This window comes from Poeciliopsis prolifica, unplaced genomic scaffold, assembly GCF_027474105.1.
Source record: "Poeciliopsis prolifica strain line A6 unplaced genomic scaffold, Auburn_PproV2 SCAFFOLD060, whole genome shotgun sequence".
Lineage (NCBI taxonomy): Eukaryota > Metazoa > Chordata > Actinopteri > Cyprinodontiformes > Poeciliidae > Poeciliopsis > Poeciliopsis prolifica.
This window is the reverse complement of record NW_026562435.1, coordinates 2,068,816-2,140,904: the sequence shown is the minus strand read 5'-3', so window position 1 is coordinate 2,140,904 and position 72,089 is coordinate 2,068,816.

The following is a 72,089-nucleotide window of genomic DNA, read 5'->3' as shown; positions in this document are numbered from 1 at the left end:
AGGACCGGGACGGCACGCTCATGTGATGTGGCAGCTCTCTTCAAGCAGTCTACCTTCCCATTTTTCTTAAAAAAAAAAGAAAGCGTAATCTCACGTGTGCCTTTTTTTTTACATTTTTTTTAAAACCCTCATATTTGAGTTAAAGTGAGGCCAGAAAGAGGAATTTGCAATGCAGAGCAGAATTCAATCTGTTGATTAATCTTCTTGCATTACTGGAAAGATGACTTCCGCTCCAGCAGATCGTTCATTGAAAAGCTTTTTTCATGCTTTATTTAACAGGGGAGTCATTCTGATTAGTGTGGAAACATACTTTGAGAGGCACAATGACTAAATTGGACCTGTCAGTGGCTTTTACTTACCGAGGCGGAGGATTGACAAGACAGGAAAGGCAGTAAGAAGGACATAGCTCCGCATGGAGACAGATAATATAACATTTACTCCTCTACGATGTTACACATAAAATGGCTTCTATTTGTGGCGTAATGGTGCAGGCAAATCAGACCTGCTTCCTGGCTAAAATAACTGTTCCACCTTTTACCCTTTCTTTATCTCACTTTAGTAAAACAAAATAAAGAAAGAAAGAAAAGAAAACCTGCATCGACACCCTTTCCTAACATTTGCCGTTCTGACAATCAATCAATCCTCCAGCCACAACAAGAGGCCTCGGCGTTTATGGGTTTTGCTCAGTCAGATGGCTTGACTGGTTGCATCGATTCACGCTCCAGCCTCAAATGTCAATACCACCCTCTTTTGGGCCATGTCAGAGAAGAAGAAGAAGAAGAAGAGAGGAGAGAAAAAGAAATAAAAATCATCTTCATTGATTGCAGCGGCCGGTGAGCAGGTGGCTGTCTCCCTCGCGCGCGTGATGCAGCGCTACAATCAGAAACACCGGTTGGTACGCTGCCACGAAAATGTTAGACAGGAAATTCATGGTCTGGTAGGTCACCTGTCAGCCGCCGACAACAGTTTTTGAAGATGTATCTTCACTGACCTGTGGCCGCCATTAAGAAAAGCGCTACGTGTGCAGGGGAGCAAAGACACACACACACACACACACACGCAAACTAACTCCCATCTGCTCCAGTTAAGATTGTGCATTTATGTGTTTAGTGTGGAAGCTAGTGAAGAAAGGGAGCGTAAAAAAGGCGGGCTTGGGCGATGAAAGATCAAGTGAAAGGTCAGAGCTGAGGCTGGTAAGGAATGTGTTTGATGTGATATTATATAAGTTGTTCATAAGTCAGACTGAAACCAAATGCAAATGGTTTTAATCTCCGTTGGTGATTAAAAAGTGGAAGAGAAGCAAAGTACATGTTGTTTAAATACCAACGTACTTTTATCCAACGGAGCACTTTTATTTCAGAACCAATTTGAATTTATTAAAACATTATTAGCACATATAAAGATAAACTATTACAATTTCAAAGAAAATGAACTGCGTGTTGGTTTGTTAGAGAGACATTTCAGGCCATATATTTTTTTTCCATCTTTCATTCTGGAACCAACTGGCTACTGAACCCAGTTCAGGTTGATTAGCTTAAATTGATGATCTGGCAGACAGTTGGTGTGGAGGTCACCTTACTTTTTTTTTTAATGGAACTGAAACACACCAAATTATGCAGAATATTTACATGTCAAGTTGTCAAAGTCAAGTGAGAATAACCTTCTTTACTCTTCCTTGCTTTTTTTAATAATAAATTTTAAATATGAACCTGAAGCATGTTTTGTTGACAAAATGACAACTAAAAGTCATCATCAGTGAGCAGCTGTTTCTTTCCCTCCAGCAGAAAATTGAGTGGGGGATTGTATCCATGTGACGTCACGTTAAAACGTGTCTGCAGCAATGTGTCTGCAGCAACGTGTCTGCAGCAACGTGTCTGCAGCAACATGTCTGCAGCAACGTGTCTGCAGCAACATGTCTGCAGCAACCTACATCATCCCCTACATCAGGACGTACCTGATGGGGTCATGCAGACAGTTTTCCAAAATTTCTGTCTCACTGCAAAAGTTGGCAAACCAATTCTTTATTTTAATAAAAACTTACAAGAAAAATATTGATGACTTAATGAGATCTGATTCTAATTGCATTAGTGAGCTTAAATCTAGTCAGGGAGATAACGATGAACTTTCATTCTGTTTTGAGAGTGAAATGAACAAACAACAAAAGACAAAATAAAAAAAAGAAAAAACAGTTTTAAAAAATTCAAAAGGTTATTCTATCTGTCTGTCAGAAAATAAAGTCAAGAATGTCCTCATTGAACAAGAATAGTGAGTGTCAGGTCTGCCACAAAACATGATACTTTCTTTCATTGCACTCTGAACATGTTCCCAAATCCTGAATAGGATGAAAAGAGCGAACCACAGTGGCAGCCAGTGAATCCTCTGCACGTATTCCTATAATAGGGGTTATATTATAAATTTAACACTCCCATTATCAATATTAGCATAAATTGTGTGTTGTCACTTTCTCCAGTGATGGCCAAAAATCCTCAAATGGCAGAAACGAGAAACAAAGAGCCCCCTCTTCCTAATCGTCTGGATAAACGATGAAAGCGCGTTCCTTTCTGAGTGTCATTCTGCTGCAGATTGAATCTTTCCTCACTTTAGATTAGACTGTTTGAAGTCACTCTGTTGTCTCCTGCTGTCATTAAACATAAAAGAATAAGACGAGATCCAAATGAACTGTTTACCCTGTTGCTTCAAAATGTGTAATTTACCCTCTCTCGGCGAAGACAACTCGCAATTACGGTGGGCTGGCTCTCCCGGATCCGTTTAGTAGATTCTCTATAACAAACCCCCTAATAATCATTTCGCAGATCAAAGTGATACTGCAGAAGATTTTTAAATATTTAAACCTCCACTATTCAAATCTTATATCAGATCAAAGAATTTTGCCTTAATTTTGCGAGGCGCGTTGCCAGTCGACGGGCAGACGTACACAGGGATGCACAGAAACTCCAATTAGACCCGGCAAGTTTCCACTGGATCTCCGTAGGATTCTCATATCTGAGCAGAACTCACGCCGAGCGCGTCTGAACCTCTGAGGAGGAGGCGGCTACATGGAAGAGATTAATATGGTGAGCCTTGAAATTTTAGCAGGATGACAAGCAACTTTAAAGGGCGTTCTATCTCTGAAAGGACAGTTCTGAGGGAGGAGCACAAAATAAACTAGCAAATTAGCTACACAACAGGATCTAATCCTGAAACTGGAAAAGAGAAACTTGGAGTGAAAATCCTGTTGGTTTCGATAATATTTTCTTTTTAAGTTTTTTTTTTCCCTTAAGTTCTTATCTTACAAGAAAAAAAATCATAGTAAGATTTATTAACATAAGTAATAAGATGTGTTAGAGCTATTAAGAAATAATAATATATAATAATATTTAGTAGAGAACATCTTGATATTCTAATTGTAAACAAGCGTTGTAAAAGTAATAAAATCATACAATAGAAAAATCCTAACTGGTCCTTTCATTAGGTCCTTTATTGGAGAAGACGAGCTTCAGTGTAAACCAAGCATGAGACTGAGGGGAATGGATGAGACTGTGTGACCACAAGCTGCCCTGATCATCACTCCTCCTCCACCTCAAATGATCCGTTCTGCTTTTTGGTAACAAGTTACTGGAAATTAAGGTCAAACATTTCTACTTTGGTCTCATTTGTCCACAAGACATTTGGCAAGAAATCTAGAAAGATAGAAAGATATTTTGGCTTAGTGCTGTAATGATGTTTGAAAATGTATCCTGGACTTTGAGCTAGTAGGAATGTTGCGGCTCTGCTTCAGTTCTGTGTTTCATTGGATCAAACAAATCCAGGTGCATTTATTTCCATCATTAAACTTTATGAAGTTATGCAACTCTGTGAAGGAAACAATTCATTCTTGCTTTATTTTACAGGTATTTTAATTCTGGTTGTACTTTAATCTTCATAAACATCAAGAAATCCAATAATATTTTCAGATCCTTTTTGTTTTTGTGCGTTTTTCCCATTTGGTATCTCTATTTGCCAGCCAGTAGAGATAGACGAGTTTATCCACAGAACTTATCTACCTCTATAAAGATTTGAAAATCACCCACTGTCTCCTTTTCCTCTGAATGAGCGAGCTGAATAAAAAAGTTGTTTTGCTAAGGTCACAGGAGTCAAACTCAAGGCCTCCGGGCCAAATCTGGCCCGCCAGTTTTTTATGTGGCTCTCTGGACTCCATCACATTAAGAGGTCTTTCCAGTTTTTCATAAATCTGCAATATTCACACAAAATCAACTAATCTCTACATTTTTTGTTTTTTTACTGAAAATTTTCTCAAAATTGGTAAAACAAAATTGAGTTTACGTGACTGCTGCCTCAGCCTTTTGATGGTTTATTCCATAATTGATACACTTAGTAATAAAGTCACATTTAACAACATTCATAAGCGCAGATATCGTAAAACGCCCCAACAAACATTTCTAAATTGGCACCACAAAATCTGTCATTTTGATTGCAAAAACAACTAAAACAATCACAAAATCCTGGCGGAGCAGTTATCTATTGATACTTTAACAGCTTAATTGGTTTTATCAATATATTCTGACACACTTGGCCCTTTAAGAACATTCAGATTTTTGACAAGGGCCAACATGAGAATGAGTCTGACGCCCCGGGCTTTGGTAATTTAGTCGTTTGGACATCGATGCTCTAAGCTTTTTTTATTTACATATGAGACAACTGCCATATGTGCAGTTAAAACAAGTTAACATGGTTTCATTGGTATTACTCAGTTTTACAAATTATAGTACTGTACAGTTATTAAAAGCAGCATACTTTAAAAGAACTGAGTGAGATGATCCAATAAAAAGAAAGCATTTATTCTTGTGCACAAAATGAACAAATTATTTAAAAGAAATAAACTCTGCAAATGCCAGCAGGGATGTAAAAAAAGGTTTTGGATGTGGAATTGAATCTGTACAGGGCAAAAATAAATAGATCAAAAACAGCGAGCAGTAAGCCAGATCAGCCAGTCTCAATGAGGAACTCACACCTCGGCTGTTTCATCCTTTGTCTTTCTCCTTGTTTCATAAGTGAAGGAAACCGAGGCCCATCCAAACCTCCTCGGCAGCGCCAGGCTTCGCTCCCCAGAAGCTGTGACTCCATAACGCATATTAGGCCGGATTGCCGATATTCCCGGCAAGGCGATCATCCATCTTTCCGGACTGTGATCTCACTTTCCCTCCGCCCCGTGACAGAGATGGAAGATGGGGATTAAATCTTCTTTCTGTCAGTCTCACCTTCACCTCTGCACACACTGGTCTCTGCTGTGGCTGCTAGGCGCTTCGCCCCGGGCCCGCTCCCAGCCTGGGGGCAATCAGCTGATCCTAGGCACCGGCAACATAAACTCACACGCAAACATTAAGGTGGAAATGAAAGTTGAAAATAAGGTCAAATAGCTGGAACAAAAAAAAAAAAAAGAAAAAGGAAAAGAAATTACGCTGTAATCTGTACCACTGAAGCACAACAAAGCATGCGACCCAGTCTAATGAGATTGTGGCTCTATCTACGCGCTTTGTGAAGGTGTTTTCTCCATGTCAAGCTGTCTCATTATCAGCACATAATTGGATAAATCCCTCCCAATCAGATTACTACAGACAAATCAAACTCCTCAGAAGAAAGCGCCGCAGTCTGGCAGGTGGAAATGCCTCCTGTTTTTTTTTTTACCCACAAACGTGGCCATGCAAATCAGTCAGCTGACGAAACTCGGAGGGCTTCGAGCTTGGAAATGTTCTAAATAACGGAAGGCGTGACACCTCTTTGAAACACGCAAACAGATGGATGTGTGCCACCAGGAAAGCTCTCATTCCACCAGGCTAATGTTACGTTGCCTTTGACTGCGACGCTATGGGTTCATCTTACCTCCATTGTGTTTTCCTTTTTTCGGGATGGGAGAAAGAATTTTTCCCTGTGGATTGCTAAAGGTTTTTTCATGAGCAGGCAGATGGAGAGAATATTGTTGACATTAAACTGTTACTCTTTAAGGGAATTGTTGTGACAAGGTGGAGCTCCCATCACTCGAAATAGCAGCTGTGTGCTGTTTACAAAGAGGCCCAGAGCAATGTTTGTTTCCATTCAAACGCTGGCAACTTTCTTTTCTTTTTTTCTGTCTGTGTAATGAAGAAGCTCCTGGCATTATATGTTTATCCTCACATCTACTGTCATCCTAATACCATGCTTTAGTAACACAATCTTTTTCTGGCAACAGCGAATGTGTAACAACCTATTTTTCTCATTGCTGTGATTATATATATATATATATATATATATATATATATATATATATATATATATATATATATATATATATATTAAAAAATTCCCTTCTCACCCACCGCGGGTGGTTCTTATCCTCTGAGCTCGGGTCCTCTACCAGAGGCCTGGGAGCTTGGGGTCCTGCAGTATCTTGGCTGTGCCAAGGACTGCACATTTCTGGACTGAGATGTCTGATGTTGTTCCTGGGATCTGTTGTAGCCACTGCTCCAGTTTGGGGGTTACTGCCCCGAGGGCCCCGATGACCACAGGCACCACTGTGGTCTTCACCTTCCAGGCCCTCTCCAGTTCTCCCTGAGGCCCTGGTATTTCTCCAGTTTCTCGTGCTTCTTTTTCCTGATGTTGCAATCTTGGTATTGCTACATCTACCACAACGGCTTTCCTCTGATGTTTATCCACTACGACAATGTCTGGTTGGTTCGCCATTACCATTTTGTCTGTCTGGATCTGGAAGTCCCACAGGATCTTAGCTCTGGCGTTCTCCACCACCTTTGGGGGTGTTTCCCACTTTGATCTCGGGGTTTCCAGTCCATATTCTGCACAGATGTTTCTGTACACTATGCTGCCACTTGGTTATGTCGTTCCATGTATGCTTTCCCTGCCAGTATCTTGCACCCTGCTGTGATGTGCTGGACTGTCTCAGGGGCCTCCTTGCACAACCTACACCTTGGGTCTTGTCTGGTGTGGTAGATCTGGGCCTCTATTGCTCTGGTGTTTAGGGCCTGTTCCTGGGCGGCCAGGATGAGGGCCTCTGTGCTGTCCTTGAGTCCAGCTTTTTCCAGCCATTGGTAGGATTTACTGATATCAGCCACTTGGGTTATTTGCTGGTGGTACATCCCATGTAGGGGCTTGTCCTCCCATGATGGTATCTCTGGCACCTCAACCTCCGTTCCCTGTTGTCTGAGCCATTCACTGAGCACATTGTCTGTTGAGGCTTTGTCCCTGATGTATTTATGGATCTTAGTTGTTTCGTCCTGGACAGTGGTTCTCACACTCACTAGTCCTCTGCCTCCTCCTTGCGGCTCGTGTACAGTTCAGGGTGCTGGATTTGGGATGGAACCCTCCATGCATGGTTAGTAGCTTTCTAGTCTTAATATCTGTGGCTTTTATCTCCTCCTTTGGCCAGCTAATTATTCCAGCAGGGTATCTGATTACTGGCAGGGCATAGTTTTTCACACGGATTTTGTTCTTGCCATTGAGTTGGCTTCTCAGGACTTGCCTTATTCGTTGGAGGTATTTAGCTGTGGCTCCTTTCCTTGTGGCCTCATCAAGGTTGCCATTTGCTTGTGGTATACCTAGGTACTTGTAACTGGCCTCTATGTCTGCTATTGTTCCTTGTGGGAGTGAGACTCCTTCTGTGCGGATCACCTTCCCCCTCTTTGTGATCAGCCAACCACACTTCTCTAGTCCGAATGACATCCCATTGTCCGTGCTGTAGATCCTGGTGGTGTGGATCAGTGAGTCGATGTCTTGCTCACTCTTGGCATACAGCTTGATGTCATCCATGTATAGAGGTGACTGATGTTGGCCCCATTTTTGAGTCGGTATCCCTACCAACACCATATATATATATATATATATATATATATAGCTCTGAAAAAAATAAGAGACCACTTAAAATGAGCAGTTTGTCTTATTTTACCTTTTCTATGTATATGTTTGAGTAAAGTAAACATTCCTTATGAGCTTCTAACATGTCTCCAAAATGAAAACCACAAATGTTGGATTTATTAGCAGAAAAAACTTTTGAGTTATTTGCAAAATAACTCAAAAGCTATTAGACTTCAAATGATGCAAAGAAAACAAGTTGATATTCATTTAGAATCAACAATAGTAATGTTTTAACTCAGGAAGAGTTCAGAAATCAATATCTGGTGGAATAACCAGGAGGTTTTCAATGGGTTTCAGTCAAGTGGTCGCTTCGATATTTTTCTCACAGTTATTCATTACCCAGCATCTCTGTGCAAATACGGCACTAAATCAAATCAAATCAAATTTTATTTGTAGAGCACATTTCAGCAGCAAGGCATTTCAAAGTGCTTTACATCATAAACACAAAGTCATGCATCATGGAATAAACAATACATTGTTCCATATTACATTTTAAATACAATTCTGTTTTTAGTTGCGATTTAAAGGAAGTCAGGGTTTCCACTGTTTTACAGTTTTCTGGAAGTTTGTTCCAAATTTTTGGTGCATAGATGCTGAAAGCTGCTTCTCCTCTCTTGGTTCTGGTTCTGGGGATGCAAAGCAGAACCAGAAGCAGAAGACCTGAGAGGTCAGGAAGGTTGATACAACAACAGCAGATCTTGATGTATTGTGGTGCTAAACCGTTCAGTGATTTATAAACTAACAACAGTATTTTAAAATCTATTCTTTGAGCTACAGGGAGCCAGTGGAGGGACTTTAGAACTGCTGTTATGTCTCTATCTTCCTGGTTTTAGTGAGAACGCGAGCAGCAGCTTCTGGATCAGCTGCAGCTGGAGGATTGATTTGTTGGACAGGCCTGTACCAACACTAGGTACCAGGTACATCCATGCCTGGTTACCACTATCTGATGTGTGGAATCAAGAAATCGATTGTATAAAAACTGCCTGGCAACACATGATGCTCAGTCCAAAGAACTTCCTTAACAGATAAGAAACAAAGTCACTAACATCTTTGAGTCTGACAAGTTTTAAAGGGACAGTATTATGTGTTTTTCAGCCACATGGTGCCATTTTAGAATAGAATCAAGTTACAGTAAACCACAGGTATGAAAATGCTATACATGTCAAATATACCTTAAAAAAAATTTCTTTGCAATTTAACACCCTGAAATTGGTCTCTTTAAGAATTTAATTGCTGCTGGCAAGTCTGAAGGATCAGAGTGGAGGAGTCACTCAGTTTCTGCAAACTAGCCACCTGGACGGCTGCTATGTGAGGTGGAAAGCTTGGCTGCAAGGAATAGAAAAACGTGTTCTCTGCCATCTCAAATGTTTATGAATTGTGGCGGCTTTTAAGAAGCGCTTCCAAAGAAAGAGGCTCCAACTAGTGGCATGGCAAGAGAATCGCATCATTTTACACAGTTTACTGTTAGGGTGGTATGTAGATGTGTTGACAGAAATGGAGAAACAAATGCTGTATTCAGTGGTGATTGTCATGTAAACGGGAACTTGGACTCCTTTTACAGATGATGTTGCCCTCTAACATTCATATCGGGACCAAATGGAAATACCTGGAAGCAAAGGTTAAACAGTCAATCGTTTGTGACCTTAATCTTTTCATATCATAACAGTAATAACTGTATTACTGTGTCTTTGATCATATCTTTCTCCAATTCTTTTTCCTGAAGCTCCTGCTATGCCAAAGCACGCTACCAATTCATTTAACAGGACCATTACTACTTCAGAACTTTCAAATGGACTTTAGAGTGCTCCAGATTCAATAATATATCTGTGCCAATCACATAGAAACTATGTTCAAGGTTTTCCTTCCACCATGTAGAGGGAAGTTTAATTTACTCTTGCAGGCCTCACTTGACTATTTTCTCTCCTTCTTTATTAAACGAGTCTGTCTAATGGCTACTTTGCCGTCTTTCTTTATGGCAGAAGATGAAACTTTCATGACCACTGAACTATTCCGCTTTCACATTGAGCCCCACAAAGCTCAACCTGAAAGCACATGGTGTGTGCATCATCAAATGTAAGAGAAAAGTTGGCCGGTTCTTTCATGCTAACACTGCAGATGATGCATAAACCTGGAACGACCATCACAGTATCTGATCATTCAAACTTCACCTCAGATCTGGCCTTTCTTCAGGATTTCTAGTCAGTTTGGTGATGCATTGCTGCTCTTGGTTTGTTATAATTTATACCTTCAATGAATTATCAACAAAAAGCGAAACAATCAGAAATGAATAGGGATAACTAATACCCACTGTTAATCACATCCTCATTTGCCCCTTCCTGCTCCTTTCTCTAGCTGCATCCACTCTCCTGTAATTAGCTTTTTTGCTTCTTTTCCCATCTCCGTATCTGCCTGGGAGGCAGAGCCATATAAAGATAAAATCCCCATTTATGGTGACGGCAGTGGAATGGCTTGGGCCGCTTTGCTTCTTGAGATCCCTGGCTTTAGTTTTGAGATAACAGTGAGAAAAAAAGCCAAATCATATTATCTGAAGATAGTTTATGGTAAAATGAATCTTGTTCATCTTGAAGAAAAGTTAAAACTGCAAACACAATTCTAACGCTACAGCAAGTGGTTAGAACTTTCAAAAGTGATATTAAGAAAATTTTGAGTTCATGTTCATCCGCATATGTAAAAGAAAAGTGTTTGCAATAACAGGCTTACATTTTTTAATTTCAGTTTTGCTCTTTACTCTGACTGAGAATAAATCCCCTTTTCTCTTTTTGCATTTACTATTTTTACACCTGAACACATCATTCAGAGAGTCATCCTGTGTTCCAGTTGTATTACTGGTGATGCTGGATGCGAAAGAAACCAGGGTTTGTCATGCAACCGGCACACCTAGCACGTGAAGAACGACTGTGTGAACACATGTAACCTCTCAAAACCTGGACAGAATTTCACCTCCTTGCTCCGAGCTAACAGACATTAGCAGGTAAATGGTGGCGGAGAGTAATGACTCTGTGGCACCTCTAGTGAGAGGCTAATTCAACAGCATTAATGGGAACAGACTGCTCTCAGTCCTGGAGGAATCATTCAGATGTTGAACATGGTAAAGTATCTTACATTAACAATGTAAATGCATCATTAGCACTTTAGAAACAATCGAGTGTAAGGGAAAGAACCATGACTTGTTACACTAATTGAATTAGCAGGTCTGCTAATCATGCATAAATAGCGACGGCGCTCAGAGGACAGCAAGAGGAGTAGAGGTGGTGATTCGCTTTGTTGTCACTTTCTTCTAGTAGAAGCGTTGTCACTTTATCGGCTTTCGTTTTCCTTTCCACTTTGTGCAAAAAACGATACACAGTTCTAATGAGAAACTGGAGGATTATATATGTGCAGATATAAAAACTCTTCTTTGGATTTACTTTGCCTGGGAGGCAGTGCCAGTTCACTTGTTGGCCAGCAGTTGATCCGTAACAAAGCATCTGGTCCAAAGTCAGGGTTGTGTCCTTTACTCTGGACATTCAGAAAAAAATGGTCCAGCTGTTTGAAATGTTTGCTTTTGGGTTCATTTCTAAATAATAATGCTTCTAAATAATAATTTCTTAATAATGCCCAAGATCCAACACAGCAGTCACCAAGTTTTCATTTTATTTTGTAATTAAATGGGAATTATAATGTAAAATTCACATTTTGCACATTTTTTGTATTTCCGTTTGAGTGTATTGATTCTACAGCCAGCCGCTCCCACCCATTAATCCAGCTGTTAATGCAACAAGTTAACATGTTTTGGTGTCTGGAAAACAAGTCTTTTCAAAAACCTAATGATGATGTTGTCAAGGCAAATAATGGTCCACTTTTATGCATAATTTGCATAAAAGTGAGAAAGTCCTAAAAAGTGTAAGAAGCATGTTATGTTTAGTCCATAAACTCATCATGACTTCAAAGTTTGAGCCACATGAAATAATAAACCTCTGCATTCACATTGATAACATGAAACAACAATAGGAATGGAAGCAGTGAGGCAGAACAGCAAACTAGACTTTCCAAATATGAAAACTAGTATTATTCTCACATCAAAAATATGTTTCAACACCAATGATCATTAAATGTGTTTCAGGCTTTGGGAACATTATAGTAGCTTTCTTAAATGAGTTCATGTGCGTTGATGCAGCATGTTAAGGCTGATCTCAGGACAAAATCTGTGTAAAAAAAAAAAAAAAAGAACTAGAGTGAGGGTTTTTTTTAAGAATAAAATTTTAATAAATTTTACTGTCTTTAATTTGGTGTCATAAAGGGACTTTTAACTGACTTTGATCAGTTTTATTAGGACAAAAAAATAAAATCCAGATCAAAACACCCTCTCTGTTTGTTGATTACACCCAGTGGACGACGGGAAACTACCTTTACGTTCAACACTCTGGTGTTTTCCTAAATATTTCATGACTCCACTACTTACTTAATTAGGAATTCTCTAAAGAAATACAGTTTTTATTCATTTAAGAAAAGAAGTCAAATCTTTTCTCCCCCAGAGTTTACATCAGAGCATGTTGGTCAAAGATTTACAAAGTCTTGCTTTTTGAAGCTTTATGTTTAGTATTTGATGTTGTTTAGTCATTCATTCATTTTTAAAAACGTATTCATTATTTTTCTGGGTTTTTTTTGTTTGTATCTGAAAGCAGTCTTGTTTCGGGGGGTCCTGGGAATAAAACTTGATTGGAAAAAGGTTCAACAAATGCTTTATGAATCATAGATCATTTTTAAAACTTGTCAACCTTACTGATCAGATGAAGTGAATGTAGCTGCCTTAATGATCACAATAATTGAAAAAGTGCAGATTTATGAGAAAAACTGACATTTTAAAGAAACTGACACTTTAAAAGGAGTCAACTTTTTTAACAAATGCTGCTTTTTTTTAATGACTTTCAGCCATTTCTTCTTGAGAATGACCAGCCTGAGGAAATAGAAAGCCAGAATCCATGAAGTTACTTTCAGGATTTGCAGTTATGTTTGACGACTTAGTATTCAAATATCAAAAACTCACACTCTGACAAATTTGGCAAACATTTTTTGTATATTTTATTAAAATGGCAGTGTGTATTTTCTGGCCTTTTTTTTTTTTTTTTTTTTAGGAAAATCAAGTAATTATATAATTTCACTTATGAAAATGATGTACATATAAAAAATAAAAACTAAGAAATCTGACTTTGCATTATAGCCGTATCTGATGTCTTAAAATTGGCCTCTGTCTCTTTAAGAGCACACTGTCACAATAGTGCTCCTCCATTATGTCATTTACAACTCCTCTTCGGAGTGTTGGATGTAGCTCCTATAATGAGCTCAGCATGATAGGAGCACAGTTCCACCAGGTGTTTGCTAATTGCTGCTGGCTAGTCTGTGGGGAAGAAGCCTAAGGCAATCGCAATCCAGTCTCCTCCAGACATGACATTCGTGAGAAACATTTTCCACCATGAGGAAAATCCACCAAAATGATTCATGACATCACTTCCTGAGCTTTTCTCCTGGACAAGCATTCAGCTAAATTAATGCACTCATTCACACACACACACCTCCTCAACACAGATATTCACATGCACAACTATATTCAGTGTTATCTGAAAATGCATTGTGGCGTTGTTTTCCAGCAGAACAGAAATAAATAAGTGATGCGAATGTGTGGCTTTCAGCTTCAGACGGCTCCTCTGCTGTCCCTCCGCAGTGCCCATGGCGTGCCCTGGCTCGCCTTCTGACTGTCTCACACCAAAACAGTGAACAGTGAGCCAAAATAATTTGTATCTGTTCAATAAAACATTAAAGACCATCATGCCATGTCCTGCTCTCTCTCTCTCTCTCCCGGCTCTCAAAGGTCTTGTTAATGTTTCAAAACGGCACATAAGACAGACCAGCCAGACGATTAATTTGAAAGATACCCACAGGGTACCTGCAGGATTTCTTCTTACTCCTTTTGCTTCTGTAGTGTTAACACCTAGCTTTCTTCAGAAACGAGGAGTGGAGGGGTGGGTGGTTGTCGGCGGCGGAGGGAAGGGCTGGGATAGAGGGAGGTGGAGGGGGTAAAAAGCGTACAAAGCGTACCCTCCAGTTATAAAACGGAGCACTTTTCAAAAACAGCCTTTTGATATGTGCGATGCAGTAAAGCAAAATGAATTAAATGGTTCAAACGCTTTTATTTGTCAGAAGTGCGGCGATTCGGTATATCCACATTAACTAGCACATTAGCTAATGCTTCAGTGCTACTCATCACTAGCGTGCCCATCCTCTTCCTCCACCAATAGTTAGCATGTTGAACCATCTGCTGTTGTATATTTTAGACACAGTTTCTTGAAAGCACTTCAAATGAAATCAGACTGAGTTGACCCGATTCCCTTTAATTAGGTGCAGTTCAAAAATAAAAATAAAAGATAAAAAAATCAGGACTTCAACTCGACTGGCTCAAGGTTTGGCGTCAACGATGCTACCTCTGCGTGGCGCGTCATGGTAAAATCACAAAGGGCAGAGAAGCGACGGCACGGCAAGTCAAAGCGGGTCAGGATCGTCTCGCTGGAAGCATGAATAAATGAGTTTTCATCGTGGTTCCGGCTGTTCCTACACCTCATCGATATTGTCTGCGTTCCCAGTTCAGAATCAGTTATTCCTCTGTTCCTCGTTTAAAAAGCCTCTTTTAAATGCTGAGCTATGAAAACCGATGCAGAGTGCATTCATTTTAGATAAATAGTCTAAGCTTGGCTGAATAAATGATTTATTTAGCCTCATAAATTATTTCGGCAAAATATCCCTAAGCACTTTTTGCCTCATTGTACATCATTTTCTTAGTATGCTAGATGAGCCCCTCATTTATTTTCCAACTATCACACCATGTCTCTTGTAAATATGTATACTGGTCTTTCTACTTATTTATTTTACAGATCTGATTTTAATATTTCATCCTCAGCATAAACTTCTATTTGTTTCCAAGGGCATGATGGCATGAAATAAATATCAGAAGTATAATTCCCAGTCTTAACATATTGGAACACATGAATCATTTAAGAGAAACAGATTTCGTACATAAAGCCAAGGCCTAATTTTCGGTGCCGCAGCCTGAAAATGTTAATCAGCGTGCTTGTGTCTTGTGTTTTAAGAGGCTGCAGCTTGACAGCACAGTTTAGGTGGATGACTGGAGGGATGGAGGTGGGGGCTGGATGGGGGCTTGAGCAGGCTCACACCATATGGTGACAAACCTGGTGATACGGCCCCAAGCCAAGGATTTACTGTGGATTGCTTTGGTAAATATTTCTTTTAATTGTACAACGGTGGAGACCTTAAAGACAGATCAACTGCTTGAAAAAGACAATTTAATTCCAAAATATATCAATGCATAAAGACACATTCGTGTCGTTTGACAAGTCTATAGAAAATATGAGGTTTGAATAGATTCACTACGTGAGGGGACGTTTTAGTATTTGTGTTAAAAAAAAAAAAACTCATACAAAAAACAGTAAAGGTACAGACAATCACAAACTGGATTTCAGTTCAGTCGTAACTTTAGTTCTTTTGGTAACCAGGTTCTGTTGGTCCGTCTGATTCTATTCACTATGTCATCACATGTATAAACACAACATTATTAATGCAACTTTTTGCATTAATAATAATAGTGATAATCACAACATTAATCTTTAATTTACCAGATTAAAAACCCTTCTTGAGCTCTATCACCTCTGTGTCTAAGACTAACATATCAGATTACAAGTACCAACATTTACATCCAACCAGAGAAACATGTTTAGATCTGAAAGAACCAAAGCATAAAATAGTTAGTAAAAAACAACTAATGATGTAAAACTGAGATCGAAGGTGCTAAACTTAATTCCACCTCCAGGGTACTCTACCTGCAGCTCAACATTACAATTGAAGCTCCAGCAATTTGAATATCGTGCAAACGTTCAATATTTTTCAAAATATATATTATTTCCTCTAAACACTCTAAATAAAGAAGGCCAAATGTTAGGCATTAGTTTTAGAAAGGAAATAAAAACATACAAAAGCTGCGAAGACCTACCAACATTGAACACGCTGAGCCATATGGAAGCTGTTTAGCCTCTTTTTTTCCTACAGTGAGTAGGAGGTATATCTGGCTTGCCTAAATGTCGAGTTTTCTGATGTTGACATTTACTGACTCGCAGCAAACATTTATGGGGTTTCAGACAGTGTGTGGGATGCCAAAGAATGACCAAATACACAGTAAACAAGTCACAACCTGCCCTGAAATAGACACCCCGTCCATTTGACCGGCACTGCTGGAAAGTCAAAACTGCTGAAAACAAGAAGTAAGACAGTCAAAAAAAAAAAAAAAAAACAGAGAATAGAAACAGTTGGAAAGCAGGTACAATGAAGGAGCAAAGGAATATAGATTTATTTTGCTTCAACATGACATAAAGATATAAATTAGGAATAACAGATTAAATATATATGAGCATGTCACAATTTCTTGCTATTTTTTCTTTTCAATTTTGTTCATGATTTTAGCTCGTAATACTTCCATGCATTTCTATGCCAGAGCTCTAAAGATATGAAAAGTATCAGAAAACTAGAGATAGAAGAGGTCTAGAGCCTCTCCTCTGTGGTAATCTGCCTGTCCTCTGGGAAGACAAACATATCAATACACAAACCATGACCACCAACTCCAACAAAGGAGTCCCACTTGGTGTAACAGGTAAATGTTGAAGAACTTTCTGAAATTGCCTTAAAAAAATGTAAAGCTCCTGCTCTTTCTGAAACTCCGCCTTCAGGAAGTCTTCACAACATGGCTCCTCTGTTAACCCTTTAACGCTTCTACCGGCGTTGTCCTGAGCAGCCGCTCCTATGTTGATCTCTGCTGGTGCACAGTTCCACCAGGTGTTTGCAAACTGCTGCTGGCTAGTCTGAAGGAGCTGAGAGGGAGGAGCTCTGTGTGCTGGAAGTTATGATGGAATAACATTATAACATGATCTAAAGCTCATAAAAGTCGTTTTGACAGAACACTGCCCCTTTAAAAATAAAAAGCTGTTTTGAATGAAAAATTATTAGGTTTGACGAAGCTGGACATCAATGATCTTTGCTTGGACTAACTTTGAGCTAACAACAACTTATTTTAAAATTGCTTGTTTTTGGGTAAAAGGGGTAAATGATTAGCCAAGCTACATTAGCCATAAAAAGTCATGCTTGCTGTTTTTGCAGGAAATTTCTCTCCTAAGTTGTATGTCTTCTTAATATAGTGGCTTGTATAAGATGTCACAATATTGCTTCTTAGTTAGTGCTGAGGATGAGTTAAACTAAAAGAGCTGTTGATGTGAGCTGCAGGGCTGTATAAAATAATAATGCTATGGGCTTCCGAATGTAATGAGTCTCATAAAAGCAGATCTTGCTGTGGCAGAGCTGATAGTCTAACACAGAACTAGTTTCGGCTTTAATTTAAGTCTGAAAATGAAAGGCTGTTTTTTTGAGCACCAAATAATTTACATATCTTTGTTCACGGCAAGTGAGAAAATCACTTATTGGACATTTTCCAAAGTGTTATTTATGCTCAGTTGCATGATGAGAAAAATCAAATATTCCAATGTTCTCTCCTGCCTCTCAGTTTGATGCGTGAGTGCTGAATCGTTAAGTTCACAGTAAGATATCTGCCTTGGTGTGGGACCGAAAAAAAAAAAAAAAAAAAAAAAAAAAAGAAAAAGCACTGGAGTTAGTGCATTTACAACACCATGAGGAGATAAACGCCTTTCCTTCCAAAAGGTTTACCACAGAGCCATCAAAAAAAAAAAAAAAAAAGTGCAGGGAAAATTTCACTGTTTGTTTTCCTCAGACACAGAAAGCAGGACTACATCCTGTAAGGGCAGGTTAACGGCAGACTAATTGTTGGGGACAAGGCTTTATTTACAACCTTTTTAAAGGGGCGGTCTCTGGAGGGAGACCTATGCAAATAAATTAGCCAGATTTGCAAAAGGTCAGTTGACATTGCACTTGCTGCCAATCCCAGAGGAGAAGCGACATTTAGGCCTCCAAGTGTTATTTTTTGTCTAAATAACTGTTGGGGAGACATTATCCAAAAGCACTAAAGTCAAACTTGTCAATGGAAATTCTGACCTCTACTAATTTACAAGTGTACCCAACACTTTAAGGTGTTTTAAGGTAATTATTGTATGACTAAATGGACATTATGTTGAGAGAGCAGTGTGGTTCTCTGCAGGTTAAGCAGCACCATGATCCTGGCAGAACAGCCTTAGCATGTAGATGTGCTGCAGAATTCTGCGTGTTTTGGTTCCGTTCACAAAAAGGCGACCCGCACACCAATTCACCGTTCATTTGTAATTTCATATAACAATTTGTATAAAAAGTATATTAGCAAACAGATCTAGTTACACAAATAGTCTTCAGCACATTTGGTTTAAGTTCCTGCAGCTACAATTGAATAACTTAAGTTTAATTCATAATTTCAGTTTGTTATGAACATGACTGTTCACCAGCACGCAAAAGAAGGTCATTAAAGATGTGGCTGAATGTAGAGAGGAACGTTTTTCTGACTCACAGTTAGATGAAACACTTTTAGGATAAACTCAAAAGGAGACTGTAAGCCAGTTCTTGTCATCCAACATCAGTGTCTGACCTCATTAATGTAATCCTGAAAAAAACATGACAAATATTATCAAATACACTCCAACCTTGTAAAACAACAAAAATAAAATATAACAACCACCCCAGAAGAGTTTCATTGACAATGGGATGTCACTCAGTCTTATTTTTAAATGCAGATGAAGGATTTTTTTTCAGCATAGCACACTGTAAAATATTAATCTTCTAGTATTTGAAGACATTCAAACGTTAGAAGCTTGGATTGCTAAACGCAGATAGCTTATCACCAAGTGTCATTGGAAAGGTAGACATAAACACCAAAAAAAAAAAAAGATAAATAATGAAAATCCTAACATATTGACCTTTGCTACAATATGGAATGGGGTATATTACTGAAGCAGTGCTGCAGCTAGTCTGATCTCCTTGTGAAAACAAACGGATGATTTTGTAAGTTGATATTTTTGTCCTGTACTACAATCTGCTGAGAGCTTGTGAAGTCTGCTAGCTCTGTATCGAGGGCTAAATGTCAAGTATTTTAAGTTAAGGGCATTCCACAGTGACTGGAGGATATCAGGAAATTAATTATCCTGTAGTGAAGTACATCTTATGACACTTTGATTAATGAGCCCGAAGGTGTTTGCTTGTAGGAATATTATATATATTTTTTTTATTTACATCCGAGTGGATGGAGTGATTAAAACGAGAGAGAGAGAGAGATAAATAGAGAGAGAGAAGACCTTGATTTAGCAAACCCAACAAACACGTGGAGAGCCGCAGCGTGAACGGCGGGAGAGCGGAGAGGAAGGAGGGGCGGGGTGTGCTGGCGGGCCTCTCAGGTCACACGCCCGACCACATCAAACCCACACGCTGCGCCAATTAGCAACACAGATGAGACTCAGGGGCTGTGGCTCTAACCCTTTTTATTTACCTCTTTAATGAAGCCCCATCATCACTTTAATTTACTTCTTAAAGGACAGAAATGGGAATAAGATGAGCAGAGAGAGAAGGAGCTGGAGAAGCGTCACCTCCAGGCGAGGCTGATCGCATTACGTAAAATTGAACTGTTTTGAGCTTTACATCACGTTTTAATATTATTCCTTCATCAGAAATATATTTGGAGTGTTGATTTGATTTGTTGCTTGAGAAATCCTTTATAATCTCCCGTGGAAACTGTGCAAGATGCCTGGCTGGACCTAGCCCCGCCTTCGAGGACGGCGTTCCTCCCTAACGACTCCCCGACTCAGCTCCTTCAGACTAGCCAGCAGCAATTAGTAAACTCCTGGCAGTGCTGTACATCTGCTGAGCTCAATGTAGAAACAACTTCTCAGTTCAAATCTGGTGAAAATGTTGCTAAAGGATTAATGGGGGAGAGATGCGATGACTTCCTGTAGACAAAGTTTCAAAAAGAGGAGGGCCAAATTCAAGGCATTGACATAGTTAGTAAAATTTGTTTCAAGTTATAATTTATATATGTAGCATTTTATAACAACTGAAGTTAATAATGGCTGTTTCCATTGACCATATAATTGGTGCAATTTGACATTTTGAAAAAAAAAATGTTTAATAGAAACACTTCAATAAAAAAAAAAAAAAGTTTTCCATTAAAAGTTTGCAGCTAGCAGGAGGTTGGGTTTTTGGCCGTATCAAACTGGGTTTATATCACAAAATCACAATGGAAACACTTTTATCACATCGCACAAGTCACACGATCAACAACCGGATGTTGATGAAGAGGAAGATGACAGTAAGCAGGTGGAGGACTAAGGATGCTGCATGTTTATTAATGACTTATCACATAGACAAATCTATTCACACGTGATTTTATTTATGTTTCTTATTTAATGAAAACACGTAATGGCAAAATTATATTTTGACACGAGTATAATATTGACAAAGTTTGTGCACATTAGTGATGGAAACGCAGCTATTGTTACTTGATTGTGCTATAAAATGGCACCATGTGCCTGGAAAACCCAGAACTCTGTCCCTTGGAAGCCTAAAATAGTCCATTCAGACTCAGTTAGCTTCTTGTCTGGGTTTAAAGTACCTTACTTTGCGCACTGTTCTGATTGTTTAGGATTTCATCTTGGGAAAGCACTGACCGTTGAAGGAAAAAAACTAAAAAAAACACACACACACATACACAATCTCAAAGCCCCACTCAATTACAACAGATAACAGGGCGGGAGGTAGGCTGCACGGGTCTCGGTCGGCCACAGGGGAGGGTGCCTCTCTGGGTCTGACAGTACAATGAAGAACAGGCCAGGTATCGGGGGCAAGCTCTTTCTCAAGACTACAGCACCAACTGTTTTCACCTGCCCTCACACCCGACCTCGCAGCAGCTTGTTCTTCTGAACGGCAAAGAGCCGTTCACAGAGCAGCAGACAGCACAGTGCAGGCAGTTTGGGAGGAGAAGCAGTCGCTTTTGTATGGAGGCCGACATTTTTCAGATGGTTAAAAAAAATTAAAGACGCTTCTTTCATTTATCTGTGCTACATCTTTTGCTTTATGAACTTGCATAAAACCAGAATAGGCCTATTTTGTAGAAACAGTAGATGTGCAAAGTTGAATTTTGTTCCCTCGACAAGACGATGCGCCACACTGGGCTCACGAGAAAGAGACAACTGGACATTTTGGCAACATCTTTGTTTTGGTTTCAGAAAAATACTATTTGTTTCATTGATCACAAATTGGGTTTTAAATGATCTGCAGTCAATGTAGATTATTTAAAATGTACATTGGCTTTAAATGTCAATGTAGACATTTAAAGTCGACTTTTTAAATGTCTGCATATAGAGAACATTAAATATCTAAATATCCAGTTTAGATATGATGTGGTTCTAGTTGCAAAAAAGTTTTGAAATGCAAAACTTCTACCAAGAACTCTTTGGTTTGTTGGTTTTATGCTTTTTCTTCTTCTGACAAAAATGTGCTTTGCGAACACTAATACACCCCAAAGCTGTTTGGGCTGTTCATAGCTCGTGTTGATGAAGCATCTTACTCTGCTAGTAGATGGAATCTAGTGCTAATGCTCCAGGTCATTCTCCTCATCTTCAGATGACGAAGCCGCAGCCATGACGAGATTATTCCACAAAATAAAAGTTGACTCTTCACCACAGTTACCACCATCTTTCCTCAGCAACAGCACATAAGAACTTGAAGCACCATAGGATGGGTTCAGTTGTACCACTGACTTACTCAACACCATGGTAAATGGCTCTCCACGAGACATGGCACCCTTCTTTATGCTTGTTGGCACAACCCAACGCCGATAAGTATGGTGTACATCTTTACGACATCCATCATTGGTGGAGATCCACTGACAACGACCACAGCTTTACTCACACATCCAAACCCCTCTGCCACTTGATGCTGTGCTTGTTTGCCTCCCCATTTCTGTCAGGGGCCTCTCCACTAGTAACCCACTGCAGGCGCCTCTTGGGGGCCAGGTGTTACCCTACACACAGCGGCGGTGCAAAGCCGTCTTAAGTAAGCAGATGCTTTAGCAGGGCCCTCGGTGCAGCAGAGGATCATTATTTTGAGGTGGAGAAATCCGGTTTGACAGATGAAGCGTGGCCACAGAGAGACCCATCGCTGATTTGCCACATAACAAGATCTCAGAAGAGTGAAACACTGATACATTACATATCAAAACAGAACGGGAGGGAGGATTTATTTGTTTGGTAGCGAGGAGAGATGATTCTATTTCCGAGGCGCCAAAGAAAGCCGCGGGTCCAGGGGTATTAGCACTGGACCATGTGATGAGTTTGGGGTCTAAGGCGAGCTGCTGCCCTGTTCTCATCCCCCAAAGTGGGAATAACATGGGATCAGCAGCAAAGTCAGAGCAATTTAATGGGTGAGTCACTTAGGCGCTTTTCAATACAGGCTGGGAACAGTGATGAAGTGTATAAAATAAAAGTTCAATCACAAAACAACATTAACTGTCTGTATTTTCTCAAACTATGTTTTTTTCCCCTTTATTAAAACCTATTTGAATGTTTTTGATGTTATGTGAAGTGTGTCCACATGTTTGTATGATTTCTGATCTGTACATTAATCCTGGCAGGCATTTCTTATTAATTTTTTTAAAACATTGTTAGACCATTTGCCACATGCAAATGAAGATGTCGAGATTAGTTTATTGGCTTATTTAATAGTGATATGCTAAAAAGTGTTAATAAAAGATTGCACCAGATTTAGCTGTAGCTCGTTTCTATCTGAAGAGCCTGAGCAGGTGAGTAATGATGCAGACTAAAAATCATTTGGTATTTAATGTCCACACAATCTCTGAACAAAGTCACATCAAATGATCACAATTAAAAACTGTATTAAATGGTGTAATTAGAGTTAAGTAGTGGTGGTAAAAATTTTTACTCAAGTTTTTGACGGGTCAGTAATTAATAGCAATTAATTTAATTTTAATCAAATATATTGACAAAATAATATCAATTCCAAAATTATTTTTGCTGCTAAATTTTTGAAGCCCAAACAGATTTCTGATTAGATTTATTATTTCTAAGCTGTTGTTTAGGCTTTTTAACAGTCGGATCAGTGAGTTGTAGGAACCCAGATCATTCATGGCATCTCGCGGACATGATTAGCACGTAGCAGCAGGTCTAAAATTTAAGCTATTTTAGGCTCGAACAGCTTTATTGACAGGCTAACTAGTTTTTAGCACAACTTGAATAGAATTGTTTTTTTTTCCATTGTTATTTAACCCTAGTGGGCCAGGAGAGGCAGATTCGTCATCCATGATCGCTGTTAGCAGATGTTGGTACTAGAAACGTGCGAAAACAAAGGTGCTGTCCAGAACCTTTGTACATAAAAAGAAAAAAAACCCAAAAAATTAATGGAATTGTTTCATCAAAATGAGCATGTTAAGCAGCCCTGCAGAACATGGGTGTAGACAATGATTGGATTAATGTAGCTATCTATGAAATTATATAAATCTTTTGTACTTATTTAAAAAAAACTGAGACAGACAATCAGATGCATAGATTGCTAGATTTATCTATATTAAGTTATTAAAAATTCCTTACTTATTTTTAAAATAACTTTGCTAGTGAATAACATCCTCCTTTCAACATTACCTTTAATAATTTCTAAACTGACTTTCATGCCATCAATTAAACTGGCATTGCCTTTGATTTAACTTGCAAGGTAAGAGAGAGAGGAGGAAAAAAAACCTTCAGTATCAATCAATTAACCTCACTCCTTTCATTTATAGAAACATGCAAAATATACTTTGGCACCTGATGGTGGGGAAGCAAGGCAAAAAATCAAAGTGTATTAATAATTAAGTCTAATTAGCGGCGTGTGGGAGAGGTGTGATGCCTGTTTCGATGGCAGCGCTCCACTCCTTCCTGAACCTCTGCCTGTTCTCGTGATCATCCTCCGCGAGAGATGACAGGCTACCGAGCGAGAAACACAGAACGTTCAAGCAGAGGAGTCGCCGGGTTAAAAGAAAAAAAAATAACCTTCTTCTTTTAGGTATTTTAATTTAATGCGTTCAATCGAAGACGCTCGGAGAGAGGGAAACAAAGGGAGGCAGAAAGGGGAAAACACGGAGACAAACGTGTAGCTATTTGTTACAACTTCAAGTTAATTAAGGAGCTTGTTGTGAGATCACCAGGGCCACCTGCGTGAGCAGGTTTTAACTGAGCGAGAGCGTTACAGGGGCAACTGCTGAAAACGGACCTAAAAGGAACCTTAATTAATGTCTCAGCAGGGAGGCTGGCAGAGGAGGGGGATGCTGGGAACACTGAGACAGGGAGCTAAAGCCCTCACAGGCCCAGATCCAAACTGGAATTGTACTAGCTAGGAAAGTGTTTCATTTCAAAGAATTGCATCATCACGGATTATCTAACCAGAACAAGTGTCACAAAGCCAATAAACATCGCCGGGACCTCGAGGGGTAAATTAGTCTCTTCCCTCACGCGAAAAGTGTGAAAAATAGTAACAACCAAACTCAGCCTCCTTCAGAAGAAAACAGAGACTTCAGCGACGAACTTAATTAGAGGCGTGTGTTTGTGCGGCGCGCCGCATCGTCCCGTTCCACGGAAACACTTAGAGAACAAAGACGATTCATCTTCTGTCTGAGGGTAAATTCTGATTACAGCTAACACTTTGACCCGGCCCGCCGTGATGAATCAGGCCAGTCAGGTTTGGAGATTTTGATTTATCTTTCTGACCTTTTGTATGCAAAGGAGACGCGTTGCGTATAATGTGACACTTCGGGAAAAAAGAGGTCAGGCCTGCGAGAAAACAAGGCTTTCCGCCTTCTCCACTTCTGTGTGATGAGTCCATTGTTTTGCCTCGCAGTTGCTGTTTTCATACTGCTGAGTACTGTGAGTTTATGTTGCTTAAAATTCACTCCCCTAAGAGAGCGAGTCCATGATTGTCTTGTTTAACTGAACATGAGACTTTGAAGGCCAAAAATTAGGGAGAAGTTTTATTTTCTCCAAATTTAGGTGTTAAAATATTGCCAAAATGCACCATATTTCAAGCTAAAATTAACAAAGAATATCATAAATAACTCTACTTAAAATATGCAACCTTGACAAAGGCTGTGTAAACAGTACAAAACCTTGGGGGGGAACTGAAGACCCCCTACGTCTCCATATGTTATTCTGCCAGGTTAAAGGACGGCCTCTTGCTGTTAGCTTTGACAGTCTGGCTGTTTACCACAAGCAGCTACTGTAATGCCGCCTACACCCACTTTCTTATGACAACGCTTGACAATATGAGGCTTCCATGCAAATGCGGTGAACTGTTTAACCAAATTGTCTCAAAAATCTACAAAACACACAAAACAACACGGCTGTTGACGTCCCTGTATGTGGCAGGAGGATAATTGTTTCAGTGGGGGTTATTGAGCAGGAAAACAACACTGAGGAAGTTTTGGAGCCTGAAGGTTACATTTTGTGCACAGAGTTGAGAGGAACGGCTGTGGGCAGTCAGGCTCTTCAATGCAGTGAGCAGCAGTCAGTGATCTCAGTTTGGAGAAACAACCAGAAAAGTCAAGGCATCCACTCACACTGACAACATCTGGGCTTAGACAATATGGGCTTAGACAATATTTATCCAGATAAAACTGTTGTTTTATCTGGATAAAACTGTTGTTTATAGTCCTAAAATACCATTTGAACTATGTCCATGTAGCCATGCTAACTGCTAGCATCATAGCAACAAAACATAGCCAATAGTTTCTCCTCTCTGTGACCCGACTCATTCTGATCCTTATTGCTTTATGATTGACACATAATCATTCAGGTTCAGGTTTATTCAAGTCCAGTTAAAGTTGCAGAAAAAACAAGATAAGATGTTTCCATGCAGAAAATGGGTGCATGAAATCAGGCCGACAATTTTTTCAGCACTTGCACTCTGTGCGGCTTGTTCCCTCTGTAGTCTGTACTCTAAAGTTTCAAAGGTGTGTGGTGCGTAAAATATCAGGATGGTTGTTGAAATGATCTAGTTTGAGCACGCTTGACCAAGCTAACCTCATGGATCTGATTTAGTGAAGCAAAAGTCAGCCTTCAGACATCAATGGATGTAGTTAGGAAAGATATTAACCCAACTGCTTACTGTGCCAATGATGGAAAAACAAATTACAGTACCATTACAGAAAAACTGATTCTCCACTGTCATCAGTGGCCGTGCTAACTAGCCTGAGCATTCACAGTCGGCTTCATTGCGGTGAACCAGCTGCTGCTGGTGTGAGTGGCGTGTATATGCGGATGATTGATAGCGCCAAGACCCTCCTGCTGGCTCTTATTGGTTGTTTCTGACAGGGATTGGCGCATTTCTGCAGATGGCAGTAGGACCACAGGGAGAATGTAGAGAATTCATATTATACTGTCAGGACATAACAGTTTTAACAAATATGTAAAAATCCAAATGTTACATACTGCAGCTTTAATCTCACTACAGAGAGCAGTTTGTTTGCTAAAAGAAGATTAAGGTTTAATATATTAATGCCTCCAATGGAGATTCCCATTCAAAATTGTTCATGAATAATAGAGATACATTTTCTTTGCAATAGAATTTGCAAATAAAAATTGCAATAGTCATTTTAAAATCACAAGTGTCAAATATTTTCTTATTGTGTACATTCTAAGCTTAAAACGCAGCTTTTCTGTATGTATAACAAAAAAATGTAAAAGGACAAAAAAGATTTCAATATTTCAATAACAGATGTTTAATTTTTTTTAGTTTGGAAAAGATGTGCTTATATTTGCCTTAGTATGATTTTACGCATGTGTGTGTGTGTGAGAGAGAGAGAGAGAGAGAGAGTGTGTGCAGCTGTACTGCAGCGAGCAGTTTAAATATTAATACCTTCTTTCTTTCCCTCCTTGCAATACTTGAAAAAAGGCGACAATAATGCCGGGTCACAAGCAGGCCCCTCATCTCAGAGGGGAGGTCTGTGGAGAAAACGAGACGGCGAGAGCGTCCTGTTGTAATTAAACATGCATGGGTATATTTCTTCACAGACGCTGTTTGTTTCGCCAGGCCTGGGCTTTGACAGGACGCCAAAACAAGCCCAGGTGGAGCGGGGCGTGCAAACAAGCTTGTGAGTACAGCCATGAAACACACAAATTAGCACCTAGACCGGATGAATATGCAAGTGGCGGGACACGGGCCAGGATGCTATCGCGTCCTGGCTAGCGCATGCACTCAAATCAGGTGAAAGTGAACAGAAACAAAACAAAACCAAAAAAAAAAAAAAAAAAGCTGTGGAACGCGCTTCTTCAAGTAGATCAAGCTTCTGTTGCCGATTTGCTGTAAAATATCTGAAATCTATCAGGGGAATTAGCTGAGGAAGATGCATCCAGCATAGGAGCTAAGAACATAAGGTTATACAGTAGCTTTTGGTGTTTTATTCATGTCTGCTCAACTTTCTTCTTTCTGTCTCAGTAATTGAAAGAGGAGCGTTTGAAACATTGGTCAGCAGGCAGCGAAAACATTTGGAGAAGCTAAAAGAAGAAGAATAACAAGCCAGGAGTAGAGTGGGATGCTGGAGTCCGGTGATGGATGTGATGGGGGGATGGTGGAGAAACAGAGAGAAGGAAAAATTAGGTTGAAAAAAAAAAGAAGATGGACAGTGGAGGGAGTTCAGGAGTTAGATGGAGCCGGAGTGGAGTGGTCGGGCCCCAGGGTCCCACAAGAGAAACTGCAAAGTAAAGCTGAGTGAGCGAGCACCTCCAGTCCAGGGACATCTCGCAGGTGTGTGTTTGTTGTCTTGTTTTTTTCTCCTTCCCCTGCATGGACACTTCGGAGTGCACAGTGGATCCCCCCGGACGAGCCCCCACCCCGCCGGAGTCGAGGCACTGCACCTGACACGGGTAGCCTCCCAAAGATGAACAGCATCGCCTCAGCCACAGTTAGAAGGTCGAGAAATTGCTCCCACCGCACACGGCCCCCGCGTCATGTGACCTCTCCTCATCCGCCAAGAGCCGGTCCCCTCAGTCCACTCTGGCCTCTCCAAAAGGCAGCTTTTACACTTCTTAAGTCTTCCACTTGGTGGGACAGAGAGAGTCGGCGCGGCGCAGTGCAGCGGACCTTTTTCCACATGACTTTACCCCGTTAAGGCTGCTCCAAAATAAAGCCCTCTTAGTCACACATGAACAGAGGGTGAATTATGGATTGGCCCTTGGTGATGAAGTTGTTGGATATTTTAACGACATCCAACACATAATCTGCCTACTCCCTAACTAGCTCGAATTAACAAGCTGTCCTAATTAAAGCAGGAAGAGAGAAAACTCAGTTGTCAATAAATTATAACCGACAGCTTCGATTTGCGAGCCTCAACTTGACGTTTGTGTCATCTGAGGTTATTGTGCATGCTCTTTAGCTTTGTTTGTCTTATAAACATGCAAATTGAAACCTGTTTTTTTTTTATTGTTTATTTAATAGGGACAAACACAGCAAATATAGATCAAGTCAATCTAATCCCTACATCATTGCTAATTTGCAAGACTTGTCGCTTCCAGGGTTACAATACTGTTGGGTTTTTCATTATACATCAGTTTTATGAATGTATTCAATTATTGTTGAACAACCAGCTGAATGGTGTTTTTTCCCAACTTTTGCCATATTGTTGCCATATTGCAGACTAGCGTATTTAACGTTACTTGCCAACAGCTGACTGTTCATGAATGAATTCATTCAAAAATACAATCCATGTTTATTCATTCCAGTTGACAATGTTTCCTCAATTTCAGTTTTCATTATTATGTTAGTTTTACTTAACTGGATTAACTTTGGTCCCTAAAAAAGCACCTTTAGCAGTTGGTTTAAATGAATAGTTAAAATGGACAAATACAGTAAAATGATCAAAAACAGATACAAAACAAGTTATTTAAAAACTACTGAAGCAAAAATAATCTAACATTATTGCTGATTGGTTGGTTCATGTTCATATACAATGATGGAAAAAAATGACAATAAGGAATATTTTCCATGTTTCCATTGGGTTCTCGCCAGCCTACAGCTGCAGGTGCTGGTAAATGGAAGGTAATGAGGGAGCTGCCCGGCTTTTTGCCGCCTTGAGGCTTTAGGGAGCTTCATCAACTTAGGAATCCAGAGGAAAACATGTGAAAGCAGAAGGGCTACAGAGACCCACATCCATTTATTCACATTAAGAAAGCCACGGCGCCGCTGTTCTAAGTAAGTTTGCAGTGTAGACTTCAGCACCCCATCTAACATTCATGTCTCCTTTTTATGCTTTTATCACCTTGGATATGCCTGACTCAGCCAACCATGTACTCTCTTCCCCTCGCCCTGCCGGGTCTGGGAACATCCAGCCACCCCGCGACAGCACAACACAAGGCGTCGCTCTGCGTCTGCAGCCTGGCCTTTTTTACCGTTCAGAGACACAAACATCGAGGAGCATTAGGACCAACACTTTTCTTTCACCCGGGCATTTTAAATGTGGAGAAAAAACACAGTAATTAATGTCTGGGACATTTATTAAGTCAGATAGGGGAGGCCTACCCCTCCCCTACCTGTTGCTACACATTGCCGGTCAGCTGGCTGAAATAAGACAAGCACAGTTTTATACTTTGTTGATCCATAAGGGGAAATTTCCTTTTTGACATGCTACTCCCATCTATAGTGAACTACACATGTACAAATTTGAGATAAAAAATGTGCAGCACAAGCATAAGATTACAAGGGATTTTAATACAACATATAAATTAAAATAAACTAGTGTTTCAAAGTATGTACAAGAATATACAGTAGATATTTCAACAAAATTAATTTTGCATTGTTCTCCCCATGTAATAAAACTCTCAATCAGAAGAACCACTATTGGCCAGACCACAAATAATACATTTTAACCGTAATCAGGCACATTGATCAATCAGCCTGTTTTATTGGTATTTGGACTGATGGGTCATAGATTTTATTATTTTTTTTACCATTTTACCAATTTTGTTGTGCGATTCTACTGTGCCTTCGTATTTTAAACGAGCAGAATCATCAAAAACACACCTGGAGTGTTACTTTGATTCTTTTATGCAAGTCTTGTAAAATTCTTTCATCTCAATAGCAACCTTTCTAGCTGTGCAAAACACCTGGGTGGACCTAGCTCCACCTTCCAGGTGCAGCATCCAAGCTTCCACACCCCACTCAGCCCCTTCAGACTAGCCAGAAGCAATTAGCAAACACATGGTGGAACTAAACATCTGCTGACTTCATTATAGTAGCTACTTATTTAAAGGGTTATATAATTAGTTCAAGGCCAATAACTGGCATTCAAAGAGGCCAGGTTATCCTTTTAGTTAGCTTGGTAAGCTAAAGAAAAGCTAGCTCTTGCTCGGGTTAAGAAGAATTAGAGATAAGCTGCAGGCCTGGCTGACAGAGAGGCTGCTGAGTGGGAACAGGGCGCGGGAGTCGGGATGATTGAACCGGGCTGTCTTCGGGGAGGAGGGAGCTACATGTGCTAATCCTAATCAGGACCTGTTCCCTGCCATGTAATGGAGTAGGAACAAGCTCAAGCTCGGCGCTGGACATGCTGGGGCTACATTAGTGAGGAATGTTTTCCAGCGCGGGACACCGTTTCTATTACGCCGCCACACGCGGCAGGAAGAGGAAGCTGTCACTGTGAATTAGCCGCAGTGTGTGCCGTGCAAACATATCTTGTGTAATTGGAATAAGGAGGAAAGAGAAAAAAAATAAGAGAGGGGAAGGCTTTTTGCAATAACACTCGGTATGTTGGAGACGTTACGAAGCTTTTAGCAAACTGTCAACCTTCAGGACAAAAGGAGTCTTACACAGCAGCCTCCGGAGGCTGTTTCGTTTACTCACCATACATCATCCCGGATAGACTAGGTTACAACTCATACTTTCTCTCTCCCTCTTTCAGAGTGCTTAGGTTGAAGTTTTCTTCTCCTTTAAACAAAAAACCTGTGCAGTTTACCTGATGATATCGACAGCTCTACTGTAAAATCTCCTGCCGTCAGAGGTCAAAAACACGATGTTTGCCGAGTCGGCTTCCATCTAAAAGGGAGTAAATCTCAGAGCGGAATCACTTTTCTGACAATAATTTATAAATTATGCACCGCTTGTGTTTGAATTCAGAAAGGCTTTCATATCTCTTCCATTAACTCAGATTAAGATTTCATACTGATGCTGGGGGAGAATGCTAGCAATATCCATCCCCCCCTCACACACACACACCCACACACACACGCACACACACCCACACACACACACTCTGTCTCATTTCAATGAAATTTTTATTAGTAGCTTTTTTTTCTGTAGTACACTCCTGTTGGGATGTCTGTGAATCTGAAGCTCGGCTTTGGACATGAACTCCCCTCAACCTGCCTGCCAGTGGCTCTGAAGGTTTCAATAATTCATGGGCTCAGGCGAACTCAGCCATGAGATTCCAGCTGCAGAGGTTTAGCTCTAATGTAGAAATTGTGAACGGATGAAAACTGGGATGTCATAAGTAATACATCCGATCTGAGAAGGGTTTTTTTTGTGTGTGTGTGTATTGTTGTTATCGTCATCTGGGATGGGGGAGACGGGGACATGTGACTAATAAATCAAAATAAATAAAACAACAGAGAGGAAAATGGCATTTAAGACCCAACACTCCTCCATCCTTCCTCTTTGTGTTTGGGAAATGAAAAGACCTAAAGCTATAGGGCTAAAATATATCAACCTTAATCTGTTAGTGCTCCCGTTGACTCCTCATTGTGTGCGCTCTTTGCCCTCTTTGTGCAGCCATCAATACAAACCGGTCCCCCTAATGCCATCCCTCTGAAGAAATGGGCATCACACCACTTACACTTTATAGGCCAAATCCATTTATTCGAGCATCTCGCCTTTCTCTCTTCCCCGCGATCCGAACGGAATTCAAAGCATTCGGAAAATCTGTCCATTCAGCGCCGGTGTCCCTCCGCGTTTCTCTCCCCCCGAAACACGCAAGGTCAGACGAGATGGGTCTGATGAACTTTCTCTTTTCTTCCACTGCTTGCAATCTATAGCGCTCTCCCCTGAGCCATATGTCGTCCAGTGTAGTCAGGACTGTTTGTAATGGCTCTGCTAACAATGCACTCTTTGTGCCGGATAAGGGGAAGGAGAAAGCTGGATGCCAGGGGGCAAGAGGCAGAAGAAACACTTTTAGTGCCCGCTTATATATCTTTCTTTTCCCCCCTTCCTCCCCTGTTCCATTATACAAATGGAGTCTGCTGGAAATATTTGTCTTGACAAGTAGTTTAGCATTGCTCCACGTTCCGCCGGCCTCCATGAAAGATTAAGCCATTTAAGAACAGATGCCAGGGCGCTTTCTGCTGCTGAATATGTCATGTCTTCTACTGACATTTCTGTTTTCTTGTTTGTATCATGTGGATTACTTCTGTCTATCGATATCTGGCGTTAAAACGGAGCCTCTGTTGATGCTCTCCCACTGTATTTTGGAGGGTTTTATTGCCAATATCAACGCTGCTCCTCGGGGAGCTCTAGGGTAAGTGTGCCCCCCAGCACTCCGGCCCCTTCAGAGGCCCCTGCTGCACGGGACTTGAACACAATCTTTGCACTTTCAACATATCAATATACAGAACGCTCTCAGGAGACTTTTTTCCTCGCACTTCAACAAGATTCATCAACGCCCGACATCACTGTTTATTACAGAACTGTAGATCTTAAATATCATTTGTGGTAAACGTCATCACACATTCTAGACATAAACTCTGCCGGCCCTCTCCATCCACTAGGCCTACCTTAAGAAAAAACTATTAGTTACAGTTTAGTTACTGGAAAGAAAGTAAATAAAAACCAACAACCGATAAAATGGACACCTGACATTCACTATGTAATAGGATGTTTCTCTTGTGCTTAAAGATGAATAAGTTGTAAATTGGAGAACCTAGACATTCAGTTTCATGTATTTTTTCTCTTTGATATTGTCACATTAATTAGTTTTGTGCTCGATTAATCTCAATTCACAATGGTAAAGATAGAAAAATGAATGAATGAAAAATTCTGAGCAAATGGTAATGTTAGTCGTTAACTATAATTAATAAAATCTATAATGAATCAAGCACAATCTAAATTGAACACATACACATGATAAAAACAAGCTAAATAGGAGAGAGGAACGCAAGTTGTTTTGAATAACATTTGAACTGGGATGATATCTGTGACTGATCACAGCAACCTCCCAAAAAAACCCTCAGATTTACAATCAAGCTGATTTTAAACACAGTTTACATTTTTAAACCTCTGAAACCGCTAATTAGAATATAGAGTTGTTTCTCCATAGGTATATTTCACATAAAAACAAAATGACCATTTTCCTTTTTTCCATGTTTCTGATCTGGTAACTTGTTTGCATTTGAACATGCCACGTCAAATGTTTGGAAGTGCCTGATCCGGCACACACCATGAAAGACCATTTCTACGAAAAGTCATGGAAGACTTGAGTCAATCAGGGTACAAGAGATCTCATATGCTGAAATTTAGGCAAATATTTGCAATGTGTTCTCCTTTTACAGAAAGAGAACACGTGGAAAGAACCATCAACCCAGAGTTTCCCTCAGTGCGTTATAAGCCTGATGGGCCACCAGGCTTTACTTTCCCACCCCACCAGGCTAAGTGTTGTTTGTTTTAAATAGGTTATTTTTATGCAACAGTAACAGTACAGATGGGTTACGCTAAAGTTTATAGTTGACATATTGAACTGGGTGTAAGAGCATGGGCACCAATTGTGCTGTTCCTGCTTCTGCCTGTTGACCTCACTCTCTATCATTTCAAAATTATGATGCCTGCTTATGCACCTCCAAATTTTTGGGATATTTTTTAATACTAAAACACAGTGGACTGCCCTAGCTCGCGGGTCAGCTGGTTTCCACGGGAAACATTGAACGACCATGTAAAATACCAGATTAAATCACCAGTAACTACTCATATTTAGATGAAATACATAAATCAGTGCAATATCCCTGGATTATGTGTTCAGTGTGAGCATGCAGATTAGGAATTCCTGCTAAGTTTTAACAACAGCCAAATGCTAATAGAAACTGAGCTAACTCTACATGAGCAATAGATATTACAACGTAAGTGAATAAACATTGCACAGAATAGAAAGCGGTTCATATTAAAGACAACTCTAAGCTTGATAATGAAACAGTTCAGATTCTGAACGGCTAATTAAATGTGTCCTGTAGTGGCAGCTGATGCAAGCCGTGCCACCTTCATTTTGATTCATATCCCCATCGTCCTCCTCAGGGTCATGGCAGCTGCGGCGCCGTCCCCAGCTGCCATGCTGCAGGTGGCAGGGTGCACACTGGACAACCTGCCAGTCTGTTACCGGTGCTATCAGCAAGGCAGAAGACAGACAAATATGTTCAAACTTGCAGGGAATGTAGAATCTGGAGGGAATGTCCGTGTCAAACACGAATACTTCTGCACTTTTGGGGAAAGAAAACTAGTGCATGTGGAGAGACAACCCAGACAAGCGTCCAGCTGAAGCTTTTTTACTGTGAGGTGACGGCACTGATGGACGGATATCAGAACCACCGAGTGGAGGGGAACGAATGCATTCAGCTCATGAGACATAACGATATTTGCACTGACAAAAAAAAACAGCATTGGGCAAGATTTGTTGCAATTTTCTGGAAAAAGAAAAACAATTCCTACTTTAGAATACATTTTTAAACAAATTGTTTTTAAAAATAATTTTAAAAAACTTCTGAGTGGAGAATTTATTTCACAACTTTTTGAGGGTGCCTAGATGAAATGAGACGTAATGGAAATAAAACTTCATTTCTATTTGGGATGAATATTTTTTTTATTTTATTTTTTTTTATTATTTAACTGAGTTTTGATTTTATGCCTGCCAAATATTTCAGAAACATGCAAAGCTTGGGTTTTTTGTGAATTTTAAACAAAGCTTTTTAATAGAGTTCTGTCATCTATGTCAAGGTAATAGGATATTACAAAAACTACTTCCTTTTATACTTCAGAATAAGAGTCTGTAGTGCAGGCTGTTTAGCAGACACCTTCATATCCAAATAAATAGGCCCAAAGGTAAACACTACAAGCAGATTAGGTTTAAAGTCCACACTTCTGCTAATTAATTAGAGCTAAGACTTTCGTTAGTTCTTTAGCACTTTTGCTAACTCTAAAAATGTTTAGCACACTTAGCTTTAGGCAAATACATTTTTCCAGACAAATTCTGAAGCACTAATGTAGGTGGTTGTTTTGTAAAACAAAACAAACGTGAACATGTAAACGATAATGTCATCATGAAATTGGTGTTAGAGGGTTGAGGTATTTGAATTGAAGTTAGCACTTCACCGTATTGGTGTAGTACGTTAGCATCAGGGTTAGCATGACAAACTTTTTAGCACACTTTTTAAGATTAGCCCAACCAGATTCTTAACCTGGATCCGATAGTATTGTAGAAGGAGCTACAGATTAGGGTGATGGCAAGGAGACCTTCCAACCTCAAAGTCATGGAGCAAATCACCAAACATAAATGGTAGAAATTCTAATGAAAACATTAAAAAAAGCTGATAAGAAATTTTAAAAAGTCCTCCATCAGTCCCAATTAAGATTATTCTATTTTAGCAAGATGTGATTTACAATTAGCAAATTATTATTGTTTTCAAAACTAATAATCATTTACATGCGCCACTTGGAGACATGTCCGTCTTATTTTCTATCAGAAACAAACTTCTTGATTAAAATAAAAATAATGTCACATCCAACTGTCAGGAGTTTGAGTAATTTTGTATTTGCCTCAAATTTGCATGTTGGCAGGAAGTGGGTAAAACTTTACAACCTACCGGTACTAGAAGGTCAAACTGATCGATTCATATGCCGATGATAAATCTATATTATGCTCGAGGTTTTTCAGAGCAGTGCATTTCTCTTTGTGATTTGAGAACAGTCCATGTGCAGAATGACAGCAGACACCGTCATCGAAACAGCGGCCTCTGTGCTTTGTTGTTGTATAATTACAGTGATATTGGTGCGTCTAAAGGCATGGAGAGAGGTCCGGGGGCCGAGCCAGCAGAAGTCCGGGTCAGTGTGTAAACACAGCTGATTGTCTGGGACAACCACGTTATCTAAAAGTCGCTTCCATCATTAACACGAAAGGACACACGTCTCCTCTGGGAGTAGCCGGACAGCTTCGGGGTTAAAAGGCACATGCTGAACTATCAATATCTTCCACTAATTGTATGCTTTTTAATTAGAAGCATAATCAATTATGAAATCGTTTGTTCTCTCTCTGCTGTACGGCAGACTGGGCTTTACGTCTGCACGCAATACAACAGTAAAATAAAATAAAAAAATAAATAAAAGGAAAGAAGGGAAGAATCAAAACAATTAAAAAGCGCACCAACACATGACAGCACATCATTTGCATAATTTCTTTATTTATTTTATTTTGAGTCTGGGCGATTCTCTGACAGAGAGGAACTTGATCGTTTGACCTCTGCATCGTTGAACTGCGACTGATGCGCTTAATCGTCAGCTGTCACTTCCTATCTTAATTAATCCTAATAGACTATTGATGCGACACAACTGTTAGGCTTTATAATTAGTATTACAATTTAGACCGGATAATCTAACAGGGCAGTCCAATTACTCCGGAGGAAATGGAAAGCTGTCGTTATGAAACAGCAAGTGAACAAAGAGAGAGAGAGGAAAAAAAAAAAAAAAGAAATGAGCGCTGTTCCCTACTGAAGGAGAAACTCATGCATACATTAGACAGTAAATGACAAAACATTCCCCCTGCTAATCTCATCAGGCATTCAGTGAATTAGGGAAACTAATTGAATTGATTGCTGCTATCAATAACAAACAAATCTGTTGAGTTGTCCATGCTCATATAATCTGACCTGATTCCTTCAGCTGTCGCTCTCTGTGAGAACGCCGCCATGCCACGCGAGATCTGCCCGACCGGCCCTTTAACGCGTCTCTGTGCTTCCATGGTGATAGGGCAATTAATAAAAAATATATGTTAATAGCAGCTTAATTGGTGTGCAGGGGCGGCTTGACGGGGGGCCGCGAGGAGCAGAGAGGGGGCCTGACATATGGTCGCCTTTCCAGGCTTTGACTGTACCACTAAAAACAGGAGCTGCTGGGTTTTTTTGCTTGTTTTAACATCAGTGATGTCACTACTTCCTTTCATCTCCTTAAGACAATATCTGCTGTCTTTTGGCTTTATAAGAAAGACAACAATCAACCTTCTGACTCCAAACAAAATGAAAAAAATTGCAGGATATTCAAACAACAACAACAACAAACCCATCACTGAACGCAGCTTCACGTCTCAATTACACACCCAGAAAAATTCAGATCACACTACTTTCTGGGATTTTTCCAAAACCAAGGAATAATATAGATGTAATAAATTATTACAGTCATTATTTTTTTATTTAAAAAAAAAAAAAAACTGCAAGAGACTTTATTTGTGAAGTCGCTTGCATTTCTTCTTCTTCTTCTTTTCTTCTTCCAGAGTGACTCAGTGAGCGGCTCCCGTTCATGTTCTGCCATGGCGGCGGAGCGCTGAGCGATGCCAAACGATTCATACACAAATGACCTGAGGGAGGCAGCAGTGCAGCGAACAAATGTGAGCACAGGGCCTCACACTCTGAGCGTGCTTTAAAGGCCATTTACATAGTGAAATCTAATTACCTCAGCTCTATGAGAGAGTATTTGATCTCAATCTTAAACAGAGCAGAACATATTATTAAGATTTAAAAAAAGAGGTGGGAGAGGAATGAGGAGGAAGGAGGGGTGGTTGTATTGGGAAGGGGGGGTCTTAGATGGAGGTGGCTTACTGAACAGAGGATTCAGCTTGTACACAATTCAGCGCTCTCTTTTTAATTATTTTCCAACACAGATGAAAAGGGGGGAGAACACTGATTTATTTGTGTCCCCCGAGACAATACAGGCTCAGGGGACGGAGGGAGGGGGGATGAAGAGAGAGAGAAATAAAAGGGTGAACTTTGTTGGATAGTGCAGGGTGAGCAAAGGAAGTCAGGGTCACACAGTGGAGCTCTGAGTTGGTGAGTTTCAGAGCAACACGGCGTGTTTTGTGTTTTGGTTTTTTACAGAAAACTCCACCGTTTCCTCCTGTGGCCCCACACAGGAGATCATGTCATCAAATAGTCCAGATTATTCTTTTTCAAAACTATTTTAGAAGTCTCTTCGGCCCTCAGACTAAGTGTTAAATTTAGTTCAACCAAGTTGTCTGACTTTTAAAATGCGAAAAACACAGACAGTGATTACTTTAGACAAGAGACAGCATTCACCTCTAATCTGGAACAAACTTCCAGAAAACTGCTAAACAGCTGAAACACTGAGTTCTTTCAAGCCAAGACTAAAAAGCAGATGCTTTTGAGCCATAATCACTGGAATATTGACCAACATATTTGATGATTTTGATGATGGAACTTTTCCAACACAGAAAAGTGTTTCCTGTGTTGACAAAATGTGTCAACACAGTTCTGTTCTGTTCAGAAAAAAACCCAAAACAAAAACAGAACAAGATAAAGCAACTTCCAGTCAAAGGTGAACAAAAAACGCTATTGTTTCTTTTATTCAGGTATTGTCATAACTACATACACCAATATAAATCAGTAGTGACTAGATATTTAAGATCAGATTTGTTCATATATCTGGAAAATCTCTTAATTTTACCAACATATTCTGGCTGGAATTAATGTTAATATTTTGGATTCACTGAGCTCATGATTAAGGTGATGTAAGAAGGTCTTCCTGTCTCAAATACATGGAGTCCATGTATCATTTTGGACTTATCCACTGCATACATACAGCTATAAGCATGGCAAGCAGCTCGGGTTTCTGTACCAGTTCTTCCTGTACTGTTCAGCCTGTCAGGTGTCGGACACGTCGCATTTTTCATTTTGGTCCATTTCCAGTATACATTTCAAATACCACTTACTTCTATGAGCTAGTTGCAAACAGAGCTAGATATGCACGCATGCCTTTCCTCTTTTTTACATTTAACTACAACACATCAAACCCTTTTGTTATTCCAATATAGGTCTATAATCTCCGCTTTACTTTCTCTTTTTTTTTTTTTTTTTTTTACTAATACTCGTGGATCGGCTTGTTCGTATAGCTTTGTCCTTATTTGAAATTACAAAATTACAGCTTTCTGAAAATAACTGTGCTCTTTGAGTTCTTTGTTCCTGCTATTGCAGCAGAATTACATATAATTGTAGTCAATCCATGAAGATTCTTTTTTTAGCTTTGACCTTTAGTGTGTAGTAATAAAGAAAATGATGGGGGGAGCCTCTTTGCTGTCTGTGAGAGACAGATAGCACTTCAGTCCTGCAACCTGCACTGCTACCCGGATCACCATAGTGTCTATATCGTTTTATTTTACCTACAATCACTATGAATATCGTTTAAGAACTCACGTTTTGACTTTTAATGCTAATAATCTTCCATCCACCTGACCACACTGTTACCTTTCAGACCTGAGAGGTCTCCTTCACTCACTAGAGAAAGTTTTTTTTTCTTTTCTTTCTGTGAGTTTTTCAACCTTTCAGCACATCCAAGTGTGTTATCATGTTTTTGCAGCACAAAACTGACTTTCGCTGGACCCAGCAGGGATCTGGAGCACAATAACATTTGTAGGAGCCTATGGATTTGCCGTATAGAGAGAACTTGTTTGGGAGACGTTGGCCGTTAGTGTGGTGCTTTGTGAAGCCAGCATGCCTCGAGATCTAATAGCTTCACAGGGGAGAACAGTGAGGATGACTTCACTGTATCATCCAGGAGGTGAGGGGAGAGAGTGTGGAGAGGCAAGGCCCTCCGCTGTTCCCTTTAAGCAACATGAAGTTCGCTCCTTCCCAATAATCTGGGCTGGGACCTCAAAGACACGATGGGGAGCATTGTTGTCTCCCCCCACTTTCCCGTCCCCGGCCCCCCGGTCTATGCACGGGCCCCGACATGTGGTATGCTGCTCATTTCCGTCGCTTCCCATGGCTTCTTGGAGACTTTTTCAAACAGTGAATGCCGGTTTGGAGACTAAAGTCCACAGGAGCCTTCGTGTTTTCTGGGAGGTTTTCCTTGATTTTGGCCGTACTTCAGGTTACCACACAGTTTGGTAAAACAGTCAAAAATATGGCAAAACATTTTAAATTGAAAGATTTAATTTGTTAATTTTTTATTGTTTTTTTTTTTTTTAAATCATGTCCTTGATCTGAAGGCTGAAAATAAAATTGTGGTCAAAAATACAAACCTTACAAACACAATGAATACCAATACTAAAATAAATAACTAAATACATTAAACAAATAATATGTGGATCTATATTTACTAATGGGAGGTCTCAAAACTTTTAATGGAGTTAAGTGATTAGAAGGGGAGAATTAAGTGTTTTCCAGTCACATTGTGCCATTTCTTTAGCACAATCAAATAATTATGTTACCTTCATTTGTGATAAAATATATCACAAATGAAGGTATATAAGAAATCTGACTTTGTAATTTAACGTCTTGAAATTGGGCTTCTGACACTTTAAAAACTCCTGCTCTTTCTGAAACTCCGCCTTCAGGAAGTCATCATAACTCATGTTTCACTGAGGAGCACAGAGCAGTTCCACCCAGTGTTTGCTAATTGCTGCTGGCTAGTCTGAAGGAGCTGAAGAGGGATTGTGAGGAGGTGTGCTCTGTGAGGCAAAATATTGGAAACTGATGAGGGGACAGAGGGGCTTCATCCTCGAAGGTGGGGCTACGGATAGTCAGTTGTTTTGTATAACTGGATAGTTGCCATGGAGATTAAAGGATTTCTCAAACATCCATGAAAGAATAAAAGAAAAACTTCAGGTTTGTTTTTGATGACATAACACTAGAATATGATGTAAGGCACTTTAGTTCATCACATTTAAAATAAATAAATAATATGACATAAGTTTATAAGAAAGTGAAAAACTGCAACTATTTTTGATGCACTTGACTTGAAAACAACACAAAAGGATGTCACGTACACACATAATACACACATATTATATAAAAATTAATCGAGTCTTGGGGTGCCCCCTGCACAAGCAGCTAGTTAGTTTGCTTGTGAATCCGTTTGGCTGCGAGCACAACGTAGAAATACAGGGAGAAAGCTGTCTTACACCCTAGTGGGGTCAGAAGGGGTGCTGGTGCCTATCTCCAGCTAACGTTCTGGGCGAGAGGCCGGGTCACCCTGGACAGGTCACCAACACATGAATTTAGAGACCAATTAACCTGACAATCATGTTTTCGGACAGAAGCCGAAGTACCCTGAGAGAACCCACCCTGCACAGGAAGAACATGCAAACTCCATGCAGAAAGAGCCCAGGGCGGGAATCAAACCCAGAACCTTCTTGCTGCAAGGCAACAGTTCTACCAACTGCTCCACTGTGCAGCCCTTGTATTTCCTAACATTTAAATTCTTACCGTTGCCTAAACGTGGTCTCCCAAAGCCCCGCCTCTTCCCTCGCCTCTTTCCTCCTTGGAGATGCTCTGTGAGTCTCCAACCTCAGAGCTTACCTGCCCAGCAACTCTCCCACTCAGTTCTGTTCACACTGATGCATCCGTTCTGTCAGATCCATGTGCCTGGTTTTCAACACCATGATAAAGAGAAATGCCTCTAAATGTCTTTAAATCATTAGATCCTTTCCTCAGCTTCCAAAGACTTTCTCACCCTCTCTTCTTTTTTGTTGCAGGCAGCTAATGTACGTATTTTTTGTTAATGACCCACTCAGTCCATCTTACTAGGGCTTAAAGCATTCTTATCAAAAATTAGAGCTTTCAAACAGCTCTATTTAAAAACACAGAGGCTGAAAGCAGATTTTAAATGTTAATCATTTTCTATGCGCAACCTGGGGCTTGCCTCAGCCTATGAACTGAAGCTTAAAAAGGTGTGGGCTTAGTCTAGTCTGAACATTGTTATTTTTTTTTTTATATCCAAGCTGCAGAAAATCCAATTATTAGCAACAACCCAATTACTTTCCCTTCAGACTCAGCGGCTCAAATCCAAGGTTGGCTTTACGGATTAGTGAGGTTTACCGATGGACTCCGAAAAAAAGGGAGGGGAAGCAACAATATCGAATTTCCTGGCCGCCCGCACTCTTCCGGGATTTGGAGTCGGAGGGTGACATGATCATTGAGAGGCGGAATAATGGCAGCGTAAGTGAAGGAAGGAAGGGAAGAGGGACGAGCCGGAGAGCGGTCTCCAGACGGCGGATCACAGCTATTTGAGGTCAAAAGTGCAAGTAGGGCCCATCGATGGAGACGGAGTCACTAATAAAGTCATATTGACTTTACAGCTGCAGCTAATGCTGAGGAGTTACTCCACAACTAAACGCCGCAGCGTTTGGAAGTCAATTAGGGGGTGGATGAAGTGTGTGGTTCAGCTGTCACTTATAACCTGAGCGGGATAATGCTGACTGCTGACCTTTGACCTTCGACAAGTTGTCTGACTTCGAGCACCTGCAGGTTTCTTCTGTGCAGGAGCAGGATGTAAACTCTCTGAAGAGTTGAGCTGTCATGATTGCAGGCGAATGTGAATTAATTAGAATATCATTAGCTGTGTTTTGATGCTAAAAAAAAGTTTTGATTGATCTCATATATACATTTCAATTAATGAAGAAGGATTGCATGAGTCAGCCCCAGCTACAGGGGGAGGGGCAGAGTAAACCAGCTTCTACTTTAATATAAATATACAAACAAATCTTCATGCAACCTTTAACATAAAATAACCATGTTTATTATTGCAAAATAAGCAATAATGATATAAACAGTATCGTGTAAAATGTTACATTAGTTCAAATTTGAATAAACATGAGTTCATAAGTTTCAGAAATCTAAAGTTTAAAATCTGTGAGATTTATTTCTTTAAAAGAAAAATCAATCTACTCAAGTAAGAGTAGCAATAATAATATTACTCAAGTAAAAGAAAAAATTACAGTGCAGTAAGTGTACTCTAATAAGTAGCAAAAAGTTACTCAAATAAATGTAACCAGTAGATAACAACAATAACTAGTAGTCTGTTCCTGTTAACAAGTTTAACAACATTGGCACTAACTAGTCATCATTTATCTAACATTACCTGCATCCCACAGCGTCACTCAGCTCACTGTCAGTTTGGAGGGAAAAAACTGCAAAGTTTCGTTTGCCTTCTGCTGATTTGCTGCCAGGATTCCAAAACACGCCTGTCCCTGCAGAGCAGCAGCAGGTCTCCTTCACTGCCACACAGGTGTAAAACCAGCGAAAGCATCTTGTAGCTCATGTTGCGTTCAAAGGTGGCTTGGAAAAACACATAAGGACATTTTAACAATGGATTAAACTGTTGCAGCTGCTGAAAAAGTGTTAGAGGCAGAGGGCACAGATTTGGGAAATGCGGTATCAAACAGTGGCTATTTGATACCCGGTGTATCAGATAGGAATAATAGAAAGTTGGTCATTCTGATGTAAAAATGAAAAACAAAAAAAGCTTCCAGTCCAGGGAGGGCACGTCTGACTCTGTGGGCAGGTAATAATCTCCTTTCATCACTTACCCTCCTTATGGACAGCTGTCAAGACAACACATTGTTTTTTTTTCTTTATAAAATTCACTTTTTAATGATATTCTATTTGACTTAGTTGCACATGTAAACAAGAGATCTAAACAAAGAATAAAAAACCTACTGCTGACTGTTTGTATTCCAAAGAAGACAAATGTATACACTCCATTTCTGTCAAAGTGGGTCAAAAAGTACCTTGAAATGAGTTCCTGACTGAATGAAACACTTCAAGCTTTCTAAATCTGCAAATTGTATGAAAGCTTTGTGATCTCTGTCACACTAATCGCAGTGGACAGTCACCAAACGGAACCTGCTCTAAATTCTCCATTCACATGGACCAGGTGAAGTCTTTTGATGGTAATATGTAAGAAAGTATGCTGTTTTGTATTAATGTGCAGAGACTGGGCTGCGTCCCATTTGGCGAAAAATATTACTAATATAAAGCCAGCAGTGATGTGAGGAAACTTTATTATGATTGGCAAATTAACCTGCTAAGAGCTGCGTCGTCCCTTCAGTTACCTGCTACCCTGTTAATCATGTGTGCTAAGATTAGCTAAAATGAGGTCTTATAAGATCTATTTTATTACAACAGACAAGCTGCTCTTTTCATCAGTGAACTTCATGATGAGGATGTTATCCTCATCATGAAGGAGATGAGGATAACATTTGGACCAGGAAGATGTCCAAATGTCTTTGGACCAGGAAGATGTCCAAATGTCTTTGGACCAGGAAGATGTCCTTGGCAGTAAAGTGAACAAGAGAAAAGCCAAAAAGGAACGAGTCACAGCACTTGACTGGACGTTACTCATTCAGATGAGACGCTGTCATTAACTGTAATACCAAACCGAGTTGGAAGGCTCTGAATCAGAGCCGGAGCGCCGGGCAGAAACATTTCTGCCTACTCAGCAGAACTTCATTTACATGCAGCAGCATTTTGCTCAACTTTCCAGAGCTGACGCCTCAGTGAAGGCAAAGCAAACGGGATGGTGAAGGTCAGTCTTTATAAATGGATTTTAACTTTCTTATTTCTGCTTAATAAATCCATTGATCAGCTGACTTCATGTCTGTACGCCTGTCTTTTATTTCAAAATGTTTAAAAAATGTCTTAACCAAACCCAAATCTATCATTACTCCCAATATGTTGGGCTGAAATTCATGGTAAGCAACAATATTGCTTATGAAATAGTACAAATAAATTACAGAACAGTCCAGACAGTATAAAATAACATAACCAGCTATATGTGTTAACATTACATCTAGTGATTGATAGGTAAAGTCATTAAATGAGTCTTTATGTATTTTATATTACAGTACATAACCATAGATATGCTAATATTGTATTTTGAGAAAATAAAATAAATATTGAAAAGTGTCTCTGAGCCCTAAATCCCTTTATGATGTGATCAGTCATTACTGCCATTACTGTAACCAACATGGGGGGAAAAAAACACATCATTTGTAATAAATTAAATAATTGATAAACAATGTTTAAACATTTTTGTTTAAAAGCATTTGTCAAAATTAGGCATAGTAGTAGATTCAAAGACATGACAGCATCGTACACTGACACAGTTTCCTCCTGGGGACAGAGGGCAGTAGCTCTTATGATAATATTCAAATCTACAATAGCAGCAGCTACTTATAAAATAATTACTGATAATTATCGACATGAAACCCTACTGCCTTGCTACTATTAGAGTTGTCTGTCTTTGCCAGCCTATTGAAATTGTCAATACATCAATCGAATGGTGAAAACACCATTAGAATAACCTGGAATGGTGAACAACTAGCTAAAATGTAAAAAAAAAAAATAAAAAAAATTCATTGAGCATATTGTCTAGCTGAACTTAAATAATTTAAGGATACAGATATTTCAAACAAAGACCTATAACATAGTTTTGTAGGGACTGATGGATGGCCAAAGATCTGAGCTGATATTGGAAAACTCCCCACAAAAGCACCGGTTTCATTATAAATGAGCACAAAACACAATTTTGCAACTGTGGCATTTCCGATTAAATAAGAAACTTAATGAATATGTTTTTTCAGCTGATGATTCATTAAAGTCATGCTGCGCTGTCACCCTCCAACTGCTTCCTGTCATGTCCTTCATCATCGTTTTCGCCAATGGCAACATCCAGTTGTTGATCATGTGACTCGTGTGATGTGAAAATAAAGTGTTTCCTTCAGTTTTGTAGAATAAATCAATGTGGATATGACCAAACACACACACACCTTAGCACCAACAATTATCAAAAAAGGACTTTTTTAATTGACAAGTTTTCTTTAAAGCAAATTTATTTTTGACATTTTTTAAACTACTAAACTACTGAGCTGTACTCAGTTTGAATTGAAAGAGGGCATCATTTCTTTTTTACTATGCCTGCATGTATAAAACCCTGATTTCTGTCCAACTAACTAAACTTACTTTTCTAACCTGACACTGCAACCAGGATTACAACTGATCAACAGAGCATTATTTAAATGTTCCTTAATTATTAATAGTCAGTTGTCACAACTTCCAACCCTCCTTGGTGTTTTCATGAGTGTACCTTATGTTTAAGCCGGAGCGATGCATTAATATGCTTGGCCATTAATCAGTCATATGAGTACATATTATAAGGTTAAGGAAATAATAAAAATGCTGTGATTTAGCAACAGAAATATCATGTCACTGCATAAGAAAAAAAAAGTCAAAGAAGGCGACAGTACAAGTGAGAATGCTCTAATGTCGTTTCCCTCTAGACACACAAGCAGTGGAGCATTTAAGTCGCTAGACATACAGCTAAGATTCAGACAAGTGAATTTGTGAGTTAAGTCGCCCCCCTCTCACTGTCTCAAAGGCCCAGTGCAGATAGCGCGTTCCATTAGGAATTTCAAGTTGAATTAAGGTGCTTGGGGAGGACACATTAACACATGTGCCGCTTCTGTAGTTAAATGTCAGAATGCGAATGAGGCCTGCGACTTTATATTCCATTAGCCGCCGCCTCGTGTTTCCCCTGCTGTGTATCTAAATAAATAATCGAGACAGCCTCCAAAACAAGAATCATCTTTTCACAATAATAGAAAATTAATGGCTCTGCTCGGGTAAGTAAATTACACCGAGAGCATCCCGCGGCCTAAATCACTGCTGAGAGACAACGACAAAGGATGCATTATAGGCCAGGCAAAAAAGGAACTCACTCGTCCAGAAAATCCTGAAATCTGAATAAAACGTTGGGGGCTTTCAAGCTCTTTACAGTCACCTCGCATGAAACTCTAATTCAGTTTGGCTTCTTATTAATTCATAAGCCATTAGTAACATATTTCTCTAACAAAAAGCCCCTGACAATAAAAAAAGCAAGTGTTTGGTAGAGGCATGTGCAATTACCATTTAAGCATGGGCGATTAGGAAGAGGTTTCAAAGAGATGGGTTAGAGTAAAGGTTTTCAAATATGCACAGCTGAACCATCTTCTGGGGCATTGGTCAGATATAAATACATCTAAAGTGCATTCTGGTTTTGGTGTGGTGGGTACATCAGTTGTCCCGTTAAATCATGACAATTTGAACTTCTATTCCAATGGAAGAGAGAGGTTAGAACTGATTCAAAAGTGTTTTCTAATATCCAGATCTTCTGTCATTTTTTTTTCAGGTGATCTGCATCTGGGATAGTGGCTTAAAAAAACAAGCTGATAAAGACGGTTGGTTCTGTTCTGGAGCATCCTCTTCATCTGACTGTCATTCAACAGCTGAGTGTCTTCAGTTAGAGGCTTCTTCCGATCCATCTACTGTTATATAACTGCTACAGGAGATCCCTCCTGCCCACAGCCATCAGCATCAGCAACAACTCGGCAGAAACGTGCTTAACTGGCGACGCACTAATCCACTTTTTTTAATTCCGATACCGATACACATATCTGAGGTTCAACATAGACACAGAAAAACTACTGGATTAACTTAAAACATTTTATTTTAAAGCAGTCATAAACATCATGATCCCACAAGCTATTGTATTTATTACGAAGTAGTACAGCCTCAGTCTGAATCTTGTGCAACTATATAAAAGCCTATGTCAGCCAATCAGATTGCTTCAAAAAAAGAAAAAAAAAACATGATTTCCTGTTAGGAATGAAACATGGCACAATGAAATTCCTTTGTGTGGACACATATATAGTTGGAACAACTTTTAAATAGAATGAAGTTAATAAAATACAATACAGTGTTGATTGGGAATCATATCAAACAAAGTACGCAGATATATTGGGGCATTATTTGTGCGGTACTTTAAATCTCAATTTTCCATCTACACATGTAAACACAGATGTGGAGGTTTCTCAAATATTCACTTTTTTTAAACAATTGTTTCTTAGTGATAATAAAACACAATTTTTGTGTAGATAAAAGATCAAAATGCAGAAAAATGTATTCAATTTCCGAGATATCTACTTGTGGACGAGGCCTTCGGAATCTGTTATGTGAGCGACAGACTGCAGCTGCTGCACAAATGTTTTGGTGAATGGATGAGCTTGATTATTTACCAGTGATGTTGGGATCTGATGACTCGTAATCAGTTCATGTCAGCTGTATCTTAATAAAGACATTATTAATGCCTGTCTAAATAATTATTGTATGCATAAAATGCCTCAAATAGTTCAGGTGGTCAGATACGTCTTGCTGCAAAGCTGGCTGTATCATTACAAGACGACTCTGGGCTGGAAAGATCAGAACAAAACCACTTCCTATCTAGTTAGCTATTTAGCTAACTAGATAAATAGCTAAATAGCTATCTAGCTAGCAAACTGTCTTGACTACAGGAACATGTTTCTAATTGCATCGTTGATGATCACTACATGAACACCACCAACAGTTTTGAGCTTATTGTGAAATCCTTAAAATGAAGCTTAAAGTAGGACCTCATTTTATGGTGGTGGAGACGCTAAAGATGCTAATAGCATCTCATATCCCCACATAAACACCTTTCTCTCTCGAGGCCCATGAATTATTAGCACGGATGCAACTGGCTGTTTACTTTTTAAACAGGATGAGCAAGCTGAAGCGTGGAAAGAGGCAAAGGGCTGGTCTGTGAGGCAACGCAGGTTACGTGCAGAGACCTGGGATGGATAACGCCGGGAGAGTCATGAATAAGTCACACGGCCCCTGGACTTTCCTCTGAAGGCACAGGTGCACTGACATGGAGCTTTTTCCATAAGATAGCACAGAGACGACTCAGAAATGAGGGAATTTCAGATCCATCCAAGTGGAGGTGCTGCATATGTGGCTGATATGTGTGAATACATTCCAGCTCTGATCACATACCAGTCAATCTTCATTAATTCTGCAGAAACTACCACAAGGTTCTGTCAGTCGTTCTTGGATATATTATTAGTTGTAGGAAGTTAGGGATGTCCACTCCCCTTTACCACTTCAATTTTTCATTATTGATCATATTTTTATCTTGTTGCTCGCTGTTCACTGATGCAATTTAAAGTTTCCCAGGCATCATTGTGTGGTTTGACAGTTTGTTTTTATTAGACTGCCTTCATAGAAGCTGAGGATCCACTAAAAGCAAAATACTAATACAAATCTTTCTGTTCTGACCATTCTGACTATGACAACTTTCTGTGGACTTTGACAATAAAAACCTCCAGAAGGTCATTGTCCTTGGATTCCTCTACATGTGCATTGGTTTCCATTGGCGTCCATAAAACCGGTCCAAGCGGCTGGAGATTAGGGGGCAGTGTTGAGCTACTTTTCCATGCTCAGTTGCAACTCCATCAGCAAACATTTTTTGAGTTAAACTTCAGACCTCCAGACAAATTATCTACATGATGAGAGAATGATAACAAATATGACGGATACAAAAGGATAGGCGCCCTAACCTGATGATAATAATTTAAGCATTCATGTTGCAGGAAAATGGACTGATGCCATAATATTTTTTTTGCATACATCACAGTCAACAAAACAACAAAATTGATGACTATGCAGATTTGCAAATGATAATTACACTACAGTGTTTTCATCACAACCCCACAGCAAGGCCATCATGATGCTCGGCTGCCAAAGTGGTTTTTGCCTCCAGTTCAAATGATGATTGTAATAAAGCAATTAAGAGCTAGGAGGCAGAGAGGCCAGGAGCTCGCTACCCTTCCACATCTAAACAGAGCCGCAAATTAGGCTCCAGCAGGGAATACAAACATTTATGGCTGCAGCATATGCTTGCTCCCCTTGGCGTCGATAGCAATAGCTCATGTCAAAGAAACATGGAGAGGAAGCTGAAAGGAATTGGAAGCAGCAGAAAATGTTCACAGAAACTACAGGGCTACACCGTCCAAAATTACACTGTCCAACAGCTGTAATTTGGGTTATCTATCTTGTCATAAGAAAAATAAAATGTTTTTTTTTTTTTTGAAGTCATATTTTCGCCACGTTATTCATTCATTTATAAATGTCAGGTGCAAAACCAAACATTTAGCTTCTGACAAAATATTTAGTTGGTAAACTCCAAACCAAGTATCTAGTGAACAATCCAAATAATTATATTTAAGTTAAAGGTTTATCTAAAGATCTACATATTTAGCTGCAAGCTTATTTTTTAGGTAATGTGCAATTTTACATGCCGAAAACTGGAAGTGAACTACCAAAATAAAAGCTCGGTCTTCTGGATCTCTCTATAAACTCATGCTGGGGAATCACTTCACGTCCCGTCTTCATCGCTGTGTCTTTTCCTCCTTTCTTGTACATTTTACCTCAAAACAAAGAATGAGGCAAACATTTAGCAATATATCAATGTTTATTTTGATCGTGCAGTTGCTCTGATCAACAGATTTTGCATACCAGCTAAACATATAGCTTTGCACTAGTTAAATACTGAGTTTATAGACTACCTCAGCTTGCTAACAAAATATTTACTTTGGAGAAAAATAGTAAGTTTGGGGAAAAATATTTATTTGGTCCATTAAACATTCAGCAACGCAATTAAACATTTAGTTTGAAACAGTGACATGTATAAATAAATGAATAATGACTTTCAAAAGTGCAGCCCCATCGTTATTTTTTCTTAAGACAAACGGCATCCCAAAAGAAACCGACTTCATTCTTCCTGAATTAAAACAGCAGAAAAAGTGAACGCTAAAATTATTTAGTTAATTGGTAATGCAAGATCCTCTATGCTTTTATTTGAAGAATTACCTTTGATTCATTTACTGCTTTTCAGTAAAACACCGAGATGATATACTGGAGAGTGGAGATTGGTGGGGGGAGGTGAGGTATTCTTGGGACCGCGGTGAGACGCTGGGCAGCAGCGAGGAGATATTTGGCATTTTCAAGTAGGAAAAAGTCCAAGCTGGCCTTACATTCAGAAATAACACAAGTTCTTAAACTATTGACTGCACCGAAGCAGCAGACTTCAAAAGGTCTTCTGACCTGTTTGCTGAGAAGCCTCAAACAAGTTTTTCTTCTTCGTCTTCTCCTTTCCCTCCCCAGTACTACACGTTTCATTATTAATATGTTTTTTCTCAAGTTTCTCTCTGACCCAGGACATTAAATAAAACATTGTGTGGTTCATGAAAGATTATGAAAGAGCAGAACGTAAGCAGCAGGAGGTGTAAACTCAGCACAATTCATTCTGGTATATAATGTCAATGCCAGCAACCCCCCTCTCACCCTACCTCCATGCCCTGCAGGCATATTGGCGGAACTACCAATGGATGCTAAGCTTTTTCCGACAAAGCTCTGAAGATAAAGTATCTTCCTTTTATCCCTTCTGCAAATCAATTCTGGGCCTTACAGCAAAATCCCATAAAATAACTTCAAACACCACTACTTACTCCAAAAATTTGTATTATGGCTATATCTCTTTGAACCCTTACCAGTGAAGTTTTGGAGGAAAATGATTTAAGTGTTATCTGCTAAGACATCAGCATGTCAGCACTTCACCTTAGTTTTTCCTCACATGTCAACCTGAACCTTGTTATTTCTCTGCCTGTGTTTGGTTTGTGATTGCTTCTAAGCATCCAGGCCTGGTGATAAATACAAATGCTGCTTGTAAACTTAATAGCTGCAGTAAGTGCAAACAAGATGGTATGAAGCCCTGGCGGTGCTTCGTGCTCGTTCAGCTGCTGAAATATTCATTCCCTTCACTCCTCTTCAACAATATGATATAAACTGGGGCTGATAAGGTGGGGGGGGGACTGGAAAGCGGGGTGTTGGTGTGATTACCGAAGGAGACACAGAGGCAGCTTAATTGGCACCAAACCAAAGCGTTCAAGGAGAACGAGATAACTGTGCATCATCCTGGACTTTCTGTGTCTACATGTGAATTTTAATAAACACTGCACAGTCGCTGGGTAACAAGATCTCGGCAATTTGAACCGGCGCAAATGTTTCTCATCGATGTGAAGTCTGTCTCACAAGGTGGTGTCCAGTTGCTGTCAGAATGCGCGTTGGTCTGGCAAGGTGAGCGTAAACCAGCAGCCTTTACATCCAAATGAATTCTGATATGACAACATGAGGCGCAGAACACAGACACATTATATTGGACTTTTGGTCAATATCTGATACACTAATATACTAAAAGTAATTTGGCTAATAATAATAATAAAACCAATGCAGATTTTTATCCAAAGCTTGTAGAATAAACCGCTGTTGAGGGTTTTTTTATCCTCCATGCCTCCAAAACAGCCGAGGGTTCAGAACACGTAGCTAGTTTATATCAGGCTAATGTATTAGAGGAAAATGAGTAGCTCTGTTGTTTTAACTGGGTTGGCTAATAAACCACACCTCACCAAATAATTTGCTCAGCAGATTCTCTGAAGAAAAAAAGAAAAGAGAAATGGTGAAAGATTGACAGACTAGATAGAAATGATTTTTAAGCGCTGTGAGAATACCAAGACTAGCTAATGGTCTAATGAAGCTTCTGCTTCAGTGCAAAAAAGGGCTATTTCACTGTGTTTTAATGAGCCTGCACTTTGGCTTTAGGAAGACCTTTGAATAAGTGAGAAATATAAACTGCAACACTTGGACGAGTTGGCTGAATTATTCACCTGATGACAGATTTTCACTTTGCTATTTGTGAAAAGAGGGGTTGTTCATTTTTATAAGACTGTAGCTAAAATCTTATATCATCTCATTCTCATGACGCTAGTATTATGCAACGTGTCATGAGCCGGACGTATTGGCACACGATTTGTATAAATGTGATTAGGTTGAGCTACAGTTCTCATCCATGTTAGGACAAACAAGCTACTCAACATTGACCACTAAATTCAGAAAAAATAAAAATAGAAAAAAAAATCCCTCCCACATGATGTATCTTAATGTTGAATGCACATGACAAAGCCATAAGACATGTAATCTGCAGACTTACAAGGGTTTGCAGCTCTACAAATGTAATCCTGCAAAAGAAAGCATTTCATACACACTGTGCCATAGCTGTGCTAAGAGCGACAACTCATGAAAAGGTGCATCCGACCTTTATCTCCTCAGTTGGCCTTTCTGTGGGATGAGCACAGGGCTCTGAGATCGGAGGAGGCTTGAAAAGACGAACTGACAATCTCTGTGTGGTCGCGCAGACTTTTTATCATCCTCTGACCTCTGCCAGTAACACAACTCCAAAATTTCCACTAAAGAGAGAAGAGGAAACAGCCGTTGCCCACAAAATCAATAGCTTCACTCTTGTGAGAGGATAAACATTTTTACTGCTCACACAGGAATTTCCATGTGGATGAAGCTTAAATGAATCCCTTGTGTGGAAGATACAAGTGTGTCTACAGCACAGAAGCGATCAAATGTTGTCCACTGATGTGCCTACGAACAAACATAAAATAATAATGGAGTATTTCTTGGCATGACAGCAATCAAACCCTTCTTTGATTTGCTGAGCAGTTTTTTGAATATTTCCTCTGGCATGTTGATGATTCATCTTTGGGTCTTTACGGTTGGAAGGCCTCCTTGCTATCACCCTTATCTTTACCTTCCTTCACAGAACAGAGTCGAGTCAAGACACTGATAGGCAATTCTAAACCTTTCATAATACGACCAAATAATCCCATATTAAAATTAAAAGAATACTTTAAGCTTTAATCTGTCAGGGGTATGAGAAAGGCTTAACTATGTCCATTATATTTACATTTGAGCAATAAAAAGCTTGACTCAAACCTGTTCTGTGATTGCAAGTTATTAGAAGTTAAGGTACAAATTTGAAAACAAGCAGAGCAGCAGCTCAATATCAGTGTATCAGTGTCTTTATGATATTTGGTAAGGATGGAGGGCATGAGGCTGGTCTTCAGCTATTTTTTTTCTGGTCTTGATGCTTTATTAGTTTAATAAGACAGTTATTAGTTTAATACCTTGAAGTAGTTGTGGTTGAATTCATAAATTTTTGAATATTGTGGTATACAACCCCCCCTTACCCCCAACACTTTCCTAAAATAACCCTTTGGTTTTGGTCGGTCTGATTTTGGTCTTCGTCTTGTTCTTGGTCTTCGAGGATGTGGTGTTGTCTTTGTGGTCTCTGTCCTGGTCTGCTGTTTTGCTTTTACGTGAAGAAACGGCAGCAACATGTGATGTATATCCTGACACAACAGCACCAGCACTGGAGGAGGTGAGCAGAGCTCTGGGACACAAGTCGGTCGAGGTCATCCAGGGCCGTCACTTGTGTTCGTGTTCGGAGCATTTGTATTCATTTGTATTCCACTTGCAAAACCTTAGTAGACATAACCAAAAAAAGAATTAAAAGGTGTTAAATTCAGGTTCACTTCATGAAATCAGGTTACTCTGAGTCACTCAAAAAGAAATCTATTCATTGGAGTCTTGAGAGGCCTCCCCCCTACAAAGTCGATGCATTAAGACGTAACTGCCTTTTTAAATAAAGTCAAATACTTGTGTGTTTAAATGTTGAAGTAACAGCTGAACATTGAAACAGAAGAAGCCTTAATGTACTGTGTAGCTTTCAAAAGAACATGGAAAGAGCTGTTCATACTCATCATCCAGCCAAGAATGAATTAATGATTGTATTCTGAACTACTGTGATGAGCAGAAATTACAAAACAAGATCTGTTACTCTATTTAGGTAAGTGTTATTTGCCATCCACTGAGTCGTAAGCTGCACAAGTATTCATGAAAATGCATTTGAATAATTCAGAGTGCTCTTGCCAACTGCTAAGGGAGGCCGAGTGACAGTCGATGAATTATTCTTTGATCAGAGGTTCCATAAGAGGGTTCCATCGGCCGCACAGGAGAGAAAGCATATTCAGGCCAAACCGGATGCACAAATACAACATGACAGAGCAACAGGGACGCAAGCAACTCCCAAATCTTTTCAATAGCTGAAGAATATGAACATGATAGGTTGGCACGGTGACGAGAAGCAGAAAACCATCAGGAAAAAAAAAAAAAGGCCCATCTGGTTGATTTAGTAGCAGAGGTGAACAGGTCCAACAGACTTATTAGGAAATGAATTTTCTTTTTTGTGGCGTTTTACACAAAGCAAGAATACTGCAGCTTCAGCTTTTGGGGATTTGTATTTACCAAATCCGTTTAGCTGATGAAGGATTAAGAGCTGGTTTGTTCAACAAAGGGATGCAGTGGAAACAACGTTTACATAGCGACAATAGGAAGAAGTTTGGGTATTAAATCTCCCATCACAATTTCTCATCTTTCCATGTATGCTGGTGCACTGGGTCTAAACTACAGACCTTAATGCATTAATTAGTGGACCTTAATCAATGTTCTTGTTACACCGCATGGATTGTAACAAGTAAAAATTTGAACGCAACTGATTTCATAAATTTTTTTTAACGTTCAAAAGTTCAGAGTCAGAACCTTTGTATTCAAGTTTCTGTCATGCATTTAAATCTGATGCACAAGAGATGTTCGCAAACAAGGAGAACAAAGCTGGTTCTCTTGGCTGGTTCTCTTTTTAAGCAAATTTTTTTGCTTCAAAAATTTTAATAAAATCTGATGGGACGCTGGAAAATACTATCTCTGTGTTCAAGCTGAGCTAAAAGAAGTTATTCAAGCCTGAAATAGCATCTCAATGCGTAACAGCACAGACGTGTCCAACATTAATGTCATTGTCTACAGTTCATATTCTAACTGTGTTTTCAAAGTAGCTACATGAATTATCAGGGATACTGAAACACCTGAAAGCTAAATGGGTTTAACAGCACTTTGCACCAATCTGATTGTTGAATAACCCAAATAACAGATTAATAACAATAAATAAATAATTTATTGTTGACTCATATTTCTATAATTTAACAGGAAAAAATGTTTTTCAATTGAAAATGTTGCTATTTTGTTGCTATGGTTTTCGATTAAAAAATAAAACTAAGTCCCAACATTGTTTGACAAAATGAAGGGGTTTTTGTGGTACTTTAAAGGACTTCCATTGGGACTAGTAAATGTAGCATTGGCATCAAGGTTGTGAAATTCACAGTGCTCCACTGCGTCAGGACAAGGGTAAAAAAAAATTGACCTGCCTCTCTTCTTTTGGCTGATATGTAAAGATCTCCAACAAATCAAGAAACAATCAACCTCCTCTGAGTGCCCCAAGTAGTCAAACACATACTATGTATTCCTTAAGAAAATAGAAGGTGAAGTTTTCTGTTTAGATTCCAGCCTTTATCATCCACCATGCAAAGGTGAGAGCGTCTTTATCAATGCAGAAAACATGGCATTGCATGAAATTTAGAACTGTTATTATATAGTTGCTGCAACATTTGTGTCACAGTTGCCCTGGTCTTTGAACCCTGCAATCGTCACATGGCAGAATTTTTAAGATATCCAAAAAAAATAGAGCAAGCCCACCTTAGCTGATGACCATATGATGTATGGGATGGTGACAAATATGTAGTAAGGTGACTCTGGAGCATCTCATGTCTTCCTATGGTAGGGAAACCAAAGGTTGACATGGAATGATGTCACCAGGGTATAAATGATGAATATTCTTACCAGCAGAGATCTGCACCACCCAGAGACACAACTACAAAATGTAAAATGTGCCCCGCTGTTTTCAAAAGCTTTATCACTGGGACAAAATTAGATTTGCACAGTTATCTGCGCGTTTGTCCTTCTATTATAGATTATGATTATAATAAGCTCAGATGGCACCCAAACAATCAAGTTCTCTTAAATTTTGCAGTCATTTGTTCAGGATAAAAAATACATTCGATGCTGCTATATTTTACAGCCACTCTCGTTGAAGGAGCTAAAACAGATTTGTCATAAAATCCCAGAAAGCAGCTTCTGGATTTTTTTTTTTTTTTTTTTGCTCCATCACAGCATTCCAGAATAATCTGTTGTAAAAAAAAAAAAAAAGAAAAAAATAAATAATTGGATTTGGATAAAACGCATGTCACAATTGGACAATTGGATGTGCAAGACTCCATAATCGGAACGCAAGCAGCAACCTTGGAAGTTCTCTAAAGCCCGTTTTGGGAATTATTTTACACATATTAGATTCAGAGACAGATATGGAAGATAACCTTAATCTACATTGATCCTTAGCTGACTGATTTAAGGCCAACACTTCACCGTCTGTGTCTCAACAACAGGGCTCCAGGGCGGAGGAATCTCTCTGTAACACGTCTGCGAGTGCTGTTTGTTGTCAAAAAATCCACATCTCAGCACTTGGCATTAAAAATGCAGCAGCCTTTGTGTCTCGTGTCCCCCCCCCCCCCCCCCAACGCCCCACATTTTACTTCCTGTAAATGAATTTGGTCAGATTCAATAAGAGATGTAGATTGAATCCAACAGCCATGTGAGGGTAAATAGAGATGTTCTCAGCACATTTGAAGCTCCGGCCCATGTAAGACAGTTCTGCTGTCATCTTTCTGTGTAACATGTAAATCTGTTTCAGAGCATCTGTAAAGTGTCTGCCTTTTACATAATTTCCACGTACTGTTCCAGTGGAGGATATTTTAGGTGTCTTAGGCTACGTTCACACAGCAGACGATGTGACCTATCCCCGACTTTTTCACTACAATCTGATGTTTTCACCCCCCAAAAGAATCCAATCTGTGCCACTTCCACATGCTGGACTCAATTGTACGAATCCGATAGCTTTCAAAACATGAGCAGTCTGAACATCTACGTCGCATAAATCAGATTTTACATAATTGACGTGTAATATGCGTTGCGGTTCTCCACCAGAAGAAGCCAGACTCTGTAAATCTGGACGTAAACAATGGCTAAAATCAGTTCTGAAATTACGAAGAAGTCATTTCAGAACATCAGAATCCCACCGCTCCTTGTTCCACCAAGCATCCAAACAGACTGCTCAACAGCAGCTGCTGTCAATAAGCCGCAAAAAGGCATCACTACTACTTCTGCTTTCCTTCCACCATCTTCTTTCAACCTTTTACTTTGTGACGATACTGTCGACCCCCACTGATGAAAAACTTTAAAATTCATCCATATGGTGGCATCCATTGTTACATATATATATATTTATAAATAAATAAATATTTATAAATAAATAAAACATTTTAAAACAATGTGGCGTCCTTGTTGTTCTTCTGCACTTTGTGGTCGTAAACCGTTCACACAGAAGTCTTATTGCGGTCGCAGAATTCAGTAAAAGGCCCTGCGCTCAGTCTTAGAGAGAACTAGCGATCGAAAGAGGTGCATGAGTGAGGTGGCCTACAAACCCAAGTTGGTTCCACCAGTTCTGTCAGGAGGAACGGGCCAGAACTCCAGCGAACTGCTGTGACAAGCTTCAGGAAGAAAAACCCAAAAAGATTTGACCTCAAGGTTTCACCCTGGAGGAAACAATGGTTCGACAAAAGTAGTAGTAAGACTCCACCACATAGAAATTCAGACGGCAACAATCAAACTTATAATAGCATTGAAGTGTCTTTATTCCAGGTACTAACAAGGTGAGCCACATAGTGACTTGTTTTATTTGCCAGGTGGGTTTCCCATTGAGCCTCCCTTCACCAGAAAAAGCAGCAGTAAGCCGTGTTATCTCATCTGGGCCTTGTGTGTCATGTATGCAGCGAGCAGAGAGTTGGCGGGGAGGCTCTGTAAACACGGCATTATTGGGAGCACACATGTCTGCCTTCTGAAACATCAGTCTCACACTGAGGCTGTCAAAGAAAGGCAGTGCAGACTCAGCGCTGCGCACACAACGGGAACGGACCTGTGGCATCACTTTCAAATGCAATCAGAGATCAGCAACCCGAACTGCAAAATGAAACGTGCGCCGCAGCTGGGTGTGCTTCGGAGCCGAGTGTCTTACTTTGGAGGAAGAACAAATAAAGGGTTTGCAAAAAAAAAAAGGATAAATCAAATGGTAGCATGTTTTTTTTTTTTTTTTTTAAAGAGAGAGGTGAACAAAAATCATTAAGTGGACGGACATGTTGGATAGTTGTTTCATTTGAATGGAGATAATCACCATGTTTTCAGTGACAAGAGAGGAAAATAGAAAACGGCGCTCCTCCAGCACCCATGTGAAATGCAATCATTGTCGAACTTGAGGTTTTTACCAAAACTAGCAGGTCTTCCTGTCATTGTTTCAACGCCGCCCACTCGTGAGCCAAAAAAGCCGACAGAAAGGGAACGAAAACGGAGCCATTTATGAGATGCCTTGTGCACTGAGCACACATCCTGCCATAAGTTGGAATGCTTTCAGCGCTCAGATGTTAAAACGGTTCTGGATAATGACTGCGAGAGACTTTAGTGCTTTGAAGCGGTTCTCAGAGACGAGGCTTTCTGACTGTCACCTGTCTGTCTCTCCTCTGGTTTTAATTGAACTCCCTCCTAGGCTGAGCCTTAATGCATCATCACAGCCTCCACTGTAGTGTGGCAGAGGAAGTTTTTAGGCAGCCGCATCGCTGAAAGAAGCAAATCTCTGCGGTTCTCCACGGCCCGGGGAAAAAAAAAGACGGCTTTTTCTCTCCGTCTGTCTTCCTGGCTTTGGTCCAGGCTTCCTTGTGACTGGGACATTCAGGGGGAGCCAAAGCGACTGAGCCACTGTGATGTCCTTATTTTAACACAAAAAAAGTTCTCGCTCCAAGTTATGCGCACGTACGATCCTTGCGCCACTCAGGGAGAAAACAGCCGCATGAGAGCGGCTTTTGATGTGTAGAAAAATATGAAGGCATCATATTTATCCCCAATCTCCTTCACGGAGACGGCGCGGTTGAAAGCGGCAGTGGGAGCACGCTGAAGGATGAGGATTAACAATGACATAACATGAAGAGGGGGTCTGTCAGCGCGGTGACACCTCGTTTCGCCTGCCTTTTGTCTGATTACCCCAACAGCGGCCCGCCAATGATAGGGATGATCACAGGAAGGCGGGAAGAACACAACTGTCAGGCTTAACGCTGCAAAAGCCCAATTCTCACCATTTCTGCTGCTACAAACCAGATTCTAGGGAGGAATCAGGAGAGAGTGAGGGAGGAAGGGGGGAGGAAGAGAAGGGAAAAGAGTGAGGGAAAAGGACACACGGACAGCTTACAGGGGATACAAACCAAAAGATTATGGTAATCTTCCCTTCTTTGTCCTCTGCGAAATGTTTTCGTACTACGCCTTTTATCTGTGTAAGAAGGGATGTGAACCTCTTCAGTTAGTGACAGTGGGCACTTTCTGTGTGGTTTCTGGGTAATTAGCACCAGTAGCAGGCTCTTTCTTTTTCTCTGCTCAAGCTTATGGTCTTCTTAGGGACGGCAACAGGGGATTTTCACCCCCACACACCCCGCCCTCCAACCCTCCGACCCTCTGTCTGCTCTTAAGGAGCGATTCCCAGCCCCGGCCGAGCCGCCACAACCATCTGTTAGCGCTAGGAGGATCAAAAACCTTCAAGACTCTCAGCGCTGCTGACAATCAAATGGACAGCTTAAGTTCAGACAGGTGACTGAATTAATTATTCTATTCAGGGTGAAATTGAGAATGTTTTCAATGGAGTGGTCAATGGACTGCTCATATGCACTGTGCCGTTTTTTGTTCTAGCGTCAAAACTGGGACAAAAAAACAAACAAGAAAAAAAAACACCAAATGATGCGATTCGTCTACGAGAGAACAATTAACCTGAAGTTTTATTGTTGTTGAAGGAATCCTAAGTACCTACAAACAAAGAAGTTAAACTTGTTATTTGTGTCTTGAGGCATCATAATCTGACTTTTTAATTTCTCTTGGTGGCCATTTTGCTGAATTGGTGGGGTGGCGCTAAGTTGAAGCGCTAATCTTTTTTCCCATGCAGAGCGACCAAAGCGAAAGGATAAATTGGCCCGCCGCCACCACAAACACACCTTTTCAATTTAAGATAATGCCAATATGAGACCTGAAAGAACGCCCAAAGATTATGTTCATCATATCAACCAGGGCTTTTCAGCAGAAGGTCAAAGGTGGCCCTCAGATAAAGTGCTAGACAAGAGATCAGTGGGGACCATCCCTGATACACCTAAAGAGAGCCTTAAAAGCGATACGTTTTCTTCATCATAAGTGCTGGCAATCCTGAGTGAATTTGTCTTCTTTTTCCTTCAACCTTTGATGTTTTTGTGTTTTTTTTCCTTCAACAACACCTTCTCGCTCCACTCCAGTGGATGAAGCCTCTTTTTGTTGTGGTTCAAGCCGCATCTTATTGTCTCTGTCACGGGTGCTTTGTCTTACCAAAGCCCACTGCAGCCTCAGAAAAGCAGGGGGGGCTTCATCAAAGCTCAGGCGAGATGGACTCAACAACAGTGGATTAAGGTCTTCTGCATGATAAAGTCCCTACCTAGGGGTGGAATTAACTTAATATGTGAAAGAATGTTATTGAGAGGGAATAAAGTGCCAAAAAGCTCCGTCATTCTCTTCGTAATGTCCTAATCCAGCGCCTGACACAGAGACCTTGGGCTGGAGTTTGTTAATCACAGAGATGCCCATCTGTATTCCCTGTCCTTTAAGCTATTTAAACTTCGCCTAAACTCAATTATTGTCCCTGGGAGACCAAAATGGCATATTAAGCTACGTGAAAGGGTATTCAGACCAGGGGGGAGTGGGAAAAAAAGAGGGAATCCCAGCCTGAAAATGAGATGTCTATGCAGTCCAATAGAAGTACAGCTAAACAGATTAAAGGCACAATCTACTGACCTGAAAAATAACGTGACAATGAGTTAAAAGACGAGGAATCTCACTTTCAAAGCGTCCTCTAAACTGTTCAGCAACCTAGTCATAGTGGATGTTAGAGACGGTGTTTCAGCATGTATTCTTCCATTTACGGCTCTGGCAGGGAGAGAAGCTCAGGACCGAATATGTTCAAGGGACACACCACATTTATTCTATCACAGATAAAACTTGTTGGATGTTTCTCTGTGGAGGGGTTAGTGTCTCAACACGTTCTGACAACTATTGCTTGTAAAGAGCCAACAGTGAGTCAAGAGCAAGTAAAAAAAAAAAAAAAAAACAACAACAAAAAAAAAGGTTAGAGTTCTCTGGAAATTAGATTTCATATAATTAGCTACAATATTTAGTCTCTAAACTGGTTGGATAAGCTTAACATGGTGTTTCACATGGGAAGGTTGTTGCAAAACACATACCAAAAGTATTTTCATTGTAAATAACCATAAATGTCCATTGGACGTCTCTTTTTAAATTTGTTTGAAATATTAAGTTAAATAATTCTCACTAAAACCAGTAAGATGGAGCACAACACCCAGTTCTGAAGGCCTCCCACTCGCTCTGTGTAGCTCACAGAATAGACTTTAACATACTGTTAGTTTGTAAATCACTGAACGGTTTAGCACCACAATACATTAAAGATCTGCTGTTGTTACAGCAACCTTCCAGACCTCTCAGGTCTTCTGGTTCTGCTCTGCATCCAGAACCAGAACCAAACATGAAGAAGCAGCATTCAGCTTCTGTGCTCCACAAATCTGGAACAAACTTGTAGAAAATTGTAAAAACTAAAAAATGTTTGTTTCTGTTGTTGATTTTTTAAAAATGTACATGTTGATGAACTGGGAGGCGGGGTTCCACAGGGCAGTTTGGTCCAGCTAATGACTCTTTGCTGAAAAAAAGCTAAGCAAAAACAAAAAAAAAAAAACTCACTTTTTCCTCCGATTGGCCAATCAGATTAGGGTAATGTAGGGAACAGTTGTTAGTAAGTAGCAACCTCTTGAGCCTTAAAGTGATATTGTTTTTATTATGGTGGTATTATTTTTGTCTTCATGGGCCAAATCATTAAAGGGCCGGTATTATGCATTTTCCAGGAGCATAGTGCCAAACTATAGCATAATTACAGAATCTAATAGTAATGATGTCAACTATATACTAAATATGACATAAAATACATTTTACTCTGTATATTGGCATATAGAAATTTGGCCTCAATCACTTTAAAATCTCCTGCTCTTCCTGAAGCTCCGCCTTCACAACATGGCCCCTCGATTAAACCATTAAGAAAGTTTTTACCAGCATTTCCCTGACAAGTAGCTCATAATGAGATCAGCAGATGCAAAGGTCCACCGAGTGTTTGCTAATTGCTTCTGGCTAGTCTAAAGGGGCTGAGTGGGGAAGTCGCGGGGGGAGGGCTGCTCTGTGAGACGGAAGCTTAGAAGCTTGGAAACTGAAGCTCCAAGAAGAAGCTGCATCTCAAAGATGGGGATGCACAACTGAATGGTTGCCATGGGAGATTAAAAGATTTCTCAAACATACATTAAGGAATGAAGGCAACACTCCATGTATGTTTTTTATGAAGGAATAACTTTAACATTATGTAAAGCTCATGTAAGATTCAAACATTTCATAGTCTCTCCATAAACCCCTATTTCAAAAAACATCTCTGGTATAAGTGTTTCTCCCTGCTAATTAATTAAATGAAATTAATTAATTTCACTGAGCTTTTTTATTACTATTAAAGAAAGAATAATTTAAATTTCCCAAAATAAAGTAAGAAGTTAAAATGCAGTTGCGTTGATGGAAAAACACTGAGGTTGAAGTGTATAAAAAAATGACCCTGAAATGCAGTGGCTGAATAAATGGGAGCACTGAGAATGCTCTTTCACATGTACAGAAAACCATTAATCAGAAATCACCTCCTCCATGACTCCCATCTCATTTCACAAATCAGCCCATTTTAGCATAATGGTGCCAGACCATTCCAAGTGCAGGTGTGTCAAAAAAAAAAAAAGAAAGAAAGAAAAAAAGCCGTGGCGGCACAGCTTGACTCATGGGCCATCCAACGTGTGGAACATCTGCACTGAAATTGGATTCAGTTTCACATCCAGCAAAGCTGCCGAACACGACTCTTTGTGGCGACGGCTCGTTTCCATATGTGGCCTAAATGTCCCTTCATTTCAGCCACGCGGCGGTCAAGCGAAAGGCGCAGCGGTCGCAGCAAATGGACTCAGTTTGTTCCACGCGGTGACGCTTGGGAGCACTGTGCCTCGGAGTCAATCAAACACTTAAATGGAAGTATTAGTGCGGCAAGCTGCGGACGACGCTGCATGGCTTTTTTGCCAAATCATTCGTCCCCAAAACACAGCCGAATGAGTCAGAGTGGAAAGGCATGGTTTGCATATTCTGTCATGCGGGGAGTAAAGTAGCACAAGACAGCAACAGAAAGTCTGCAGAGACCATTTTTCTCCCTGTGTGCCCTGGATAGTGTGCTACCACTCAACACAGTGTAAACAGGCGGATTAACAGGGTTCGCCACACCAAGATTCACAAGTTTGCTGTGAAGATGGGGAACGCCGTCCATCCAACCGATGCACGATGTGAATTTATCAGGGCCTACATGAAGAGAGACATGAACAAATCATCCCACCATGGACAATTGGAGAGAATATGAAAATGTGTCGTTATATTTAATGGCAGCTTCATTCCTTTTTTTTATTCCATCTCACCTTCGACCAAAACTTGACTGCAACCCACCGCGCCGTGTGATAATTACTGAAAACAAAAGCTGACGTTTGCTTGTTCTGTTGAAGATTCCCAAGCAAACGGGTTCGAGCGAGCCGTCACACTCACGCTCTTTGTCTCGTGGAGGAAGTGGGGGGAAGGTTCTGCTGACATGCTGCATGGAGACGTTAACCTGGCCCACCGTCGTGGCCATGCTGAAAGCTCCTGAATAAAAAGGAGGACACGATTGTCACAGCTTGTTTGCACTCTTCGCTTCTCTTGTCTGAGCCATAAGGCCCTCGCGGAGCAGAGGAGAAGAAAAAAAAAATGCACAGGACTCTTCAGTGAAACGACGGGATGTGAACACGCTTCGGCTGGTGATAATTTGGCTGCAGAATCCTCCAACGTCTTTTTTTTTTCCATCCAGCGGAACCTCAAGTCTGAGCAACAAACAACATCACAACCAGGTTGATTTTGTCGCTCTCAGTGGAGCAACGAGTGCGGTATTAACACAGCTGTGTGAAAAGCTGGCTGCCTTGCTCTTCCCTCTGGATAAACCTCTAAGCAAAAACACCACAGGCTATATGTGATGTGTGTGTCTGCTTAAGAGCTGAGTAAGTTTAATTACTGTGAATAAAGTGGTTGTATCATGTGGCCTAAAGGGAACAGTGCGGCTTCAAGTCTAAATGTTTTTTCTATAATTACAGCTTTTAATGCTTTGAAACATCAAAATTAATGAAATATGTAACATCTTGTTCAAACAAGGCTCCCATTTCTGCCTCTGCCTGCCAGAATTGGCCATGTTTGTCTCATAAATATCACTAATAGAGCACATTTAACAAACAACCAGAGTGGCATGAAGGTGGCAGGCAGGTAAATTAAAAAGAAATGCAGAGAATGCATAAAGCGCTAATAAAAGAAAGAAGCGTTCCAAACCAATAAACAAGTAAAACTGTGTGGAAGTCATCACACTAAGTAAGTCAATGCACAGGGCTGGGAGAAATTTTTGCCTCCTTATTGAATTCTTCTTGTTTTTGATTTTTTTTTGTCATACTTAAATGATATATATAAAAAAACAAGCGCTTTATTAATGACCTAAGTAAATACAAAAGTTAAATCCCAAAACATAAAATTATCCTTAGGAGCAAAACAGAAGTTGGCCCTGCTTTAAAAAGTAAAGAAAGGCCAATAACTAGAGATGCATTGATCCCATATCAATATCTGTATTAGTCACAATATTGAAAAAAACTCTAGATCTGGTAACTGTGAGAATCCATTCTATTTAGAATTACTAACTGAACTTTCTGAATTCTTCGAACAAAGGTTTGTTGCGGTTTACTGTTTGCATGTTTGACCACGGGACTCAATCTATTGTTTGAGTCAGTTTCAGTTTTTTATTGTTTATTTTTGTATTGTCTCTATGACTCCTGAGTGCACTGATTGAACAAATTAAAGTTGTGTTGTTTTGTACCAACTTTGTTGGTACAAAGTTATTAAATTTGTAATTCAGTAAATGTATGTTTGTGATTGAAAAGAAAGACATGTTTTCAGTCAATTCAGCACTGTTTTTCCATACCGTACCAGCTCATACTAAAACACAAGTGAATCAGTTCAACCAAGGAAGCTAAACCTGGCAAGTTGTGGTGAAATCCAGACCCATTCAGAGTTTCTAAAGTAATACTTCTGGTTGCCCACATCTTAAGTATTTCAGTCCTTTATCCTATTTAGCATTCAACCTGTTTAGGTTACAGGCAAATAAATAAAGACTGAAGGAGTCCAAAGTAGAGAGAGCAGGAGTTCCACTTGTAATGGAAACAGTTATTGTCACTTTAGACACAAACTGTAGCTGGAAAAAAATAAAATAAAAAAATAATTTTATCAACAGGGTCAACCTGATGTTAAGTTTATTAAGTTTAAAACCTTCATCAAAAGAAAAAAAAAAAGATTTCTGGCTGTAGGGTGGCAAAACGAAAGTGAAGGTGGTCAACAGCTTGACCACAGCCATACAAGACAGCAACAATTTCTCTTTTCTTTTTGTCTGAACTGAGTAAGCCGATATCCAGCCAAGCTAATCTGTTTTTAAGACAGTATTGTGGACGCTGAATTGCAGCAGTCTTCTACTTATTGTATACATTTTCCAGTTTGTGTCAGCGGACCGGCGCCCGGACAAAGCCGTGGCCGCTGGCGCTCCATGAGGAGCACTCTGCTCAGTATGGCTCTCCTCCTCGCCCCTCCGGTCTTTCGGACGGCCAACGTCAGATAAAAGATACGACTGGGAGCATACACACGACTGATGTCAAGAGATTTTTTGCACAATTCTTCTGTTTGCACCAAATTCTTTAAGTTCTGTGTGTGCTCTTGAGCACCGTAATTAGAGAGATGAAATGGGGTCTGAGTGCCGGACAGAGCAGAAAGTGGAGCTAACGGAATAAAAAGAAATGACCTCAGGATAGTCAAGACGGAGAAGAAAGAACACATCTCTAACTGACCACTCATGCTCCATCAGAATCGTATTTTTTCCACTTCATGCTTGGTTTGCCGATGAACCTCTCTCCCCCCAGACCCCCTCCCTCGTAAACAAAACACATATTTGCACAGAAAATTACATATACAAGGAGATGTGCGCGTTACACTCAATGCTTTGGACACCGTGGCTTCTCCAAATGGAGCAAAACAACGGGCTTTATGTGCCGTTATGGACAGAGTGCACTTCGGCATGGCTAAGTGGTTTTAGAGGTGGGGGTGTGTGTGCGGAGGGGGGCAGTAGGGCCGGAGGTGGAGTCAGAATCCGTCTTGACATTTCTTTGCTCTTCTGCGGGGAAGAGAATTCAAAGACAGACGCGAATACGAACAGAGACAAGCTATAAAGAGCATTAAACAAATACAGTTTGGAATTCAAACCAAAGGGTGTCACAAATGCGTTTCCTGAGACGACCGCGACGGGAGACTCCGGGAGAAAATTTTGATGCTTATTGGTTATAATACGGCCTCCTTGTTAAACAGTCTGTGATGCAGCTGGAACACATGGCACAACGACTGGAACAGAATTCCATCTGACATGTATATATTCCAACTACGATTTATAAATACCTAAATAAATGTTACGCCCTCCCGCGCTACAGTTGTTGTTGGTTGGGAGATAAATGAAAGGAGACATTTGCCCTCTGTCTTCTCAGCACACAAAGAAAGGAGAGTTGTTAGTGGGTAGGTAAGCTTCCATCTAATATGGTAGGTTAGAGATAAAAGAAACCTGAAAGCCCAGATGGAAGAAAGTCTGCTCATTAAACTCAAATCTGTAAAAAGCTAAGTAAAGAAACAAAGTTCTGCACACGTGCGCCTTAAATGAGCAACACACACACACACACACACAAATACATGCACGCTTCCAGATTTTTCTCTCAGCTTAAGACAGCAGTGATAGAGCCAGCGATGGGAAAAGGTCAATTAGCTCATTAGGGCCTATTCAGATAAAGGTGATTTCATGCTGTTGACACGTAATATTCTCCCCCGCAACCAACCTCTGATATGACAGAGCACTTACATACAGTAACATTTGCATTTTACACTCCAAAAGAACGTAAAACCTGCAGCTGAGCATGGCAGACAGATCGATGGACCAGTGGCGTATCTGTAAAATAAGTGACTTTAGTGAATTGGAGACATTTACATTTTATTTTATTTTTGTTTTTTGCTAGTAGCCGTGTATGTCACAGCATTAGATACACCACTCTGCCAAAATACTTGATAGAGAATTTTTTTCTCTTTTGAATTACAGACTCCAGCTGCTAGAAACTGTGTTGAAACTATCTGCAGTGAAGAAAGATGTGTTCTCAGCCATCATATTGCCAAACCTGTCTGCTGGAACTGTGAGAGAAAACGTACAGCTTGTGTATAACAACTCAGAGATGAATTTTTTTATCACATCAAAAAATTTAGATGCCGAACGCCAATGAATTTTATTGGGATTTTATGCGGCAGACCAACACAAAGCATCTGCGTTTCCATTTACCTTAAAAATTAAACAAATCGGAATTATGAAACGTAAAACTACTTGATGGAAAAAATACAAAATAGAAAAAACAAGTTTTTTTTAATTTTTTTATCGGTTTTGCTAGGATGAGGCGACTTTTCGACTACATTGAAATTAATGTATTTCACAAAACTGCAATGGAAAGACTCTTCACATCACATAAGTCATGTAATCAACATCCTGATTTTAGAATTGGAGAAATAGATGAAGACAACGACAGGAAGTGGTAGGAACATGACTCCGCTGTATGTTTATTAACGACTTATTGCATGAACAAGCTTATTCACGTGCCATTTTATCTGCATTTCTTATTTAACAAAAACACCACAATTGTGATATTGTGTTTTTCCAACATTAATGGGATTTCAAGAAGGTTTCACGCACATTTGTAAAGAAAATGCAGCTAGCTTTCCAGACGGTGGGGTAGAGCTGAGGGAAATGAGGGCAACTTAAAAAAAAAAAAATCCTCAGATTGAAACCAGACTGGGTCAGGCCATGCTGGGGAAAAAGGCCTGAAGATGGTATGGTCAGAGAAAATTCAAATGAAACTTTAAGGCCTTCATACAAAATTTTATGCATGGCAGTTAAGTAAAGAGAGCACCCTGAACGCACCATCCTCAATGTGAAGCATGGTGGTAGCATGACTATGGTAAGGAATGCTTGAAAGTTACTTTTTTAGAGAAAGCAGAATACTTGAGCACGACAGTGAGCCACAACATGTAGCTTAAGCCACAAGGAGCTATCTCAGAGTTAAGTATATAGTTGTATTAGAATAGCTCAGTCAAAGTCCAGACCTCATTTCAAGTACTATTCTATGTCAAGACTTGAAATGAGAGGTCAGACTCTCTCCATCCAGTCTGACTGATCTGGAACCAGAGAAAAACGATACAACAGATTTGCAAGTATATTGAAAACAAGAGATGATTCAAAGTAATGACGCAGAGGGGCAACATGCACATGTACACCACACTTTTCAGATACAAGATAAACTAGATATGCTCCTTGACAAATGTCATGCTCACCAAAACAAACACTTCTAATAGCTATTTTAAAAGAAAACAAACGTATGATTCGCCTCTGTGCTCCCAACTAAATACTGATATAAAACTTTAATTGAATAAGTTCAGTGGTCAGCATGCAGAAAAGTAACAGAAGTAGGGCTGCTGAAATCCACTGCTCAGCCCCTCAGCGGCTTCTAACACACCAGGAATAAATCATGGCAAGGTGAAGAAAGGAAAAAAAAAGAAAAAGCACAAAAGAAAAACAAACACACACAATTGGAAAAAATACCTGCTGGCACAGGCTGCAGAGAGGTCAGCTCATTGATACTGCAGGACTGTCAGCTGTGTTCTTTTTGAAACAAGTCCACTCCCTAGGGTCACTAAAAGGTAGCCACTGCCTGTCCAGTCAGTTTCATGTTTTTCACTCCAATGCAGCCGACGCTGATGCACTCACATTAATGGCAATGAGGAAATGTTGCACTGCGTGCCACTGCCTGTACATATACACTGACCACTAATAGTACTGAACCCCTTGAATTTGTTAGCTTTTTTATCTTTTTCACCTATCAGTCATGATAACAAAATTAGACATTTTAAGCCAAAAAAATGAAACAGAAAAAAACAACAACATGATTTAAGTAAAAGTAATCAGGTCATTTAAGTAGAAATATTTAGCATTAAAGAAGTTATACTCTCGTTAATAGTGTCTGACCTAATTCAACAGAGGTCCAGCAAATTGGTGCTAGTAGATTAATAAGGACTGAGAATCCAATGGAATTGCAAAGGAAGGCAATGGCCAGGCTAGAATAAGACATGGCAAACAAATGGCAACATTTTTTCAACTGCTTGTGTAGGATTTAGTTCAATTGCTAATTCAAACTAACAACCACATCATACATCAAAAACTTTGCTTTCAGGCTACATTCATACTAAAGCCTGAAGTGACCAAAATCCAATTTTTTCTGTCCTTCTGTGACCTGTGTTTGATCATTTTATGACAATCTGAATAACAAACATTGGATTTTTACAGATGCAACCCAGGCCACATGGTTATATGGTGCTGAAGCCAATCTGTATCTGATCTTTTCAAATCTAACCTGAAGGACCAGGTTATATTCATCCGACATGATCGTCATTGATACTTGACAAACTTCGCGAAAGAAGAAACAACAACCATGATGGATGAAATGAGGATTAAGTTGTAAATATGCTGACTCTGATTAGACAAAGACTTTAAAATGCCAAGACATACTAAACAATAATCATCCATGTTTACTTCCGCAAAACACTGAGCATGTTCGCTACGTGTAACATTATTGCGCCCTCCACTGTGCATGTTTGACAGTTTGAGGTTGTTTGTTGTTCACAGTGGAGAACACATAAAAGTCACAGATATTTGGAAATGTGAACGACCAGGTATATTGGTCGTGCCTGGTGAACGACCAATGGACATTGGTCCAAGTTTTTATTTTTTTTCACAAAAATAAATAAAAAATTGGAATTGAAGACTAAGGTCTGCCATGTGAACATTGCTTGGCTTTTCTCACCCATGACAGACCAGTGAGGCGGTAGTTGTTGCAAGTGGTTTGAAAACCATAATCCAAACAAGGTATGACTGTTTTTCCCTTCTTGAACAACTTTTCAAATCCTTGTCTGAAAGCAAACAATGGGGGGATTACCACTAACTGTTTAAACTGACTTCCAAAATTACAGTATTAATAAGTGCAACGAATCCCCAACTCTAAAACAGGCTTCTGCTGCTTCACTGTTCTGAGGTGCGGATGAGCTAATCCTAATATAGATGTTGTTGTTGTGCTACTGCTATGGGATTTAACACTAACACAGGCAGCCAGCCCTGCTCCATCACACCGTCTGCCTCTAATGAACAGTGAAACGCTCCATTGACCAGTGAAGGGGAGGGCACCGGTTTGAGATCGCAGCAGTTCTGTCGACAACGCTGATGATCATTGCGCTTAAATCCAACTAATTAGCCGCATGCATGCCCGCCAAATTCAATGCCGGTTTCAGACATGCAACGGTAAACACTGAGCTGGTGGTTTTAAACGTGGAGTCAAGTGCATAAAAAAAAAAAAAAAAAAAAAAACGAGACAGGGATAGAGAGAGAGATTCCTCCCCCAAAGGCTACGGTGGCCGTGTTCATGGCACCCAATACAAGTTAAAGACATTCTTATGAGAGAGGGCGGGGAGTGTAATTTAAATTCTGTTGACATTTACTGTCAGTGTGTATTAATTCAGAAACAATCTTTTGCTGCACAGGGCTTACTCAGCACCAGTAGGCCGCGGGCTCCGCAGAAAGACACGCTTCCCCCGTACTGTAACGCCTAGCAGATTCCCCCTCAGACGGATGCTACGATTGGAAAGGCACAGACCTGCCCCTCCCCCGCCGCCCCCAAACCCATAGGTCACGACGGGGAAAACGGAGGGATACAGCCTGGTGGAATGTCATATATACAGGTTATGTCCTCTAAGCGTAGAGACACCTTCAGACTGCGTTTTTAGCCGTCCGTCATCGTCTCGTGCTACAGCAGACGAGGCTCCTGTCTTTTGTTCCGCTTACAGAAAAGTCTGGTTATTCGCCATTCCTACCTCTGCTCAGACTTGAGACTATAATTGGGCGAAGCATCAGCAACTTCCTGGGGGTAAAACTAACAGAAAAACACATTTTATCAAAGAGCAGCTTTGTGCTCTTTG